Source organism: Pelobates fuscus, chromosome 2 (genome assembly GCF_036172605.1).
Source record: "Pelobates fuscus isolate aPelFus1 chromosome 2, aPelFus1.pri, whole genome shotgun sequence".
Lineage (NCBI taxonomy): Eukaryota > Metazoa > Chordata > Amphibia > Anura > Pelobatidae > Pelobates > Pelobates fuscus.
In genome coordinates this window covers 27,008,136-27,080,224 of record NC_086318.1, presented here as the reverse complement: position 1 = coordinate 27,080,224, position 72,089 = coordinate 27,008,136, and the positions used below count along the sequence as shown (strand labels likewise).

Below are 72,089 nucleotides of genomic sequence, written 5' to 3'. Positions count from 1 at the left end.
TGTCTCTCGATATCTCCCACTTATACAGCTCCCACTTTAACACTGCTTCCGGTAAGAAGTAGAGACAGCTGTGAGGATGACTACATTTTAAGCATTAGCAGAGTGGCGCAGCGGAAGCGTGCTGGGCCCATAACCCAGAGGTCGATGGATCGAAACCATCTTCTGCTAAACTGTTTTGCTTGGGTTTTGTTTAATCTTTGAGATTTAACTGGCAGTCAAATTTCAAACCCATTTTTGAGAGAAATTTGCTCTTTTGTGTTTTCCATTCTCTTTCTTTTCTTACCATTCTTATCTCAGCTTTTCTTGGTTTTGAGTCAAAGGGTGGTCGTTGGCTAGTTTCAAGAGATTTTGCATTTTTCCACTCTTTCAACATGTCTTTGTGATTAAACAGATTTTAGACTGTTTTCATGGAAATCTTCTTTTGTCCTCTTTTGACGTATTTAATGATTTATTTATTTTTCTCTTCAATCTGCACTTGGGGTGTGCATGTAAGGGTTTTTCGCAGGAAAGGTAAAGATTATTTCACATTTTTTACCTTTTTCACTCTTTTCTTTTTGGTCTGTGTATGCTTTGCCCGTTTCATGTTTGGAATGAATCATTCTAGAGTGGGGTTGAAACACTAAACTTTTGGTGCCTGTCACTTGATCATAAGATTGATGCTGTCATGTTTTAAAGTCAATTGCTTGTATGTGGACTCTAAGCTTCAAGTAAAATTGCATTGTCTCATGATTTCACATGTTTGCTTGAATGGTCAAATTTCAAAACATTTTCATTGAAAAAAATAACAACAACTCATGCTGTCTTCCACTGCTTTTAACGTTTGTCCAATATTGCTCTGGGTTCCATGTTTTTTGTTGTTTTTTTTGTGGGAAAAATGTGGAATTTTGTGCTTTTGGCTTCTTGGCTAACACGTGCTTGGCCCCTCCCATATTGAAAATGCACGGTCCTGGAGTGGGTTTGAACTTACAAGCTTATGCAGGATGATATGTGTTTGAAACAATTCAAGACATGTCCCCGAGGACAAAAGATACAAGCAGTGTCCTTCTAATCTTTTCTTTGACCGATCCCAATTTCCAATGGGTAGTGTTCCCGCTCACTTCTCAAAAAGTTTGTGGTGACGTTTCAAATTGAAACCATTGTCACAGAAAAGTGTTTGCCTCACCCTTTAGACATGGTTTTGAGAAGCATCTCTACTTGGGTTAATCAGCATAGAGCCACTGTTTTTCAGTTTGATTACTACAGGCTTATTTTCAACTTCTTAGAGAAAAAGCTACTGCGACCGTGTCATCTTGTACACAGTGAACTCAAGTCCCTGGGTGGGCTTGAACCACCAACCTTTCAGTTAACAGCCGAACGCGCTAACCGATTGCGCCACAGAGACAGCTCTTGTTGTCCACAGAGTTGAGGGATTTTTGTCTCTCGATATCTCCCCACTTATACAGTTCCCACTTTAACACTGCTTCCGGTAAGAAGTAGAGACAGCTGTGAGGATGACTACATTTTAAGCATCAGCAGAGTGGCGCAGCGGAAGCGTGCTGGGCCCATAACCCAGAGGTCGATGGATCGAAACCATCCTCTGCTAAACTGTTTTGCTTGGGTTTTGTTTAATCTTTGAGATTTAACTGGCAGTCAAATTTCAAACCCATTTTTGAGAGAAATTTGCTCTTTTGTGTTTTCCATTCTCTTTCTTTTCTTACCATTCTTATCTCAGCTTTTCTTGGTTTTGAGTCAAAGGGTGGTCGTTGGCTAGTTTCAAGAGATTTTGCATTTTTCCACTCTTTCAACATGTCTTTGTGATTAAACAGATTTTAGACTGTTTTCATGGAAATCTTCTTTTGTCCTCTTTTGACGTATTTAATGATTTCTTTATTTTTCTCTTCAATCTGCACTTGGGGTGTGCATGTAAGGGTTTTTCGCAGGAAAGGTAAAGATTATTTCACATTTTTTACCTTTTTCACTCTTTTCTTTTTGGTCTGTGTATGCTTTGCCCATTTCATGTTTGGAATGAATCATTCTAGAGTGGGGTTGAAACACTAAACTTTTGGTGCCTGTCACTTGATCATAAGATTGATGCTGTCATGTTTTAAAGTTAATTGCTTGTATGTGGACTCTAAGCTTCAAGTAAAATTGCATTGTCTCATGATTTCACATGTTTGCTTGAATGGTCAAATTTCAAAACATTTTCATTGAAAAAAATAACAACAGCTCATGCTGTCTTCCACTGCTTTTAACGTTTGTCCAATATTGCTCTGGGTTCCATGTTTTTTGTTGTTTTTTTGTGGGAAAAATGTGGAATTTTGTGCTTTTGGCTTCTTGGCTAACACGTGCTTGGCCCCTCCCATATTGAAAATGCACGGTCCTGGAGTGGGTTTGAACTTACAAGCTTATGCAGGATGATATGTGTTTGAAATAATTCAAGACATTTCCCCGTCGACAAAGGATACAGCAGTGTCCTTCTAATCTTTTCTTTGACCGATCCCAATTTCCAATGGGTAGTGTTCCCGCTCACTTCTCAAAAAGTTTGTGGTGACGTTTCAAATTGAAACCATTGTCACAGAAAAGTGTTTGCCTCACCCTTTAGACATGGTTTTGAGAAGCATCTCTATCTTGGGTTAATAGGCATAGAGCCACTGTTTTTCAGTTTGATTACTACAGGCTTATTTTCAACTTCTTAGAGAAAAAGCTACTGCGACCGTGTCATCTTGTACACAGTGAACTCACGTCCCTGGGTGGGCTTGAACCACCAACCTTTCGGTTAACAGCCGAACGCGCTAACCGATTGCGCCACAGAGACATTCTTATCTCAGCTTTTCTTGGTTTTGAGTCAAAGGGTGGTCGTTGGCTAGTTTCAAGAGATTTTGCATTTTTCCACTCTTTCAACATGTCTTTGTGATTAAACAGATTTTAGACTGTTTTCATGGAAATCTTCTTTTCCTCTTTTGACGTATTTAATGATTTATTTATTTTTCTCTTCAATCTGCAGTTGGGGTGTGCATGTAAGGGTTTTTCGCAGGAAAGGTAAAGATTATTTCACATTTTTTACCTTTTTCACTCTTTTCTTTTTGGTCTGTGTATGCTTTGCCCGTTTCATGTTTGGAATGAATCATTCTAGAGTGGGGTTGAAACACTAAACTTTTGGTGCCTGTCACTTGATCATAAGATTGATGCTGTCATGTTTTAAAGTCAATTGCTTGTATGTGGACTCTAAGCTTCAAGTAAAATTGCATTGTCTCATGATTTCACATGTTTGCTTGAATGGTCAAATTTCAAAAAATTTTCATTGAAAAAAATAACAACAACTCATGCTGTCTTCCACTGCTTTTAACGTTTGTCCAATATTGCTCTGGGTTCCATGTTTTTGTTGTTTTTTTATGGGAAAAATTTGGAATTTTGTGCTTTTGGCTTCTTGGCTAACACGTGCTTGGCCCCTCCCATATTGAAAATGCACGGTCCTGGAGTGGGTTTGAACTTACAAGCTTATGCAGGATGATATGTGTTTGAAAGAATTCAAGACATTTCCCCGTGGACAAAGGATACAAGCAGTGTCCTTCTAATCTTTTCTTTGACCGATCCCAATTTCCAATGGGTAGTGTTCCCGCTCACTTCTCAAAAAGTTTGTGGTGATGTTTCAAATTGAAACCATTGTCACAGAAAAGTGTTTGCCTCACCCTTTAGACATGGTTTTGAGAAGCATCTCTATCTTGGGTTAATAGGCATAGAGCCACTGTTTTTCAGTTTGATTACTACAGGCTTATTTTCAACTTCTTAGAGAAAAAGCTACTGCGACCGTGTCATCTTGTACACAGTGAACTCACGTCCCTGGGTGGGCTTGAACCACCAACCTTTCGGTTAACAGCCGAACGCGCTAACCGATTGCGCCACAGAGACAGCTCTTGATGTCCACAGAGTTGAGGGATTTTTGTCTCTCGATATCTCCCACTTATACAGCTCCCACTTTAACACTGCTTCCGGTAAGAAGTAGAGACAGCTGTGAGGATGACTACATTTTAAGCATTAGCAGAGTGGCGCAGCGGAAGCGTGCTGGGCCCATAACCCAGAGGTCGATGGATCGAAACCATCTTCTGCTAAACTGTTTTGCTTGGGTTTTGTTTAATCTTTGAGATTTAACTGGCAGTCAAATTTCAAACCCATTTTTGAGAGAAATTTGCTCCTTTGTGTTTTCCATTCTCTTTCTTTTCTTACCATTCTTATCTCAGCTTTTCTTGGTTTTGAGTCAAAGGGTGGTCGTTGGCTAGTTTCAAGAGATTTTGCATTTTTCCACTCTTTCAACATGTCTTTGTGATTAAACAGATTTTAGACTGTTTTCATGGAAATCTTCTTTTGTCCTCTTTTGACGTATTTAATGATTTATTTATTTTTCTCTTCAATCTGCACTTGGGGTGTGCATGTAAGGGTTTTTCGCAGGAAAGGTAAAGATTATTTCACATTTTTTACCTTTTTCACTCTTTTCTTTTTGGTCTGTGTATGCTTTGCCCGTTTCATGTTTGGAATGAATCATTCTAGAGTGGGGTTGAAACACTAAACTTTTGGTGCCTGTCACTTGATCATAAGATTGATGCTGTCATGTTTTAAAGTTAATTGCTTGTATGTGGACTCTAAGCTTCAAGTAAAATTGCATTGTCTCATGATTTCACATGTTTGCTTGAATGGTCAAATTTCAAAACATTTTCATTGAAAAAAATAACAACAACTCATGCTGTCATTCTAGAGTGGGGTTGAAACACTAAACTTTTGGTGCCTGTCACTTGATCATAAGATTGATGCTGTTATGTTTTAAAGTTAATTGCTTGTATGTGGACTCTAAGCTTCAAGTAAAATTGCATTGTCTCATGATTTCACATGTTTGCTTGAATGGTCAAATTTCAAAACATTTTCATTGAAAAAAATAACAACAACTCATGCTGTCTTCCACTGCTTTTAACGTTTGTCCAATATTGCTCTGGGTTCCATGTTTTTTGTTGTTTTTTTTGTGGGAAAAATGTGGAATTTTGTGCTTTTGGCTTCTTGGCTAACACGTGCTTGGCCCCTCCCATATTGAAAATGCACGGTCCTGGAGTGGGTTTGAACTTACAAGCTTATGCAGGATGATATGTGTTTGAAACAATTCAAGACATGTCCCCGAGGACAAAAGATACAAGCAGTGTCCTTCTAATCTTTTCTTTGACCGATCCCAATTTCCAATGGGTAGTGTTCCCGCTCACTTCTCAAAAAGTTTGTGGTGACGTTTCAAATTGAAACCATTGTCACAGAAAAGTGTTTGCCTCACCCTTTAGACATGGTTTTGAGAAGCATCTCTACTTGGGTTAATCAGCATAGAGCCACTGTTTTTCAGTTTGATTACTACAGGCTTATTTTCAACTTCTTAGATAAAAAGCTACTGCGACCGTGTCATCACAGTGAACTCACGAACCTGGGTGGGCTTGAACCACCAACCTTTCGGTTAACAGCCGAACGCGCAATCGGTTAGCGCCACAGAGACAGCTCTTGATGTCTGCAGAGTTGAGGGATTTTTGTCCCTTGATATCTCCCCACTTATACAGTTCCCACTTCAACACTGCTTCCAGTAAGAAGTAGAGACAGCTGTGAGGATGACTACATTTTAAGTATCAGCAGAGTGGCGCAGCGGAAGCGTGCTGGGCCCATAACCCAGAGGTAGATGGATTGAAACCATCCTCTGCTAAACTGTTTTGCTTGGGTTTTGTTTAATCTTTGAGATTTAACTGGCAGTCAAATGTCAAACCCATTTTTGAGAGAAATTTGCTCTTTTGTGTTTTCCATTCTCTTTCTTTTCTTACCATTCTTATCTCAGCTTTTCTTGGTTTTGAGTCAAAGGGTGGTCGTTGGCTAGTTTCAAGAGATTTTGCATTTTTCCACTCTTTCAACATGTCTTTGTGATTAAACAGATTTTAGACTGTTTTCATGGAAATCTTCTTTTGTCCTCTTTTGACGTATTTAATGATTTATTTATTTTTCTCTTCAATCTGCAGTTGGGGTGTGCATGTAAGGGTTTTTCGCAGGAAAGGTAAAGATTATTTCACATTTTTTACCTTTTTCACTCTTTTCTTTTTGGTCTGTGTATGCTTTGCCCGTTTCATGTTTGGAATGAATCATTCTAGAGTGGGGTTGAAACACTAAACTTTTGGTGCCTGTCACTTGATCATAAGATTGATGCTGTCATGTTTTAAAGTTAATTGCTTGTATGTGGACTCTAAGCTTCAAGTAAAATTGCATTGTCTCATGATTTCACATGTTTGCTTGAATGGTCAAATTTCAAAACATTTTCATTGAAAAAAATAACAACAACTCATGCTGTCTTCCACTGCTTTTAACGTTTGTCCAATATTGCTCTGGGTTCCATGTTTTTGTTGTTTTTTTGTGGGAAAAATTTGGAATTTTGTGCTTTTGGCTTCTTGGCTAACACGTGCTTGGCCCCTCCCATATAGAAAATGCATGGTCCTGGAGTGGGTTTGAACTTACAAGCTTATGCAGGATGATATGTGTTTGAAACAATTCAAGACATGTCCCCGAGGACAAAGGATACAAGCAGTGTCCTTCTAATCTTTTCTTTGACCGATCCCAATTTCCAATGGGTAGTGTTCCCGCTCACTTCTCAAAAAGTTTGTGGTGACGTTTCAAATTGAAACCATTGTCACAGAAAAGTGTTTGCCTCACCCTTTAGACATGGTTTTGAGAAGCATCTCTACTTGGGTTAATCAGCATAGAGCCACTGTTTTTCAGTTTGATTACTACAGGCTTATTTTCAACTTCTTAGAGAAAAAGCTACTGCGACCGTGTCATCTTGTACACAGTGAACTCAAGTCCCTGGGTGGGCTTGAACCACCAACCTTTCAGTTAACAGCCGAACGCGCTAACCGATTGCGCCACAGAGACAGCTCTTGATGTCCACAGAGTTGAGGGATTTTTGTCTCTCGATATCTCCCCACTTATACAGTTCCCACTTTAACACTGCTTCCGGTAAGAAGTAGAGACAGCTGTGAGGATGACTACATTTTAAGCATCAGCAGAGTGGCGCAGCGGAAGCGTGCTGGGCCCATAACCCAGAGGTCGATGGATCGAAACCATCCTCTGCTAAACTGTTTTGCTTGGGTTTTGTTTAATCTTTGAGATTTAACTGGCAGTCAAATTTCAAACCCATTTTTGAGAGAAATTTGCTCTTTTGTGTTTTCCATTCTCTTTCTTTTCTTACCATTCTTATCTCAGCTTTTCTTGGTTTTGAGTCAAAGGGTGGTCGTTGGCTAGTTTCAAGAGATTTTGCATTTTTCCACTCTTTCAACATGTCTTTGTGATTAAACAGATTTTAGACTGTTTTCATGGAAATCTTCTTTTCCTCTTTTGACGTATTTAATGATTTATTTATTTTTCTCTTCAATCTGCAGTTGGGGTGTGCATGTAAGGGTTTTTCGCAGGAAAGGTAAAGATTATTTCACATTTTTTACCTTTTTCACTCTTTTCTTTTTGGTCTGTGTATGCTTTGCCCGTTTCATGTTTGGAATGAATCATTCTAGAGTGGGGTTGAAACACTAAACTTTTGGTGCCTGTCACTTGATCATAAGATTGATGCTGTCATGTTTTAAAGTTAATTGCTTGTATGTGGACTCTAAGCTTCAAGTAAAATTGCATTGTCTCATGATTTCACATGTTTGCTTGAATGGTCAAATTTCAAAACATTTTCATTGAAAAAAATAACAACAACTCATGCTGTCTTCCACTGCTTTTAACGTTTGTCCAATATTGCTCTGGGTTCCATGTTTTTGTTGTTTTTTTGTGGGAAAAATGTGGAATTTTGTGCTTTTGGCTTCTTGGCTAACACGTGCTTGGCCCCTCCCATATAGAAAATGCATGGTCCTGGAGTGGGTTTGAACTTACAAGCTTATGCAGGATGATATGTGTTTGAAACAATTCAAGACATGTCCCCGAGGACAAAGGATACAAGCAGTGTCCTTCTAATCTTTTCTTTGACCGATCCCAATTTCCAATGGGTAGTGTTCCCGCTCACTTCTCAAAAAGTTTGTGGTGACGTTTCAAATTGAAACCATTGTCACAGAAAAGTGTTTGCCTCACCCTTTAGACATGGTTTTGAGAAACATCTCTACTTGGGTTAATCAGCATAGAGCCACTGTTTTTCAGTTTGATTACTACAGGCTTATTTTCAACTTCTTAGAGAAAAAGCTACTGCGACCGTGTCATCTTGTACACAGTGAACAGTGAAAGCTTGAACCACCAACCTTTCGGTTAACAGCCGAACGCGCTAACCGATTGCGCCACAGAGACAGCTCTTGATGTCCACAGAGTTGAGGGATTTTTGTCTCTCGATATCTCCCCACTTATACAGTTCCCACTTTAACACTGCTTCCGGTAAGAAGTAGAGACAGCTGTGAGGATGACTACATTTTAAGTATCAGCAGAGTGGCGCAGCGGAAGCGTGCTGGGCCCATAACCCAGAGGTCGATGGATCGAAACCATCCTCTGCTAAACTGTTTTGCTTGGGTTTTGTTTAATCTTTGAGATTTAACTGGCAGTCAAATGTCAAACCCATTTTTGAGAGAAATTTGCTCTTTTGTGTTTTCCATTCTCTTTCTTTTCTTACCATTCTTATCTCAGCTTTTCTTGGTTTTGAGTCAAAGGGTGGTCGTTGGCTAGTTTCAAGAGATTTTGCATTTTTCCACTCTTTCAACATGTCTTTGTGATTAAACAGATTTTAGACTGTTTTCATGGAAATCTTCTTTTGTCCTCTTTTGACGTATTTAATGATTTCTTTATTTTTCTCTTCAATCTGCAGTTGGGGTGTGCATGTAAGGGTTTTTCGCAGGAAAGGTAAAGATTATTTCACATTTTTTACCTTTTTCACTCTTTTCTTTTTGGTCTGTGTATGCTTTGCCCGTTTCATGTTTGGAATGAATCATTCTAGAGTGGGGTTGAAACACTAAACTTTTGGTGCCTGTCACTTGATCATAAGATTGATGCTGTCATGTTTTAAAGTTAATTGCTTGTATGTGGACTCTAAGCTTCAAGTAAAATTGCATTGTCTCATGATTTCACATGTTTGCTTGAATGGTCAAATTTCAAAACATTTTCATTGAAAAAAATAACAACAACTCATGCTGTCTTCCACTGCTTTTAACGTTTGTCCAATATTGCTCTGGGTTCCATGTTTTTGTTGTTTTTTTGTGGGAAAAATGTGGAATTTTGTGCTTTTGGCTTCTTGGCTAACACGTGCTTGGCCCCTCCCATATTGAAAATGCACGGTCCTGGAGTGGGTTTGAACTTACAAGCTTATGCAGGATGATATGTGTTTGAAACAATTCAAGACATGTCCCCGAGGACAAAGGATACAAGCAGTGTCCTTCTAATCTTTTCTTTGACCGATCCCAATTTCCAATGGGTAGTGTTCCCGCTCACTTCTCAAAAAGTTTGTGGTGATGTTTCAAATTGAAACCATTGTCACAGAAAAGTGTTTTCCTCACCCTTTAGACATGGTTTTGAGAAGCATCTCTACTTGGGTTAATCAGCATAGAGCCACTGTTTTTCAGTTTGATTACAACAGGCTTATTTTCAACTTCTTAGAGAAAAAGCTACTGCGACCGTGTCATCTTGTACACAGTGCACTCACGTACCTGGGTGGGCTTGAACCACCAACCTTTCGGTTAACAGCCGAACGCGCTAACCGATTGCGCCACAGAGACAGCTCTTGATGTCCCCAGAGTTGAGGGATTTTTGTCTCTCGATATCTCCCCACTTATACAGTTCCCACTTTAACACTGCTTCCGGTAAGAAGTAGAGACAGCTGTGAGGATGACTACATTTTAAGCATCAGCAGAGTGGCGCAGCGGAAGCGTGCTGGGCCCATAACCCAGAGGTCGATGGATCGAAACCATCCTCTGCTAAACTGTTTTGCTTGGGTTTTGTTTAATCTTTGAGATTTAACTGGCAGTCAAATTTCAAACCCATTTTTGAGAGAAATTTGCTCTTTTGTGTTTTCCATTCTCTTTCTTATCTTACCATTCTTATCTCAGCTTTTCTTGGTTTTGAGTCAAAGGGTGGTCGTTGGCTAGTTTCAAGAGATTTTGCATTTTTCCACTCTTTCAACATGTCTTTGTGATTAAACAGATTTTAGACTGTTTTCATGGAAATCTTCTTTTCCTCTTTTTTACGTATTTAATGATTTATTTATTTTTCTCTTCAATCTGCAGTTGGGGTGTGCATGTAAGGGTTTTTCGCAGGAAAGGTAAAGATTATTTCACATTTTTTACCTTTTTCACTCTTTTCTTTTTGGTCTGTGTATGCTTTGCCCGTTTCATGTTTGGAATGAATCATTCTAGAGTGGGGTTGAAACACTAAACTTTTGGTGCCTGTCACTTGATCATAAGATTGATGCTGTCATGTTTTAAAGTCAATTGCTTGTATGTGGACTCTAAGCTTCAAGTAAAATTGCATTGTCTCATGATTTCACATGTTTGCTTGAATGGTCAAATTTCAAAACATTTTCATTGAAAAAAATAACAACAACTCATGCTGTCTTCCACTGCTTTTAACGTTTGTCCAATATTGCTCTGGGTTCCATGTTTTTTGTTGTTTTTTTGTGGGAAAAATGTGGAATTTTGTGCTTTTGGCTTCTTGGCTAACACGTGCTTGGCCCCTCCCATATTGAAAATGCACGGTCCTGGAGTGGGTTTGAACTTACAAGCTTATGCAGGATGATATGTGTTTGAAACAATTCAAGACATGTCCCCGAGGACAAAGGATACAAGCAGTGTCCTTCTAATCTTTTCTTTGACCGATCCCAATTTCCAATGGGTAGTGTTCCCGCTCACTTCTCAAAAAGTTTGTGGTGACGTTTCAAATTGAAACCATTGTCACAGAAAAGTGTTTGCCTCACCCTTTAGACATGGTTTTGAGAAGCATCTCTACTTGGGTAAATCTGCATAGAGCCACTGTTTTTCAGTTTGATTACTACAGGCTTATTTTCAACTTCTTAGAGAAAAAGCTACTGCGACCGTGTCATCTTGTACACAGTGAACTCAAGTCCCTGGGTGGGCTTGAACCACCAACCTTTCGGTTAACAGCCGAACGCGCTAACCGATTGCGCCACAGAGACAGCTCTTGATGTCCACAGAGTTGAGGGATTTTTGTCTCTCGATATCTCCCCACTTATACAGTTCCCACTTTAACACTGCTTCCGGTAAGAAGTAGAGACAGCTGTGAGGATGACTACATTTTAAGCATCAGCAGAGTGGCGCAGCGGAAGCGTGCTGGGCCCATAACCCAGAGGTCGATGGATCGAAACCATCCTCTGCTAAACTGTTTTGCTTGGGTTTTGTTTAATCTTTGAGATTTAACTGGCAGTCAAATTTCAAACCCATTTTTGAGAGAAATTTGCTCTTTTGTGTTTTCCATTCTCTTTCTTTTCTTACCATTCTTATCTCAGCTTTTCTTGGTTTTGAGTCAAAGGGTGGTCGTTGGCTAGTTTCAAGAGATTTTGCATTTTTCCACTCTTTCAACATGTCTTTGTGATTAAACAGATTTTAGACTGTTTTCATGGAAAACTTCTTTTGTCCTCTTTTGACGTATTTAATGATTTATTTATTTTTCTCTTCAATCTGCAGTTGGGGTGTGCATGTAAGGGTTTTTCGCAGGAAAGGTAAAGATTATTTCACATTTTTTACCTTTTTCACTCTTTTCTTTTTGGTCTGTGTATGCTTTGCCCGTTTCATGTTTGGAATGAATCATTCTAGAGTGGGGTTGAAACACTAAACTTTTGGTGCCTGTCACTTGATCATAAGATTGATGCTGTCATGTTTTAAAGTTAATTGCTTGTATGTGGACTCTAAGCTTCAAGTAAAATTGCATTGTCTCATGATTTCACATGTTTGCTTGAATGGTCAAATTTCAAAACATTTTCATTGAAAAAAATAACAACAACTCATGCTGTCTTCCACTGCTTTTAACGTTTGTCCAATATTGCTCTGGGTTCCATGTTTTTGTTGTTTTTTTGTGGGAAAAATTTGGAATTTTGTGCTTTTGGCTTCTTGGCTAACACGTGCTTGGCCCCTCCCATATTGAAAATGCACGGTCCTGGAGTGGGTTTGAACTTACAAGCTTATGCAGGATGATATGTGTTTGAAACAATTCAAGACATGTCCCCGAGGACAAAGGATACAAGCAGTGTCCTTCTAATCTTTTCTTTGACCGATCCCAATTTCCAATGGGTAGTGTTCCCGCTCACTTCTCAAAAAGTTTGTGGTGACGTTTCAAATTGAAACCATTGTCACAGAAAAGTGTTTTCCTCACCCTTTAGACATGGTTTTGAGAAGCATCTCTACTTGGGTTAATCAGCATAGAGCCACTGTTTTTCAGTTTGATTACAACAGGCTTATTTTCAACTTCTTAGAGAAAAAGCTACTGCAACCGTGTCATCTTGTACACAGTGAACTCACGTACCTGGGTGGGCTTGAACCACCAACCTTTCGGTTAACAGCCGAACGCGCTAACCGATTGCGCCACAGAGACAGCTCTTGATGTCCACAGAGTTGAGGGATTTTTGTCTCTCGATATCTCCCCACTTATACAGTTCCCACTTTAACACTGCTTCCGGTAAGAAGTAGAGACAGCTGTGAGGATGACTACATTTTAAGCATCAGCAGAGTGGCGCAGCGGAAGCGTGCTGGGCCCATAACCCAGAGGTCGATGGATCGAAACCATCCTCTGCTAAACTGTTTTGCTTGGGTTTTGTTTAATCTTTGAGATTTAACTGGCAGTCAAATTTCAAACCCATTTTTGAGAGAAATTTGCTCTTTTGTGTTTTCCATTCTCTTTCTTTTCTTACCATTCTTATCTCAGCTTTTCTTGGTTTTGAGTCAAAGGGTGGTCGTTGGCTAGTTTCAAGAGATTTTGCATTTTTCCACTCTTTCAACATGTCTTTGTGATTAAACAGATTTTAGACTGTTTTCATGGAAATCTTCTTTTGTCCTCTTTTGACGTATTTAATGATTTCTTTATTTTTCTCTTCAATCTGCAGTTGGGGTGTGCATGTAAGGGTTTTTCGCAGGAAAGGTAAAGATTATTTCACATTTTTTACCTTTTTCACTCTTTTCTTTTTGGTCTGTGTATGCTTTGCCCATTTCATGTTTGGAATGAATCATTCTAGAGTGGGGTTGAAACACTAAACTTTTGGTGCCTGTCACTTGATCATAAGATTGATGCTGTCATGTTTTAAAGTTAATTGCTTGTATGTGGACTCTAAGCTTCAAGTAAAATTGCATTGTCTCATGATTTCACATGTTTGGTGAATGGTCAAATTTCAAAACATTTTCATTGAAAAAAATAACAACAACTCATGCTGTCTTCCACTGCTTTTAACGTTTGTCCAATATTGCTCTGGGTTCCATGTTTTTTGTTGTTTTTTTGTGGGAAAAATGTGGAATTTTGTGCTTTTGGCTTCTTGGCTAACACGTGCTTGGCCCCTCCCATATTGAAAATGCACGGTCCTGGAGTGGGTTTGAACTTACAAGCTTATGCAGGATGATATGTGTTTGAAACAATTCAAGACATGTCCCCGAGGACAAAGGATACAAGCAGTGTCCTTCTAATCTTTTCTTTGACCGATCCCAATTTCCAATGGGTAGTGTTCCCGCTCACTTCTCAAAAAGTTTGTGGTGACGTTTCAAATTGAAACCATTGTGACCATTGTAACACTGAGTCCGGTAAGAAGTAGAGACAGCTGTGAGGATGCCCACATTTTAAGCATCAGCAGAGTGGCGCAGCGGAAGCGTGCTGGGCCCATAACCCAGAGGTCGATGGATCGAAACCATCCTCTGCTAAACTGTTTTGCTTGGGTTTTGTTTAATCTTTGAGATTTAACTGGCAGTCAAATGTCAAACCCATTTTTGAGAGAAATTTGCTCTTTTGTGTTTTCCCTTCTCTTTCTTTTCTTACCATTCTTATCTCAGCTTTTCTTGGTTTTGAGTCAAAGGGTGGTCGTTGGCTAGTTTCAAGAGATTTTGCATTTTTCCACTCTTTCAACATGTCTTTGTGATTAAACAGATTTTAGACTGTTTTCATGGAAATCTTCTTTTCCTCTTTTGACGTATTTAATGATTTATTTATTTTTCTCTTCAATCTGCAGTTGGGGTGTGCATGTAAGGGTTTTTCGCAGGAAAGGTAAAGATTATTTCACATTTTTTACCTTTTTCACTCTTTTCTTTTTGGTCTGTGTATGCTTTGCCCGTTTCATGTTTGGAATGAATCATTCTAGAGTGGGGTTGAAACACTAAACTTTTGGTGCCTGTCACTTGATCATAAGATTGATGCTGTCATGTTTTAAAGTCAATTGCTTGTATGTGGACTCTAAGCTTCAAGTAAAATTGCATTGTCTCATGATTTCACATGTTTGCTTGAATGGTCAAATTTCAAAACATTTTCATTGAAAAAAATAACAACAACTCATGCTGTCTTCCACTGCTTTTAACGTTTGTCCAATATTGCTCTGGGTTCCATGTTTTTTGTTGTTTTTTTGTGGGAAAAATGTGGAATTTTGTGCTTTTGGCTTCTTGGCTAACACGTGCTTGGCCCCTCCCATATTGAAAATGCACGGTCCTGGAGTGGGTTTGAACTTACAAGCTTATGCAGGATGATATGTGTTTGAAACAATTCAAGACATGTCCCCGAGGACAAAGGATACAAGCAGTGTCCTTCTAATCTTTTCTTTGACCGATCCCAATTTCCAATGGGTAGTGTTCCCGCTCACTTCTCAAAAAGTTTGTGGTGACGTTTCAAATTTAAACCATTGTCACAGAAAAGTGTTTGCCTCACCCTTTAGACATGGTTTTGAGAAGCATCTCTACTTGGGTAAATCTGCATAGAGCCACTGTTTTTCAGTTTGATTACTACAGGCTTATTTTCAACTTCTTAGAGAAAAAGCTACTGCGACCGTGTCATCTTGTACACAGTGAACTCAAGTCCCTGGGTGGGCTTGAACCACCAACCTTTCGGTTAACAGCCGAACGCGCTAACCGATTGCGCCACAGAGACAGCTCTTGATGTCCACAGAGTTGAGGGATTTTTGTCTCTCGATATCTCCCCACTTATACAGTTCCCACTTTAACACTGCTTCCGGTAAGAAGTAGAGACAGCTGTGAGGATGACTACATTTTAAGCATCAGCAGAGTGGCGCAGCGGAAGCGTGCTGGGCCCATAACCCAGAGGTCGATGGATCGAAACCATCCTCTGCTAAACTGTTTTGCTTGGGTTTTGTTTAATCTTTGAGATTTAACTGGCAGTCAAATTTCAAACCCATTTTTGAGAGAAATTTGCTCTTTTGTGTTTTCCATTCTCTTTCTTTTCTTACCATTCTTATCTCAGCTTTTCTTGGTTTTGAGTCAAAGGGTGGTCGTTGGCTAGTTTCAAGAGATTTTGCATTTTTCCACTCTTTCAACATGTCTTTGTGATTAAACAGATTTTAGACTGTTTTCATGGAAAACTTCTTTTGTCCTCTTTTGACGTATTTAATGATTTATTTATTTTTCTCTTCAATCTGCAGTTGGGGTGTGCATGTAAGGGTTTTTCGCAGGAAAGGTAAAGATTATTTCACATTTTTTACCTTTTTCACTCTTTTCTTTTTGGTCTGTGTATGCTTTGCCCGTTTCATGTTTGGAATGAATCATTCTAGAGTGGGGTTGAAACACTAAACTTTTGGTGCCTGTCACTTGATCATAAGATTGATGCTGTCATGTTTTAAAGTTAATTGCTTGTATGTGGACTCTAAGCTTCAAGTAAAATTGCATTGTCTCATGATTTCACATGTTTGCTTGAATGGTCAAATTTCAAAACATTTTCATTGAAAAAAATAACAACAACTCATGCTGTCTTCCACTGCTTTTAACGTTTGTCCAATATTGCTCTGGGTTCCATGTTTTTGTTGTTTTTTTGTGGGAAAAATTTGGAATTTTGTGCTTTTGGCTTCTTGGCTAACACGTGCTTGGCCCCTCCCATATTGAAAATGCACGGTCCTGGAGTGGGTTTGAACTTACAAGCTTATGCAGGATGATATGTGTTTGAAACAATTCAAGACATGTCCCCGAGGACAAAGGATACAAGCAGTGTCCTTCTAATCTTTTCTTTGACCGATCCCAATTTCCAATGGGTAGTGTTCCCGCTCACTTCTCAAAAAGTTTGTGGTGACGTTTCAAATTGAAACCATTGTCACAGAAAAGTGTTTTCCTCACCCTTTAGACATGGTTTTGAGAAGCATCTCTACTTGGGTTTATCAGCATAGAGCCACTGTTTTTCAGTTTGATTACAACAGGCTTATTTTCAACTTCTTAGAGAAAAGGCTACTGCGACCGTGTCATCTTGTACACAGTGAACTCACGTACCTGGGTGGGCTTGAACCACCAACCTTTCGGTTAACAGCCGAACGCGCTAACCGATTGCGCCACAGAGACAGCTCTTGATGTCCACCGAGTTGAGGGATTTTTGTCTCTCGATATCTTCCCACTTATACAGTTCCCACTTTAACACTGCTTCCGGTAAGAAGTAGAGACAGCTGTGAGGATGACTACATTTTAAGCATCAGCAGAGTGGCGCAGCGGAAGCGTGCTGGGCCCATAACCCAGAGGTCGATGGATCGAAACCATCCTCTGCTAAACTGTTTTGCTTGGGTTTTGTTTAATCTTTGAGATTTAACTGGCAGTCAAATTTCAAACCCATTTTTGAGAGAAATTTGAGCTTTTGTGTTTTCCATTCTCTTTCTTTTCTTACCATTCTTATCTCAGCTTTTCTTGGTTTTGAGTCAAAGGGTGGTCGTTGGCTAGTTTCAAGAGATTTTGCATTTTTCCACTCTTTCAACATGTCTTTGTGATTAAACAGATTTTAGACTGTTTTCATGGAAATCTTCTTTTGTCCTCTTTTGACGTATTTAATGATTTCTTTATTTTTCTCTTCAATCTGCAGTTGGGGTGTGCATGTAAGGGTTTTTCGCAGGAAAGGTAAAGATTATTTCACATTTTTTACCTTTTTCACTCTTTTCTTTTTGGTCTGTGTATGCTTTGCCCATTTCATGTTTGGAATGAATCATTCTAGAGTGGGGTTGAAACACTAAACTTTTGGTGCCTGTCACTTGATCATAAGATTGATGCTGTCATGTTTTAAAGTTAATTGCTTGTATGTGGACTCTAAGCTTCAAGTAAAATTGCATTGTCTCATGATTTCACATGTTTGGTGAATGGTCAAATTTCAAAACATTTTCATTGAAAAAAATAACAACAACTCATGCTGTCTTCCACTGCTTTTAACGTTTGTCCAATATTGCTCTGGGTTCCATGTTTTTTGTTGTTTTTTTGTGGGAAAAATGTGGAATTTTGTGCTTTTGGCTTCTTGGCTAACACGTGCTTGGCCCCTCCCATATTGAAAATGCACGGTCCTGGAGTGGGTTTGAACTTACAAGCTTATGCAGGATGATATGTGTTTGAAACAATTCAAGACATGTCCCCGAGGACAAAGGATACAAGCAGTGTCCTTCTAATCTTTTCTTTGACCGATCCCAATTTCCAATGGGTAGTGTTCCCGCTCACTTCTCAAAAAGTTTGTGGTGACGTTTCAAATTGAAACCATTGTGACCATTGTAACACTGAGTCCGGTAAGAAGTAGAGACAGCTGTGAGGATGCCCACATTTTAAGCATCAGCAGAGTGGCGCAGCGGAAGCGTGCTGGGCCCATAACCCAGAGGTCGATGGATCGAAACCATCCTCTGCTAAACTGTTTTGCTTGGGTTTTGTTTAATCTTTGAGATTTAACTGGCAGTCAAATGTCAAACCCATTTTTGAGAGAAATTTGCTCTTTTGTGTTTTCACTTCTCTTTCTTTTCTTACCATTCTTATCTCAGCTTTTCTTGGTTTTGAGTCAAAGGGTGGTCGTTGGCTAGTTTCAAGAGATTTTGCATTTTTCCACTCTTTCAACATGTCTTTGTGATTAAACAGATTTTAGACTGTTTTCATGGAAATCTTCTTTTGTCCTCTTTTGACGTATTTAATGATTTATTTATTTTTCTCTTCAATCTGCAGTTTGGGTGTGCATGTAAGGGTTTTTCGCAGGAAAGGTAAAGATTATTTAACATTTTTTACCCTTTTCACTCTTTTCTTTTTGGTCTGTGTATGCTTTGCCCATTTCATGTTTGGAATGAATCATTCTAGAGTGGGGTTGAAACACTAAACTTTTGGTGCCTGTCACTTGATCATAAGATTGATGCTGTCATGTTTTAAAGTTAATTGCTTGTATCTGGACTCTAAGCTTAAAGTAAAATTGCATTGTCTCATGATTTCACATGTTTGCTTGAATGGTCAAATTTCAAAAATTTTCATTGAAAAAAAATAACAACAACTCATGCTGTCTTCCACTGCTTTTAACGTTTGTCCAATATTGCTCTGGGTTCCATGTTTTTGTTGTTTTTTTGTGGGAAAAATGTGGAATTTTGTGCTTTTGGCTTCTTGGCTAACACGTGCTTGGCCCCTCCCATATTGAAAATGCACGGTCCTGGAGTGGGTTTGAACTTACAAGCTTATGCAGGAAGATATGTGTTTGAAACAATTCAAGACATGTCCCCGAGGACAAAGGATACAAGCAGTGTCCTTCTAATCTTTTCTTTGACCGATCCCAATTTCCAATGGGTAGTGTTCCCGCTCACTTCTCAAAAAGTTTGTGGTGACGTTTCAAATTGAAACCATTGTCACAGAAAAGTGTTTTCCTCACCCTTTAGACATGGTTTTGAGAAGCATCTCTACTTGGGTTTATCAGCATAGAGCCACTGTTTTTCAGTTTGATTACAACAGGCTTATTTTCAACTTCTTAGAGAAAAGGCTACTGCGACCGTGTCATCTTGTACACAGTGAACTCACGTACCTGGGTGGGCTTGAACCACCAACCTTTCGGTTAACAGCCGAACGCGCTAACCAATTGCGCCACAGAGACAGCTCTTGATGTCCACCGAGTTGAGGGATTTTTGTCTCTCGATATCTTCCCACTTATACAGTTCCCACTTTAACACTGCTTCCGGTAAGAAGTAGAGACAGCTGTGAGGATGACTACATTTTAAGCATCAGCAGAGTGGCGCAGCGGAAGCGTGCTGGGCCCATAACCCAGAGGTCGATGGATCGAAACCATCTAAACTGTTTTGCTTGGGTTTTGTTTAATCTTTGAGATTTAACTGGCAGTCAAATTTCAAACCCATTTTTGAGAGAAATTTGAGCTTTTGTGTTTTCCATTCTCTTTCTTTTCTTACCATTCTTATCTCAGCTTTTCTTGGTTTTGAGTCAAAGGGTGGTCGTTGGCTAGTTTCAAGAGATTTTGCATTTTTCCACTCTTTCAACATGTCTTTGTGATTAAACAGATTTTAGACTGTTTTCATGGAAATCTTCTTTTGTCCTCTTTTGACGTATTTAATGATTTATTTATTTTTCTCTTCAATCTGCAGTTGGGGTGTGCATGTAAGGGTTTTTCGCAGGAAAGGTAAAGATTATTTCACATTTTTTACCTTTTTCACTCTTTTCTTTTTGGTCTGTGTATGCTTTGCCCATTTCATGTTTGGAATGAATCATTCTAGAGTGGGGTTGAAACACTAAACTTTTGGTGCCTGTCACTTGATCATAAGATTGATGCTGTCATGTTTTAAAGTTAATTGCTTGTATCTGGACTCTAAGCTTAAAGTAAAATTGCATTGTCTCATGATTTCACATGTTTGCTTGAATGGTCAAATTTCAAAACATTTTCATTGAAAAAAATAACAACAACTCATGCTGTCTTCCACTGCTTTTAACGTTTGTCCAATATTGCTCTGGGTTCCATGTTTTTTGTTGTTTTTTTGTGGGAAAAATGTGGAATTTTGTGCTTTTGGCTTCTTGGCTAACACGTGCTTGGCCCCTCCCATATTGAAAATGCACGGTCCTGGAGTGGGTTTGAACTTACAAGCTTATGCAGGATGATATGTGTTTGGAACAATTCAAGACATGTCCCCGAGGACAAAGGATACAAGCAGTGTCCTTCTAATCTTTTCTTTGACCGATCCCAATTTCCAATGGGTAGTGTTCCCGCTCACTTCTCAAAAAGTTTGTGGTGACGTTTCAAATTGAAACCATTGTGACCATTGTAACACTGAGTCCGGTAAGAAGTAGAGACAGCTGTGAGGATGCCCACATTTTAAGCATCAGCAGAGTGGCGCAGCGGAAGCGTGCTGGGCCCATAACCCAGAGGTCGATGGATCGAAACCATCCTCTGCTAAACTGTTTTGCTTGGGTTTTGTTTAATCTTTGAGATTTAACTGGCAGTCAAATGTCAAACCCATTTTTGAGAGAAATTTGCTCTTTTGTGTTTTCCCTTCTCTTTCTTTTCTTACCATTCTTATCTCAGCTTTTCTTGGTTTTGAGTCAAAGGGTGGTCGTTGGCTAGTTTCAAGAGATTTTGCATTTTTCCACTCTTTCAACATGTCTTTGTGATTAAACAGATTTTAGACTGTTTTCATGGAAATCTTCTTTTGTCCTCTTTTGACGTATTTAATGATTTATTTATTTTTCTCTTCAATCTGCAGTTTGGGTGTGCATGTAAGGGTTTTTCGCAGGAAAGGTAAAGATTATTTAACATTTTTTACCCTTTTCACTCTTTTCTTTTTGGTCTGTGTATGCTTTGCCCATTTCATGTTTGGAATGAATCATTCTAGAGTGGGGTTGAAACACTAAACTTTTGGTGCCTGTCACTTGATCATAAGATTGATGCTGTCATGTTTTAAAGTTAATTGCTTGTATCTGGACTCTAAGCTTAAAGTAAAATTGCATTGTCTCATGATTTCACATGTTTGCTTGAATGGTCAAATTTCAAAAATTTTCATTGAAAAAAAATAACAACAACTCATGCTGTCTTCCACTGCTTTTAACGTTTGTCCAATATTGCTCTGGGTTCCATGTTTTTGTTGTTTTTTTGTGGGAAAAATGTGGAATTTTGTGCTTTTGGCTTCTTGGCTAACACGTGCTTGGCCCCTCCCATATTGAAAATGCACGGTCCTGGAGTGGGTTTGAACTTACAAGCTTATGCAGGATGATATGTGTTTGAAACAATTCAAGACATGTCCCCGAGGACAAAGGATACAAGCAGTGTCCTTCTAATCTTTTCTTTGACCGATCCCAATTTCCAATGGGTAGTGTTCCCGCTCACTTCTCAAAAAGTTTGTGGTGACGTTTCAAATTGAAACCATTGTCACAGAAAAGTGTTTGCCTCACCCTTTAGACATGGTTTTGAGAAGCATCTCTACTTGGGTTAATCAGCATAGAGCCACTGTTTTTCAGTTTGATTACTACAGGCTTATTTTCAACTTCTTAGAGAAAAAGCTACTGCGACCATGTCATCTTGTACACAGTGAACTCACGTCCCTGGGTGGGCTTGAACCACCAACCTTTCGGTTAACAGCAGAACGTGCTAACCGATTGCGCCACAGAGACAGCTCTTGATGTCCACAGAGTTGAGGGATTTTTGTCTCTCGATATCTCCCCACTTATACAGTTCCCACTTTAACACTGCTTCCGGTAAGAAGTAGAGACAGCTGTGAGGATGACTACATTTTAAGTATCAGCAGAGTGGCGCAGCGGAAGCGTGCTGGGCCCATAACCCAGAGGGTCAAATGTCAAACCCATTTTTGAGAGAAATTTGCTCTTTTGTGTTTTCCATTCTCTTTCTTTTCTTACCATTCTTATCTCAGCTTTTCTTGGTTTTGAGTCAAAGGGTGGTCGTTGGCTAGTTTCAAGAGATTTTGCATTTTTCCACTCTTTCAACATGTCTTTGTGATTAAACAGATTTTAGACTGTTTTCATGGAAAACTTCTTTTGTCCTCTTTTGACGTATTTAATGATTTATTTATTTTTCTCTTCAATCTGCAGTTGGGGTGTGCATGTAAGGGTTTTTCGCAGGAAAGGTAAAGATTATTTCACATTTTTTACCTTTTTCACTCTTTTCTTTTTGGTCTGTGTATGCTTTGCCCGTTTCATGTTTGGAATGAATCATTCTAGAGTGGGGTTGAAACACTAAACTTTTGGTGCCTGTCACTTGATCATAAGATTGATGCTGTCATGTTTTAAAGTTAATTGCTTGTATGTGGACTCTAAGCTTCAAGTAAAATTGCATTGTCTCATGATTTCACATGTTTGCTTGAATGGTCAAATTTCAAAACATTTTCATTGAAAAAAATAACAACAACTCATGCTGTCTTCCACTGCTTTTAACGTTTGTCCAATATTGCTCTGGGTTCCATGTTTTTGTTGTTTTTTTGTGGGAAAAATTTGGAATTTTGTGCTTTTGGCTTCTTGGCTAACACGTGCTTGGCCCCTCCCATATTGAAAATGCACGGTCCTGGAGTGGGTTTGAACTTACAAGCTTATGCAGGATGATATGTGTTTGAAACAATTCAAGACATGTCCCCGAGGACAAAGGATACAAGCAGTGTCCTTCTAATCTTTTCTTTGACCGATCCCAATTTCCAATGGGTAGTGTTCCCGCTCACTTCTCAAAAAGTTTGTGGTGACGTTTCAAATTGAAACCATTGTCACAGAAAAGTGTTTTCCTCACCCTTTAGACATGGTTTTGAGAAGCATCTCTACTTGGGTTAATCAGCATAGAGCCACTGTTTTTCAGTTTGATTACAACAGGCTTATTTTCAACTTCTTAGAGAAAAAGCTACTGCGACCGTGTCATCTTGTACACAGTGAACTCACGTACCTGGGTGGGCTTGAACCACCAACCTTTCGGTTAACAGCCGAACGCGCTAACCGATTGCGCCACAGAGACAGCTCTTGATGTCCACCGAGTTGAGGGATTTTTGTCTCTCGATATCTTCCCACTTATACAGTTCCCACTTTAACACTGCTTCCGGTAAGAAGTAGAGACAGCTGTGAGGATGACTACATTTTAAGCATCAGCAGAGTGGCGCAGCGGAAGCGTGCTGGGCCCATAACCCAGAGGTCGATGGATCGAAACCATCCTCTGCTAAACTGTTTTGCTTGGGTTTTGTTTAATCTTTGAGATTTAACTGGCAGTCAAATTTCAAACCCATTTTTGAGAGAAATTTGAGCTTTTGTGTTTTCCATTCTCTTTCTTTTCTTACCATTCTTATCTCAGCTTTTCTTGGTTTTGAGTCAAAGGGTGGTCGTTGGCTAGTTTCAAGAGATTTTGCATTTTTCCACTCTTTCAACATGTCTTTGTGATTAAACAGATTTTAGACTGTTTTCATGGAAATCTTCTTTTGTCCTCTTTTGACGTATTTAATGATTTATTTATTTTTCTCTTCAATCTGCAGTTGGGGTGTGCATGTAAGGGTTTTTCGCAGGAAAGGTAAAGATTATTTCATTTTTTTTTTTTTTTTTTTTTTTTTTTTTTTGCAGAAGAACCATTTTATTTTTTATTTTTTGCAAATATATCTTTATTTGATTTTAAAAATTTTTCTCATCATATCAAAACATTATTTCATATAAACATGTAGACAGTTTCGACAATATTAGTAAACATCCAGTCCTCCAAACTAAATCATTAAAACATATTTCACAGTTCATTCATACATCATACCTCATGCATTCTTACATTTGTGGGAGTAGGCAGCAAGTTACAATAGAATTTAGCCATACAAAGTCATTTTTATCTATTAAACATTTCTGTGTATACATCACAAAAGATTACTATTGTTGCACATTAGTTTCTAAGAGTTTTAAGCACTTTTTCCCCATTTCATATTTCTGTACACTATCCTTCCTCTTAAAAAGCCCTATCTCGTTTTTAATCTGAAGTTTTAATTGTTTCTCCCAGTGTTTGAACTCAATTGTCACGGAGCTCTTCCACCCCCTAGCTATCAATATCTTTAATGCCATAAAAGAATGGCAGACCAGAAATTGTTGGTATTTTAATAACTCTGGCCATTGGAGGTGTAAGAGGGCCCTTACTGAAGATTGTTCTATAAGAATTTTGTCCCAAACATACAATTTTCTAAAAACCTCGTCCCATAATCTCCTAATTAATCCACAACTCCACCAAATATGGACAAAACTTCCCAAATTGCTTCCACATCTCCAACATATTTTAGATTCATTGTGATCAATTCTGTTTAGTCTCATTGGCACTAAATACCAACGATAGCAAACTTTATACTGAGTCTCAAACAATATATCGTTGTGAACATTTCTTTTTAACTGTATCAACATATCCCCCCACTTTGTTGGGTCTATTTTTATATTGCATTCTTTTTCCCAACTTTTTATTTGTTTAGACCTTATATTTTTGGGGGTCGCTCTTATAAGGGCGTAGCATTTTGCCATGTTTTTTCGAGTACTATTATTTCCAAAGATCTGTTTTATGAGGATACTACTGTTTATATTACTCTTAGCAAGTGATTTATCCAAAAAGGATTTTATTCTTAAATATCGAAAAGCCTCATCCTGAAGAAGACCAAATTCCCCAGACAGAGTTACAAAATCTTTGATTCTATCTCCTATTATTATATCGTCCAAAGTTTCAATTTTCCTATCCTTCCAAGAGTCTAATTTTAAGTCTGGCAATAGGGCTTCTAATATTTCTATTCTCATAAACCCAAAAATGCTTCCCAGGATATTTAATTTTTTTCTAATCTTATTCCATTCATTCAACAAATAGTCTAGAATTACACTGCTGACTTCTTTTTCAATTTTTTTGGGTTGCCAGATGTACCTAGTCAGTTCTTTACCATTTAGGGCTCGGGTCTCTAAGCGAAACCAGCCCGTTTTTTCAGAATCTTTTTTATTTAATAACTGAGTGTGGAATATAATAGAGGCCTCGTAATGGCTTATTATGTTCGGGAAGTTTACCCCTCCCTGCTCTGTATTATTTGTTAATTGAACTAATCCAATCCGTGGTTTTTTCCCCTTCCAAATAAAGTTTTTAATTAGCCTCTGTGTTATCTCCAGCCATGGTAGAGGAATTTTTAACGGAACCATTCTAAAAAAGTATGTCCATCTAGGCACTATGTACGCATTAATTACTTTTATCCTTCCTAACCAACTCAGAAACAAGGGGTTCCATTTTTTTAACGATATCCCAGTGGATTTCAAAAGCCTAGTAAAGTTGATCTCCACCATTTTATCCAAATTCTCCGATATTGTTACCCCAAGATATTCAAAACTCCCCTTCGCATCCACAAAGCTATAAGTTTTCAAAAATTCACTTTTCCACTCTTTGCTACAGTTTTTAAATAAGACAATCATTTTATCTGAGTTTATTTTATAATTTGAGATAATGCTAAACATTTCTATTTCTTTTATCAAATTATCAATTGATTTAATTGGGTCTATTAGAGTCAATGGACATAAATCCATGCCCACTACCCTCGCCATAGGATTTTGATAAATAGAGCCTATTGCCGACAGCATCCATCCATCTATGCCCATTGCCCTCAGTACTCCCATCATATATCCCCACCCGACCCTGTCAAAGGCCTTTTCTGCATCCAATGACAGGGTCAGGAGGGGAATTCGCATTCTATCACTCCAATCCAGAACATTAATCATTCTTATAATATTAGTGCTAGCTTGTCTGGTTGGGACAAACCCTATCTGATCTCTGTCTACCAATTCCATAATTATCCTTTTCAACCTATCTGCCAATATAGATGAAAATAACTTTGAATCGACGTTGATAAGTGATATCGGGCGATAATTCTTTAGATCTTGCGGATCCTTATCTTTTTTGTGGATAGGGATTATATTTGCTTGTAATAATTCTCTAGGGCCTGTACCTTTCAGAGAGATTTCATTATATGTTCTAGTCAAGTAATCTGCCAATATATCTCCATAGACCTTGTAAAATCTATTAGTCAGACCATCTGGGCCCGGAGTCTTATAGTTCACAAGTTTTTTAATTGCACCTGTAAATTCCACAATTTGTAGAGGGGCATTTAGCATTATTTTCTGTTCTTCCGAAATCCTCGGGAACCTAATCTCCCTCAGATAATCGTTTATAGCTGCTTCTTTTGATTGATTTGGTAAATTATACAACTTTTCATAGTATTTTTGAAACGCCTTAGCTATTGTTTCTGGTTTTCTACAGATTCCTGATTCGGTTCTAATACAACTAATCCTATTTTTCCCATTTTTTGTATTTTTAAGTTTTTTTGTTAACCACTTATTAATCTTATTATTGTCGTAATAAAAATTGGATTTCATCCTCTCCAGATTTTTCTCTATTCTTTCTTTCTCCATTTTTTCTATTTTCATTTTAATCTCAGAGAGTTGCTTGAAAGATTCATTACTTAAAGATCTTTTGTTACTTCTGGCCAACTTATAGTACTCTATATATAGTTTTTCTCTGGTCAGACCTCTGTCTCTTTGAATCCTTTTCTTAAGTTTAATCAAATACCCCCGTACCACTGCTTTAAATGCGCACCAAATAGTGGTTATCGGGAGTTCTTCTGAGATATTCTCACTAAAGTACAGTTGAATCAGTTCTCTAATTTGTAACTGATCTTTACTATTCTTCAAAATACTGTCGTCTAAACGCCAGGTCGTCTTAGATCTGTACTTTTTAACGTCAGTTATAGAAAAAATTATATAGCTATGATCTGACCAGACATTCTCTTCTATATATATGCTTTTTATTTGTTCCACTAAATTGGCTTCCCCCAACAGAAGATCAATTCTGGAAAGTGAAGAGTGTACCCTTGAGAAATGTGTATATTCTCTTCCCTCTGTGTTATATACTCTCCATATATCCAATAAATTATTTTCTAAAAGTGAGTTTCTCAAGTTCCTTGCTTGATTTATCAAATATTTAGTTATGGGTTTATTATTTTTTGTTTTTTTATCCAAAGCTGTATCCACCACACAGTTGAAATCTCCTGCAATAACTAATAATCCTATCTTGACCCTTTCTACCTTTTCCATAATCTCTTTAAAACATTTAGTGGGTAGTACATTTGGGAGGTATACATTTACCAAAGTGTAAACTTTCTCCTCCAACTTACATATTACTATCTGGTACCGTCCTTCTATATCTATATCCTCATATATAATTTCTCTATTTATTCTTTTTGAAAGGATTATGGCCACTCCTCTTTTCTTTTTCTTACTCAAGGCTGCTTGAGAGATTATCTCATATCCTTCATCGTTCCATCTAGTCCTATCTTCCCGTATCCAATGTGTCTCTTGCACCATCGCTAGATCTATTCCTTTTTTTTTTAGCAATCCTCTCATCATAGCTCTTTTATATGGGGTATTTAGCCCCTGTACATTTAGTGAGATACACTTCATGGTTTATGTTTTCCTGTAACATCTATTCCTGCTGCCCTCTCTCCCATTTCATTCACACACGTCTGAGCTCTCATAGTACAGAGTAGCCCATTCCCAAACATTCTTACTTGTTGTTTCAAGAGATAATAGAAATTAATCATCTCTTCAACCTGTAAGCCTTGACAATATCTTATGTCTAGGGCTAAGGTCTATCTCTGACCTTAAAGTGGTAGCTACACAGGAGGAATCCGAGCAGAGCAGCCAATCTTTCTCCTTCCCTCTGTCTGTCCCTCATACTGGGCAGAGAGAGAAGGAGGAAGAGAGGGGAAAGAAAAAAAAAAAAAAAAAAAAAAAAAAAAACCCTTACCTCTCATTACCCCCCCCCCCATACTAATTATTTATACTCTTCCATAAATCACTGATTCTTCTCACAGGACTTTCAGCGAAAACTGTATATTTTCCCTTGGTATTTAAGTGTTCGTATTGTTTTACCCTTAGTCCCTTAATTCACCTTATCCATACGAAATTTTTTTTATTCTCGTGTTCATTTATATCCCCTGCACAGCACTCCATCTATTCTCTATTATATTTAAACAAATCTCTTACTAATTTATCTATTTTTTTTATGTATCCCATATCAAAATATCACGAACAAACACCCCTCCGTGTTATACAGTATCATTATAACCTTCAGATTATTTATGATATCTCCTGTGCAAACATCTTCCCTTAATCTCGGAATGCATCTTCCCACTCCATTAGTGAAAATATACTGTAAATCTTAATATTTGAATACCTTGTTACCTCTTATACTTATAAAAATTACCTCTCCTATTTTATCCGTAAACAAAAATTCATTCATTTCTATCCCCTATACCAAACTCTATCTATTGTGTAGTTATATTTAACCAAACTCTTATTAATTTATCTCTTTGTGTATCCCTTATCAAAGTATCACACTCAAATTCGCACCCCTCCGTATATACAATATCATTTTATCCTTCTGATTTTTGTGATACCCCCTGTACAAAACCCCTTCCCTTAGTCCTGAAATGCATCTCCCCCCTCCATTAGTGATTTATACTGTTATTCCCAAAAAATTCCTTTTAAATTATATCCCATCATTCATCTATTATATGTACATTAATAATCTCCTATTAATTTATCCATGGGATAATATGTCCCATACACAATTTCATATTCAACACTCTTGTCGGGGGAGAGGAAAAGAAGGAAAAAAAAAAAAAAAAATCCTTCCTCTCTCCCATCTCTTATCTCTCTCTCCCCTCCTCTTCCCCTTTTTGCCAAAGTTCTTGCGTTTTCTCTCCTCATCATTTAAATTGTTGAGCTGTCCATTCTTCTAATTCTTTTGGGTTCAGAAGGACTTTCCTTGTATCGTTCCAATTTATTGTAATGGCCTTTCCTGGTCCCCATCGATATCCGATGTTTCTTTCTTTCAGTGGTTTTAATTTTTCAAAATATCTTTTTCTCTCCATTCTTACTGCTCTGGGTAGATCTTGATAAATTTGGATATCTTTAAATTTATCCTCTTCTGAGAATTTTTTATTTCTTATTGCATTTATTATTTGCTGCTTGACAATCAGGGAGTGGAGAGTAACCATCGTGTCTCTAGGATAAGCATTCTGGATTCCCTGTGGCTTCTTAATTCTGTATATGTTTTCCATACACACTGCCGAAACTTGAGTTTGTAAGTTTAGTGCTGCAAACAGCCCGTTCAAATAGTCCTTGATTTTATCGTGAGAGATATCTTCTGGAATATTTTTTATCCGTATATTTTTAGCTCTCATTCTCTCTTCCATCATATTTACTCGATCTTCTAAACTGTTTATTTCCACCTTTATTTTGGTTTGTTCTTCTGTGATTAGATTATAATGGTTAGTTATTTGTTCTTGAAATTCTTCCACTTTTACTATTTTTCTGTTAATTTCTTCCATTTGCCTTGTCATTTGAGCTGTGCTATTTTCTAATTCTTTTTTGAAAATTTCAGTTTGATTGTCCAGGCTTGTTTTTATAAAATCTTGAAAATTGGTTATTGAAACTCTTTTATCTTCAAATGTTGATTCATCCAGAAAGGATAGTTCCTCATTCTGTTTATTATGTGGTGAAAAAAAGTTAGAAGCCACTTTTTCATTTTTGTTATCTTTTTTGACCTCCTTGGTTTTTTTTGAGATCTTTGGCATCGCCATCTTTGTTTACTATTGTGTCAAGGGGCCCTTATCCTTTCCACTTTCACTTTCTCACCAGCTTCTTTTCTTTATCTTGTCTTGAAAACAATCTGTCTTTGTATTCAATGTCTCTGGTCTTGGCTTTATTGGTCTTTGACCTTTATGACCTTTATGCTGTTTTTTTTCTCCCCCCAATTTCTTGATCCTCTTATCTCCACGTTTTGCAAGAAGTCTATTGATCCAATGATCCAATTAGGGATCCAATTAAAGGTCCAAAGATACAAGTGATGTCGGTCAGGGAAATCAAACGTTATAAAATTCACATCTATGATCTTACAGTTCCAACATATATATTTTTTTTAAGTGGTATGTGCCACCTTAACAAGGACAAACCAACCTGGAGCACCAAAAATAGCACCAAAGTAGTAAATTATTTACCAAGTGAGAGTTAAGCTGTAAGCTGTTAGATTTCTCCTCATCTGTTTCTCAGACAGTTAGCCATCAAATCTTGTGGTCATAACCTTTCCATTCTGTTAAACCACATTATTAAGCCACATATATTTGCTTATATATTGCTGTTCTCTAATAAGTTGTTAGTAGCAAAAAAAAAGGGAACAAACCAAAAACAAACCAAAAAAAAAGGTTACTGGATTTGATCTATATTTGCAGTTCCAGATTCCGAAAGTTATATCATTAAATGGTATCGGCCACGTTGCAAAGTGAACCGAGCCACATAATAAGCCACATAAAAATCGCTGCACTTTTTTACCAGCTACCGCTCCGGTATACGTCTGGCTGTCCGGTTATAAATCCACATAACATTGGTTGCCATAATTAGTATATACCCCAATTCTTCCTCTCCTTGTAGTTATGTGTCCGCATTTCTCCGAACAGATACCAGGCAGCGCTGCTTCTCAGTTCCCCGACAGGCTCAACACGGGCTCAGCACAAACGCCATTTCCTCGTGGCTGCTCCTTCCTCCGATACCCCCATTGAGCTCCACCTCCTGGTGCGTGCGTACGCTTACGTCCCGCCGCACTCCGTCATTCCCCGATTATTTCACATTTTTTACCTTTTTCACTCTTTTCTTTTTGGTCTGTGTATGCTTTGCCCATTTCATGTTTGGAATGAATCATTCTAGAGTGGGGTTGAAACACTAAACTTTTGGTGCCTGTCACTTGATCATAAGATTGATGCTGTCATGTTTTAAAGTTAATTGCTTGTATGTGGACTCTAAGCTTCAAGTAAAATTGCATTGTCTCATGATTTCACATGTTTGGTGAATGGTCAAATTTCAAAACATTTTCATTGAAAAAAATAACAACAACTCATGCTGTCTTCCACTGCTTTTAACGTTTGTCCAATATTGCTCTGGGTTCCATGTTTTTTGTTGTTTTTTTGTGGGAAAAATGTGGAATTTTGTGCTTTTGGCTTCTTGGCTAACACGTGCTTGGCCCCTCCCATATTGAAAATGCACGGTCCTGGAGTGGGTTTGAACTTACAAGCTTATGCAGGATGATATGTGTTTGAAACAATTCAAGACATGTCCCCGAGGACAAAGGATACAAGCAGTGTCCTTCTAATCTTTTCTTTGACCGATCCCAATTTCCAATGGGTAGTGTTCCCGCTCACTTCTCAAAAAGTTTGTGGTGACGTTTCAAATTGAAACCATTGTGACCATTGTAACACTGAGTCCGGTAAGAAGTAGAGACAGCTGTGAGGATGCGCACATTTTAAGCATCAGCAGAGTGGCGCAGCGGAAGCGTGCTGGGCCCATAACCCAGAGGTCGATGGATCGAAACCATCCTCTGCTAAACTGTTTTGCTTGGGTTTTGTTTAATCTTTGAGATTTAACTGGCAGTCAAATGTCAAACCCATTTTTGAGAGAAATTTGCTCTTTTGTGTTTTCCCTTCTCTTTCTTTTCTTACCATTCTTATCTCAGCTTTTCTTGGTTTTGAGTCAAAGGGTGGTCGTTGGCTAGTTTCAAGAGATTTTGCATTTTTCCACTCTTTCAACATGTCTTTGTGATTAAACAGATTTTAGACTGTTTTCATGGAAATCTTCTTTTGTCCTCTTTTGACGTATTTAATGATTTATTTATTTTTCTCTTCAATCTGCAGTTTGGGTGTGCATGTAAGGGTTTTTCGCAGGAAAGGTAAAGATTATTTAACATTTTTTACCCTTTTCACTCTTTTCTTTTTGGTCTGTGTATGCTTTGCCCATTTCATGTTTGGAATGAATCATTCTAGAGTGGGGTTGAAACACTAAACTTTTGGTGCCTGTCACTTGATCATAAGATTGATGCTGTCATGTTTTAAAGTTAATTGCTTGTATCTGGACTCTAAGCTTAAAGTAAAATTGCATTGTCTCATGATTTCACATGTTTGCTTGAATGGTCAAATTTCAAAAATTTTCATTGAAAAAAAATAACAACAACTCATGCTGTCTTCCACTGCTTTTAACGTTTGTCCAATATTGCTCTGGGTTCCATGTTTTTGTTGTTTTTTGTGGGAAAAATGTGGAATTTTGTGCTTTTGGCTTCTTGGCTAACACGTGCTTGGCCCCTCCCATATTGAAAATGCACGGTCCTGGAGTGGGTTTGAACTTACAAGCTTATGCAGGATGATATGTGTTTGAAACAATTCAAGACATGTCCCCGAGGACAAAGGATACAAGCAGTGTCCTTCTAATCTTTTCTTTGACCGATCCCAATTTCCAATGGGTAGTGTTCCCGCTCACTTCTCAAAAAGTTTGTGGTGACGTTTCAAATTGAAACCATTGTCACAGAAAAGTGTTTGCCTCACCCTTTAGACATGGTTTTGAGAAGAATCTCTACTTGGGTTAATCAGCATAGAGCCACTGTTTTTCAGTTTGATTACTACAGGCTTATTTTCAACTTCTTAGAGAAAAAGCTACTGCGACCATGTCATCTTGTACACAGTGAACTCACGTCCCTGGGTGGGCTTGAACCACCAACCTTTCAGTTAACAGCCGAACGCACTAACCGATTGCGCCACAGAGACAGCTCTTGATGTCCACAGAGTTGAGGGATTTTTGTCTCTCGATATCTCCCCACTTATACAGTTCCCACTTTAACACTGCTTCCGGTAAGAAGTAGAGACAGCTGTGAGGATGACTACATTTTAAGCATCAGCAGAGTGGCGCAGCGGAAGCGTGCTGGGCCCATAACCCAGAGGTCGATGGATCGAAACCATCCTCTGCTAAACTGTTTTGCTTGGGTTTTGTTTAATCTTTGAGATTTAACTGGCAGTCAAATTTCAAACCCATTTTTGAGAGAAATTTGCTCTTTTGTGTTTTCCATTCTCTTTCTTTTCTTACCATTCTTATCTCAGCTTTTCTTGGTTTTGAGTCAAAGGGTGGTCGTTGGCTAGTTTCAAGAGATTTTGCATTTTTCCACTCTTTCAACATGTCTTTGTGATTAAACAGATTTTAGACTGTTTTCATGGAAAACTTCTTTTGTCCTCTTTTGACGTATTTAATGATTTATTTATTTTTCTCTTCAATCTGCAGTTGGGGTGTGCATGTAAGGGTTTTTCGCAGGAAAGGTAAAGATTATTTCACATTTTTTACCTTTTTCACTCTTTTCTTTTTGGTCTGTGTATGCTTTGCCCGTTTCATGTTTGGAATGAATCATTCTAGAGTGGGGTTGAAACACTAAACTTTTGGTGCCTGTCACTTGATCATAAGATTGATGCTGTCATGTTTTAAAGTTAATTGCTTGTATGTGGACTCTAAGCTTCAAGTAAAATTGCATTGTCTCATGATTTCACATGTTTGCTTGAATGGTCAAATTTCAAAAATTTTCATTGAAAAAAAATAACAACAACTCATGCTGTCTTCCACTGCTTTTAACGTTTGTCCAATATTGCTCTGGGTTCCATGTTTTTGTTGTTTTTTTGTGGGAAAAATGTGGAATTTTGTGCTTTTGGCTTCTTGGCTAACACGTGCTTGGCCCCTCCCATATTGAAAATGCACGGTCCTGGAGTGGGTTTGAACTTACAAGCTTATGCAGGATGATATGTGTTTGAAACAATTCAAGACATGTCCCCGAGGACAAAGGATACAAGCAGTGTCCTTCTAATCTTTTCTTTGACCGATCCCAATTTCCAATGGGTAGTGTTCCCGCTCACTTCTCAAAAAGTTTGTGGTGACGTTTCAAATTGAAACCATTGTCACAGAAAAGTGTTTGCCTCACCCTTTAGACATGGTTTTGAGAAGCATCTCTACTTGGGTTAATCAGCATAGCGCCACTGTTTTTCAGTTTGATTACTACAGGCTTATTTTCAACTTCTTAGAGAAAAAGCTACTGCAACCGTGTCATCTTGTACACAGTGAACTCACGTCCCTGGGTGGGCTTGAACCACCAACCTTTCGGTTAACAGCCGAACACGCTAACCGATTGCGCCACAGAGACAGCTCTTGATGTCCACAGAGTTGAGGGATTTTTGTCTCTCGATATCTCCCCACTTATACAGTTCCCACTTTAACACTGCTTCCGGTAAGAAGTAGAGACAGCTGTGAGGATGACTACATTTTAAGCATCAGCAGAGTGGCGCAGCGGAAGCGTGCTGGGCCCATAACCCAGAGGTCGATGGATCGAAACCATCCTCTGCTAAACTGTTTTGCTTGGGTTTTGTTTAATCTTTGAGATTTAACTGGCAGTCAAATTTCAAACCCATTTTTGAGAGAAATTTGCTCTTTTGTGTTTTCCATTCTCTTTCTTTTCTTACCATTCTTATCTCAGCTTTTCTTGGTTTTGAGTCAAAGGGTGGTCATTGGCTAGTTTCAAGAGATTTTGCATTTTTCCACTCTTTCAACATGTCTTTGTGATTAAACAGATTTTAGACTGTTTTCATGGAAATCTTCTTTTGTCCTCTTTTGACGTATTTATTGATTTATTTATTTTTCTCTTCAATCTGCAGTTTGGGTGTGCATGTAAGGGTTTTTCGCAGGAAAGGTAAAGATTATTTAACATTTTTTACCCTTTTCACTCTTTTCTTTTTGGTCTGTGTATGCTTTGCCCATTTCATGTTTGGAATGAATCATTCTAGAGTGGGGTTGAAACACTAAACTTTTGGTGCCTGTCACTTGATCATAAGATTGATGCTGTCATGTTTTAAAGTTAATTGCTTGTATCTGGACCCTAAGCTTAAAGTAAAATTGCATTGTCTCATGATTTCACATGTTTGCTTGAATGGTCAAATTTCAAAAATTTTCATTGAAAAAAAATAACAACAACTCATGCTGTCTTCCACTGCTTTTAACGTTTGTCCAATATTGCTCTGGGTTCCATGTTTTTGTTGTTTTTTTGTGGGAAAAATGTGGAATTTTGTGCTTTTGGCTTCTTGGCTAACACGTGCTTGGCCCCTCCCATATTGAAAATGCACGGTCCTGGAGTGGGTTTGAACTTACAAGCTTATGCAGGATGATATGTGTTTGAAACAATTCAAGACATGTCCCCGAGGACAAAGGATACAAGCAGTGTCCTTCTAATCTTTTCTTTGACCGATCCCAATTTCCAATGGGTAGTGTTCCCGCTCACTTCTCAAAAAGTTTGTGGTGACGTTTCAAATTGAAACCATTGTCACAGAAAAGTGTTTGCCTCACCCTTTAGACATGGTTTTGAGAAGCATCTCTACTTGGGTTAATCAGCATAGCGCCACTGTTTTTCAGTTTGATTACTACAGGCTTATTTTCAACTTCTTAGAGAAAAAGCTACTGCGACCGTGTCATCTTGTACACAGTGAACTCACGTCTCTGGGTGGGCTTGAACCACCAACCTTTCGGTTAACAGCCGAACGCGCTAACCGATTGCGCCACAGAGACAGCTCTTGATGTCCACAGAGTTTTGTGCTTTTGGCTTCTTGGCTAACACGTGCTTGGCCCCTCCCATATTGAAAATGCACGGTCCTGGAGTGGGTTTGAACTTACAAGCTTATGCAGGATGATATGTGTTTGAAACAATTCAAGACATGTCCCCGAGGACAAAGGATACAAGCAGTGTCCTTCTAATCTTTTCTTTGACCGATCCCAATTTCCAATGGGTAGTGTTCCCGCTCACTTCTCAAAAAGTTTGTGGTGACGTTTCAAATTGAAACCATTGTCACAGAAAAGTGTTTGCCTCACCCTTTAGACATGGTTTTGAGAAGCATCTCTACTTGGGTTAATCAGCATAGCGCCACTGTTTTTCAGTTTGATTACTACAGGCTTATTTTCAACTTCTTAGAGAAAAAGCTACTGCGACCGTGTCATCTTGTACACAGTGAACTCACGTCCCTGGGTGGGCTTGAACCACCAACCTTTCGGTTAACAGCCGAACGCGCTAACCGATTGCGCCACAGAGACAGCTCTTGATGTCCACAGAGTTGAGGGATTTTTGTCTCTCGATATCTCCCCACTTATACAGTTCCCACTTTAACACTGCTTCCGGTAAGAAGTAGAGACAGCTGTGAGGATGACTACATTTTAAGCATCAGCAGAGTGGCGCAGCGGAAGCGTGCTGGGCCCATAACCCAGAGGTCGATGGATCGAAACCATCCTCTGCTAAACTGTTTTGCTTGGGTTTTGTTTAATCTTTGAGATTTAACTGGCAGTCAAATTTCAAACCCATTTTTGAGAGAAATTTGCTCTTTTGTGTTTTCCATTCTCTTTCTTTTCTTACCATTCTTATCTCAGCTTTTCTTGGTTTTGAGTCAAAGGGTGGTCATTGGCTAGTTTCAAGAGATTTTGCATTTTTCCACTCTTTCAACATGTCTTTGTGATTAAACAGATTTTAGACTGTTTTCATGGAAATCTTCTTTTGTCCTCTTTTGACGTATTTAATGATTTATTTATTTTTCTCTTCAATCTGCAGTTTGGGTGTGCATGTAAGGGTTTTTCGCAGGAAAGGTAAAGATTATTTAACATTTTTTACCCTTTTCACTCTTTTCTTTTTGGTCTGTGTAAGCTTATGCAGGATGATATGTGTTTGAAACAATTCAAGACATGTCCCCGAGGACAAAGGATACAAGCAGTGTCCTTCTAATCTTTTCTTTGACCGATCCCAATTTCCAATGGGTAGTGTTCCCGCTCACTTCTCAAAAAGTTTGTGGTGACGTTTCAAATTGAAACCATTGTCACAGAAAAGTGTTTGCCTCACCCTTTAGACATGGTTTTGAGAAGCATCTCTACTTGGGTTAATCAGCATAGAGCCACTGTTTTTCAGTTTGATTACTACAGGCTTATTTTCAACTTCTTAGAGAAAAAGCTACTGCAACCATGTCATCTTGTACACAGTGAACTCACGTCCCTGGGTGGGCTTGAACCACCAACCTTTCGGTTAACAGCCGAACGCGCTAACCGATTGCGCCACAGAGACAGCTCTTGATGTCCACAGAGTTGAGGGATTTTTGTCTCTCGATATCTCCCCACTTATACAGTTCCCACTTTAACACTGCTTCCGGTAAGAAGTAGAGACAGCTGTGAGGATGACTACATTTTAAGCATCAGCAGAGTGGCGCAGCGGAAGCGTGCTGGGCCCATAACCCAGAGGTCGATGGATCGAAACCATCCTCTGCTAAACTGTTTTGCTTGGGTTTTGTTTAATCTTTGAGATTTAACTGGCAGTCAAATTTCAAACCCATTTTTGAGAGAAATTTGCTCTTTTGTGTTTTCCATTCTCTTTCTTTTCTTACCATTCTTATCTCAGCTTTTCTTGGTTTTGAGTCAAAGGGTGGTCGTTGGCTAGTTTCAAGAGATTTTGCATTTTTCCACTCTTTCAACATGTCTTTGTGATTAAACAGATTTTAGACTGTTTTCATGGAAAACTTCTTTTGTCCTCTTTTGACGTATTTAATGATTTATTTATTTTTCTCTTCAATCTGCAGTTGGGGTGTGCATGTAAGGGTTTTTCGCAGGAAAGGTAAAGATTATTTCACATTTTTTACCTTTTTCACTCTTTTCTTTTTGGTCTGTGTATGCTTTGCCCGTTTCATGTTTGGAATGAATCATTCTAGAGTGGGGTTGAAACACTAAACTTTTGGTGCCTGTCACTTGATCATAAGATTGATGCTGTCATGTTTTAAAGTTAATTGCTTGTATGTGGACTCTAAGCTTCAAGTAAAATTGCATTGTCTCATGATTTCACATGTTTGCTTGAATGGTCAAATTTCAAAAATTTTCATTGAAAAAAAATAACAACAACTCATGCTGTCTTCCACTGCTTTTAACGTTTGTCCAATATTGCTCTGGGTTCCATGTTTTTGTTGTTTTTTTGTGGGAAAAATGTGGAATTTTGTGCTTTTGGCTTCTTGGCTAACACGTGCTTGGCCCCTCCCATATTGAAAATGCACGGTCCTGGAGTGGGTTTGAACTTACAAGCTTATGCAGGATGATATGTGTTTGAAACAATTCAAGACATGTCCCCGAGGACAAAGGATACAAGCAGTGTCCTTCTAATCTTTTCTTTGACCGATCCCAATTTCCAATGGGTAGTGTTCCCGCTCACTTCTCAAAAAGTTTGTGGTGACGTTTCAAATTGAAACCATTGTCACAGAAAAGTGTTTGCCTCACCCTTTAGACATGGTTTTGAGAAGCATCTCTACTTGGGTTAATCAGCATAGCGCCACTGTTTTTCAGTTTGATTACTACAGGCTTATTTTCAACTTCTTAGAGAAAAAGCTACTGCAACCGTGTCATCTTGTACACAGTGAACTCACGTCCCTGGGTGGGCTTGAACCACCAACCTTTCGGTTAACAGCCGAACACGCTAACCGATTGCGCCACAGAGACAGCTCTTGATGTCCACAGAGTTGAGGGATTTTTGTCTCTCGATATCTCCCCACTTATACAGTTCCCACTTTAACACTGCTTCCGGTAAGAAGTAGAGACAGCTGTGAGGATGACTACATTTTAAGCATCAGCAGAGTGGCGCAGCGGAAGCGTGCTGGGCCCATAACCCAGAGGTCGATGGATCGAAACCATCCTCTGCTAAACTGTTTTGCTTGGGTTTTGTTTAATCTTTGAGATTTAACTGGCAGTCAAATTTCAAACCCATTTTTGAGAGAAATTTGCTCTTTTGTGTTTTCCATTCTCTTTCTTTTCTTACCATTCTTATCTCAGCTTTTCTTGGTTTTGAGTCAAAGGGTGGTCATTGGCTAGTTTCAAGAGATTTTGCATTTTTCCACTCTTTCAACATGTCTTTGTGATTAAACAGATTTTAGACTGTTTTCATGGAAATCTTCTTTTGTCCTCTTTTGACGTATTTATTGATTTATTTATTTTTCTCTTCAATCTGCAGTTTGGGTGTGCATGTAAGGGTTTTTCGCAGGAAAGGTAAAGATTATTTAACATTTTTTACCCTTTTCACTCTTTTCTTTTTGGTCTGTGTATGCTTTGCCCATTTCATGTTTGGAATGAATCATTCTAGAGTGGGGTTGAAACACTAAACTTTTGGTGCCTGTCACTTGATCATAAGATTGATGCTGTCATGTTTTAAAGTTAATTGCTTGTATCTGGACCCTAAGCTTAAAGTAAAATTGCATTGTCTCATGATTTCACATGTTTGCTTGAATGGTCAAATTTCAAAAATTTTCATTGAAAAAAAATAACAACAACTCATGCTGTCTTCCACTGCTTTTAACGTTTGTCCAATATTGCTCTGGGTTCCATGTTTTTGTTGTTTTTTTGTGGGAAAAATGTGGAATTTTGTGCTTTTGGCTTCTTGGCTAACACGTGCTTGGCCCCTCCCATATTGAAAATGCACGGTCCTGGAGTGGGTTTGAACTTACAAGCTTATGCAGGATGATATGTGTTTGAAACAATTCAAGACATGTCCCCGAGGACAAAGGATACAAGCAGTGTCCTTCTAATCTTTTCTTTGACCGATCCCAATTTCCAATGGGTAGTGTTCCCGCTCACTTCTCAAAAAGTTTGTGGTGACGTTTCAAATTGAAACCATTGTCACAGAAAAGTGTTTGCCTCACCCTTTAGACATGGTTTTGAGAAGCATCTCTACTTGGGTTAATCAGCATAGCGCCACTGTTTTTCAGTTTGATTACTACAGGCTTATTTTCAACTTCTTAGAGAAAAAGCTACTGCGACCGTGTCATCTTGTACACAGTGAACTCACGTCTCTGGGTGGGCTTGAACCACCAACCTTTCGGTTAACAGCCGAACGCGCTAACCGATTGCGCCACAGAGACAGCTCTTGATGTCCACAGAGTTTTGTGCTTTTGGCTTCTTGGCTAACACGTGCTTGGCCCCTCCCATATTGAAAATGCACGGTCCTGGAGTGGGTTTGAACTTACAAGCTTATGCAGGATGATATGTGTTTGAAACAATTCAAGACATGTCCCCGAGGACAAAGGATACAAGCAGTGTCCTTCTAATCTTTTCTTTGACCGATCCCAATTTCCAATGGGTAGTGTTCCCGCTCACTTCTCAAAAAGTTTGTGGTGACGTTTCAAATTGAAACCATTGTCACAGAAAAGTGTTTGCCTCACCCTTTAGACATGGTTTTGAGAAGCATCTCTACTTGGGTTAATCAGCATAGCGCCACTGTTTTTCAGTTTGATTACTACAGGCTTATTTTCAACTTCTTAGAGAAAAAGCTACTGCGACCGTGTCATCTTGTACACAGTGAACTCACGTCCCTGGGTGGGCTTGAACCACCAACCTTTCGGTTAACAGCCGAACGCGCTAACCGATTGCGCCACAGAGACAGCTCTTGATGTCCACAGAGTTGAGGGATTTTTGTCTCTCGATATCTCCCCACTTATACAGTTCCCACTTTAACACTGCTTCCGGTAAGAAGTAGAGACAGCTGTGAGGATGACTACATTTTAAGCATCAGCAGAGTGGCGCAGCGGAAGCGTGCTGGGCCCATAACCCAGAGGTCGATGGATCGAAACCATCCTCTGCTAAACTGTTTTGCTTGGGTTTTGTTTAATCTTTGAGATTTAACTGGCAGTCAAATTTCAAACCCATTTTTGAGAGAAATTTGCTCTTTTGTGTTTTCCATTCTCTTTCTTTTCTTACCATTCTTATCTCAGCTTTTCTTGGTTTTGAGTCAAAGGGTGGTCATTGGCTAGTTTCAAGAGATTTTGCATTTTTCCACTCTTTCAACATGTCTTTGTGATTAAACAGATTTTAGACTGTTTTCATGGAAATCTTCTTTTGTCCTCTTTTGACGTATTTAATGATTTATTTATTTTTCTCTTCAATCTGCAGTTTGGGTGTGCATGTAAGGGTTTTTCGCAGGAAAGGTAAAGATTATTTAACATTTTTTACCCTTTTCACTCTTTTCTTTTTGGTCTGTGTAAGCTTATGCAGGATGATATGTGTTTGAAACAATTCAAGACATGTCCCCGAGGACAAAGGATACAAGCAGTGTCCTTCTAATCTTTTCTTTGACCGATCCCAATTTCCAATGGGTAGTGTTCCCGCTCACTTCTCAAAAAGTTTGTGGTGACGTTTCAAATTGAAACCATTGTCACAGAAAAGTGTTTGCCTCACCCTTTAGACATGGTTTTGAGAAGCATCTCTACTTGGGTTAATCAGCATAGAGCCACTGTTTTTCAGTTTGATTACTACAGGCTTATTTTCAACTTCTTAGAGAAAAAGCTACTGCAACCATGTCATCTTGTACACAGTGAACTCACGTCCCTGGGTGGGCTTGAACCACCAACCTTTCGGTTAACAGCCGAACGCGCTAACCGATTGCGCCACAGAGACAGCTCTTGATGTCCACAGAGTTGAGGGATTTTTGTCTCTCGATATCTCCCCACTTATACAGTTCCCACTTTAACACTGCTTCCGGTAAGAAGTAGAGACAGCTGTGAGGATGACTACATTTTAAGCATCAGCAGAGTGGCGCAGCGGAAGCGTGCTGGGCCCATAACCCAGAGGTCGATGGATCGAAACCATCCTCTGCTAAACTGTTTTGCTTGGGTTTTGTTTAATCTTTGAGATTTAACTGGCAGTCAAATTTCAAACCCATTTTTGAGAGAAATTTGCTCTTTTGTGTTTTCCATTCTCTTTCTTTTCTTACCATTCTTATCTCAGCTTTTCTTGGTTTTGAGTCAAAGGGTGGTCGTTGGCTAGTTTCAAGAGATTTTGCATTTTTCCACTCTTTCAACATGTCTTTGTGATTAAACAGATTTTAGACTGTTTTCATGGAAATCTTCTTTTCCTCTTTTGACGTATTTAATGATTTATTTATTTTTCTCTTCAATCTGCAGTTGGGGTGTGCATGTAAGGGTTTTTCGCAGGAAAGGTAAAGATTATTTCACATTTTTTACCTTTTTCACTCTTTTCTTTTTGGTCTGTGTATGCTTTGCCCGTTTCATGTTTGGAATGAATCATTCTAGAGTGGGGTTGAAACACTAAACTTTTGGTGCCTGTCACTTGATCATAAGATTGATGCTGTCATGTTTTAAAGTTAATTGCTTGTATGTGGACTCTAAGCTTCAAGTAAAATTGCATTGTCTCATGATTTCACATGTTTGCTTGAATGGTCAAATTTCAAAACATTTTCATTGAAAAAAATAACAACAACTCATGCTGTCTTCCACTGCTTTTAACGTTTGTCCAATATTGCTCTGGGTTCCATGTTTTTTGTTGTTTTTTTGTGGGAAAAATGTGGAATTTTGTGCTTTTGGCTTCTTGGCTAACACGTGCTTGGCCCCTCCCATATTGAAAATGCACGGTCCTGGAGTGGGTTTGAACTTACAAGCTTATGCAGGATGATATGTGTTTGAAACAATTCAAGACATGTCCCCGAGGACAAAGGATACAAGCAGTGTCCTTCTAATCTTTTCTTTGACCGATCCCAATTTCCAATGGGTAGTGTTCCCGCTCACTTCTCAAAAAGTTTGTGGTGACGTTTCAAATTGAAACCATTGTGACCATTGTAACACTGAGTCCGGTAAGAAGTAGAGACAGCTGTGAGGATGCCCACATTTTAAGCATCAGCAGAGTGGCGCAGCGGAAGCGTGCTGGGCCCATAACCCAGAGGTCGATGGATCGAAACCATCCTCTGCTAAACTGTTTTGCTTGGGTTTTGTTTAATCTTTGAGATTTAACTGGCAGTCAAATGTCAAACCCATTTTTGAGAGAAATTTGCTCTTTTGTGTTTTCCCTTCTCTTTCTTTTCTTACCATTCTTATCTCAGCTTTTCTTGGTTTTGAGTCAAAGGGTGGTCGTTGGCTAGTTTCAAGAGATTTTGCATTTTTCCACTCTTTCAACATGTCTTTGTGATTAAACAGATTTTAGACTGTTTTCATGGAAATCTTCTTTTCCTCTTTTGACGTATTTAATGATTTATTTATTTTTCTCTTCAATCTGCAGTTGGGGTGTGCATGTAAGGGTTTTTCGCAGGAAAGGTAAAGATTATTTCACATTTTTTACCTTTTTCACTCTTTTCTTTTTGGTCTGTGTATGCTTTGCCCGTTTCATGTTTGGAATGAATCATTCTAGAGTGGGGTTGAAACACTAAACTTTTGGTGCCTGTCACTTGATCATAAGATTGATGCTGTCATGTTTTAAAGTTAATTGCTTGTATGTGGACTCTAAGCTTCAAGTAAAATTGCATTGTCTCATGATTTCACATGTTTGCTTGAATGGTCAAATTTCAAAAATTTTCATTGAAAAAAAATAACAACAACTCATGCTGTCTTCCACTGCTTTTAACGTTTGTCCAATATTGCTCTGGGTTCCATGTTTTTGTTGTTTTTTTGTGGGAAAAATTTGGAATTTTGTGCTTTTGGCTTCTTGGCTAACACGTGCTTGGCCCCTCCCATATTGAAAATGCACGGTCCTGGAGTGGGTTTGAACTTACAAGCTTATGCAGGATGATATGTGTTTGAAACAATTCAAGACATGTCCCCGAGGACAAAGGATACAAGCAGTGTCCTTCTAATCTTTTCTTTGACCGATCCCAATTTCCAATGGGTAGTGTTCCCGCTCACTTCTCAAAAAGTTTGTGGTGACGTTTCAAATTGAAACCATTGTCACAGAAAAGTGTTTGCCTCACCCTTTAGACATGGTTTTGAGAAGCATCTCTACTTGGGTTAATCAGCATAGAGCCACTGTTTTTCAGTTTGATTACTACAGGCTTATTTTCAACTTCTTAGAGAAAAAGCTACTGCGACCGTGTCATCTTGTACACAGTGAACTCATGTCCCTGGGTGGGCTTGAACCACCAACCTTTCGGTTAACAGCCGAACGCGCTAACCGATTGCGCCACAGAGACAGCTCTTGATGTCCATAGAGTTGAGGGATTTTTGTCTCTCGATATCTCCCCACTTATACAGTTCCCACTTTAACACTGCTTCCGGTAAGAAGTAGAGACAGCTGTGAGGATGACTACATTTTAAGCATCAGCAGAGTGGCGCAGCGGAAGCGTGCTGGGCCCATAACCCAGAGGTCGATGGATCGAAACCATCCTCTGCTAAACTGTTTTGCTTGGGTTTTGTTTAATCTTTGAGATTTAACTGGCAGTCAAATTTCAAACCCATTTTTGAGAGAAATTTGCTCTTTTGTGTTTTCCATTCTCTTTCTTTTCTTACCATTCTTATCTCAGCTTTTCTTGGTTTTGAATCAAAGGGTGGTCGTTGGCTAGTTTCAAGAGATTTTGCATTTTTCCACTCTTTCAACATGTCTTTGTGATTAAACAGATTTTAGACTGTTTTCATGGAAATCTTCTTTTGTCCTCTTTTGACGTATTTAATGATTTATTTATTTTTCTCTTCAATCTGCAGTTTGGGTGTGCATGTAAGGGTTTTTCGCAGGAAAGGTAAAGATTATTTAACATTTTTTACCCTTTTCACTCTTTTCTTTTTGGTCTGTGTATGCTTTGCCCATTTCATGTTTGGAATGAATCATTCTAGAGTGGGGTTGAAACACTAAACTTTTGGTGCCTGTCACTTGATCATAAGATTGATGCTGTCATGTTTTAAAGTTAATTGCTTGTATCTGGACTCTAAGCTTAAAGTAAAATTGCATTGTCTCATGATTTCACATGTTTGCTTGAATGGTCAAATTTCAAAAATTTTCATTGAAAAAAAATAACAACAACTCATGCTGTCTTCCACTGCTTTTAACGTTTGTCCAATATTGCTCTGGGTTCCATGTTTTTGTTGTTTTTTTGTGGGAAAAATGTGGAATTTTGTGCTTTTGGCTTCTTGGCTAACACGTGCTTGGCCCCTCCCATATTGAAAATGCACGGTCCTGGAGTGGGTTTGAACTTACAAGCTTATGCAGGATGATATGTGTTTGAAACAATTCAAGACATGTCCCCGAGGACAAAGGATACAAGCAGTGTCCTTCTAATCTTTTCTTTGACCGATCCCAATTTCCAATGGGTAGTGTTCCCGCTCACTTCTCAAAAAGTTTGTGGTGACGTTTCAAATTGAAACCATTGTCACAGAAAAGTGTTTGCCTCACCCTTTAGACATGGTTTTGAGAAGCATCTCTACTTGGGTTAATCAGCATAGAGCCACTGTTTTTCAGTTTGATTACTACAGGCTTATTTTCAACTTCTTAGAGAAAAAGCTACTGCAACCATGTCATCTTGTACACAGTGAACTCACGTCCCTGGGTGGGCTTGAACCACCAACCTTTCGGTTAACAGCCGAACGCGCTAACCGATTGCGCCACAGAGACAGCTCTTGATGTCCACAGAGTTGAGGGATTTTTGTCTCTCGATATCTCCCCACTTATACAGTTCCCACTTTAACACTGCTTCCGGTAAGAAGTAGAGACAGCTGTGAGGATGACTACATTTTAAGCATCAGCAGAGTGGCGCAGCGGAAGCGTGCTGGGCCCATAACCCAGAGGTCGATGGATCGAAACCATCCTCTGCTAAACTGTTTTGCTTGGGTTTTGTTTAATCTTTGAGATTTAACTGGCAGTCAAATTTCAAACCCATTTTTGAGAGAAATTTGCTCTTTTGTGTTTTCCATTCTCTTTCTTTTCTTACCATTCTTATCTCAGCTTTTCTTGGTTTTGAGTCAAAGGGTGGTCGTTGGCTAGTTTCAAGAGATTTTGCATTTTTCCACTCTTTCAACATGTCTTTGTGATTAAACAGATTTTAGACTGTTTTCATGGAAAACTTCTTTTGTCCTCTTTTGACGTATTTAATGATTTATTTATTTTTCTCTTCAATCTGCACTTGGGGTGTGCATGTAAGGGTTTTTCGCAGGAAAGGTAAAGATTATTTCACATTTTTTACCTTTTTCACTCTTTTCTTTTTGGTCTGTGTATGCTTTGCCCGTTTCATGTTTGGAATGAATCATTCTAGAGTGGGGTTGAAACACTAAACTTTTGGTGCCTGTCACTTGATCATAAGATTGATGCTGTCATGTTTTAAAGTTAATTGCTTGTATGTGGACTCTAAGCTTCAAGTAAAATTGCATTGTCTCATGATTTCACATGTTTGCTTGAATGGTCAAATTTCAAAAATTTTCATTGAAAAAAAATAACAACAACTCATGCTGTCTTCCACTGCTTTTAACGTTTGTCCAATATTGCTCTGGGTTCCATGTTTTTGTTGTTTTTTTGTGGGAAAAATTTGGAATTTTGTGCTTTTGGCTTCTTGGCTAACACGTGCTTGGCCCCTCCCATATTGAAAATGCACGGTCCTGGAGTGGGTTTGAACTTACAAGCTTATGCAGGATGATATGTGTTTGAAACAATTCAAGACATGTCCCCGAGGACAAAGGATACAAGCAGTGTCCTTCTAATCTTTTCTTTGACCGATCCCAATTTCCAATGGGTAGTGTTCCCGCTCACTTCTCAAAAAGTTTGTGGTGACGTTTCAAATTGAAACCATTGTCACAGAAAAGTGTTTGCCTCACCCTTTAGACATGGTTTTGAGAAGCATCTCTACTTGGGTTAATCAGCATAGAGCCACTGTTTTTCAGTTTGATTACTACAGGCTTATTTTCAACTTCTTAGAGAAAAAGCTACTGCGACCGTGTCATCTTGTACACAGTGAACTCATGTCCCTGGGTGGGCTTGAACCACCAACCTTTCGGTTAACAGCCGAACGCGCTAACCGATTGCGCCACAGAGACAGCTCTTGATGTCCATAGAGTTGAGGGATTTTTGTCTCTCGATATCTCCCCACTTATACAGTTCCCACTTTAACACTGCTTCCGGTAAGAAGTAGAGACAGCTGTGAGGATGACTACATTTTAAGCATCAGCAGAGTGGCGCAGCGGAAGCGTGCTGGGCCCATAACCCAGAGGTCGATGGATCGAAACCATCCTCTGCTAAACTGTTTTGCTTGGGTTTTGTTTAATCTTTGAGATTTAACTGGCAGTCAAATTTCAAACCCATTTTTTTTTTTGAGTCAAAGGGTGGTCGTTGGCTAGTTTCAAGAGATTTTGCATTTTTCCACTCTTTCAACATGTCTTTGTGATTAAACAGATTTTAGACTGTTTTCATGGAAATCTTCTTTTGTCCTCTTTTGACGTATTTAAGGATTTATTTATTTTTCTCTTCAATCTGCAGTTTGGGTGTGCATGTAAGGGTTTTTCGCAGGAAAGGTAAAGATTATTTAAGTTTGTGGTGACGTTTCAAATTGAAACCATTGTCACAGAAAAGTGTTTGCCTCACCCTTTAGACATGGTTTTGAGAAGCATCTCTACTTGGGTTAATCAGCATAGCGCCACTGTTTTTCAGTTTGATTACTACAGGCTTATTTTCAACTTCTTAGAGAAAAAGCTACTGCGACCGTGTCATCTTGTACACAGTGAACTCACGTCCCTGGGTGGGCTTGAACCACCAACCTTTCGGTTAACAGCCAAATGCGCTAACCGATTGCGCCACAGAGACAGCTCTTGATGTCCACAGAGTTGAGGGATTTTTGTCTCTCGATATCTCCCCACTTATACAGTTCCCACTTTAACACTGCTTCCGGTAAGAAGTAGAGACAGCTGTGAGGATGACTACATTTTAAGCATCAGCAGAGTGGCGCAGCAGAAGCGTGCTGGGCCCATAACCCAGAGGTCGATGGATCGAAACCATCCTCTGCTAAACTGTTTTGCTTGGGTTTTGCTTGGGTTTTGTTTAATCTTTGAGATTTAACTGGCAGTCAAATTTCAAACCCATTTTTGAGAGAAATTTGCTCTTTTGTGTTTTCCATTCTCTTTCTTTTCTTACCATTCTTATCTCAGCTTTTCTTGGTTTTGAGTCAAAGGGTGGTCGTTGGCTAGTTTCAAGAGATTTTGCATTTTTCCACTCTTTCAACATGTCTTTGTGATTAAACAGATTTTAGACTGTTTTCATGGAAATCTTCTTTTGTCCTCTTTTGACGTATTTAATGATTTATTTATTTTTCTCTTCAATCTGCAGTTGGGGTGTGCATGTAAGGGTTTTTCGCAGGAAAGGTAAAGATTATTTCACATTTTTTACCTTTTTCACTCTTTTCTTTTTGGTCTGTGTATGCTTTGCCCATTTCATGTTTGGAATGAATCATTCTAGAGTGGGGTTGAAACACTAAACTTTTGGTGCCTGTCACTTGATCATAAGATTGATGCTGTCATGTTTTAAAGTTAATTGCTTGTATGTGGACTCTAAGCTTCAAGTAAAATTGCATTGTCTCATGATTTCACATGTTTGGTGAATGGTCAAATTTCAAAACATTTTCATTGAAAAAAATAACAACAACTCATGCTGTCTTCCACTGCTTTTAACGTTTGTCCAATATTGCTCTGGGTTCCATGTTTTTTGTTGTTTTTTTGTGGGAAAAATGTGGAATTTTGTGCTTTTGGCTTCTTGGCTAACACGTGCTTGGCCCCTCCCATATTGAAAATGCACGGTCCTGGAGTGGGTTTGAACTTACAAGCTTATGCAGGATGATATGTGTTTGAAACAATTCAAGACATGTCCCCGAGGACAAAGGATACAAGCAGTGTCCTTCTAATCTTTTCTTTGACCGATCCCAATTTCCAATGGGTAGTGTTCCCGCTCACTTCTCAAAAAGTTTGTGGTGACGTTTCAAATTGAAACCATTGTCACAGAAAAGTGTTTGCCTCACCCTTTAGACATGGTTTTGAGAAGCATCTCTACTTGGGTTAATCAGCATAGCGCCACTGTTTTTCAGTTTGATTACTACAGGCTTATTTTCAACTTCTTAGAGAAAAAGCTACTGCGACCGTGTCATCTTGTACACAGTGAACTCACGTCTCTGGGTGGGCTTGAACCACCAACCTTTCGGTTAACAGCCGAACGCGCTAACCGATTGCGCCACAGAGACAGCTCTTGATGTCCACAGAGTTGAGGGATTTTTGTCTCTCGATATCTCCCCACTTATACAGTTCCCACTTTAACACTGCTTCCGGTAAGAAGTAGAGACAGCTGTGAGGATGACTACATTTTAAGCATCAGCAGAGTGGCGCAGCGGAAGCGTGCTGGGCCCATAACCCAGAGGTCGATGGATCGAAACCATCCTCTGCTAAACTGTTTTGCTTGGGTTTTGTTTAATCTTTGAGATTTAACTGGCAGTCAAATTTCAAACCCATTTTTGAGAGAAATTTGCTCTTTTGTGTTTTCCATTCTCTTTCTTTTCTTACCATTCTTATCTCAGCTTTTCTTGGTTTTGAGTCAAAGGGTGGTCGTTGGCTAGTTTCAAGAGATTTTGCATTTTTCCACTCTTTCAACATGTCTTTGTGATTAAACAGATTTTAGACTGTTTTCATGGAAAACTTCTTTTGTCCTCTTTTGACGTATTTAATGATTTATTTATTTTTCTCTTCAATCTGCAGTTGGGGTGTGCATGTAAGGGTTTTTCGCAGGAAAGGTAAAGATTATTTCACATTTTTTACCTTTTTCACTCTTTTCTTTTTGGTCTGTGTATGCTTTGCCCGTTTCATGTTTGGAATGAATCATTCTAGAGTGGGGTTGAAACACTAAACTTTTGGTGCCTGTCACTTGATCATAAGATTGATGCTGTCATGTTTTAAAGTTAATTGCTTGTATGTGGACTCTAAGCTTCAAGTAAAATTGCATTGTCTCATGATTTCACATGTTTGCTTGAATGGTCAAATTTCAAAAATTTTCATTGAAAAAAAATAACAACAACTCATGCTGTCTTCCACTGCTTTTAACGTTTGTCCAATATTGCTCTGGGTTCCATGTTTTTGTTGTTTTTTTGTGGGAAAAATTTGGAATTTTGTGCTTTTGGCTTCTTGGCTAACACGTGCTTGGCCCCTCCCATATTGAAAATGCACGGTCCTGGAGTGGGTTTAAACTTACAAGCTTATGCAGGATGATATGTGTTTGAAACAATTCAAGACATGTCCCCGAGGACAAAGGATACAAGCAGTGTCCTTCTAATCTTTTCTTTGACCGATCCCAATTTCCAATGGGTAGTGTTCCCGCTCACTTCTCAAAAAGTTTGTGGTGACGTTTCAAATTGAAACCATTGTGACCATTGTAACACTGAGTCCGGTAAGAAGTAGAGACAGCTGTGAGGATGCCCACATTTTAAGCATCAGCAGAGTGGCGCAGCGGAAGCGTGCTGGGCCCATAACCCAGAGGTCGATGGATCGAAACCATCCTCTGCTAAACTGTTTTGCTTGGGTTTTGTTTAATCTTTGAGATTTAACTGGCAGTCAAATGTCAAACCCATTTTTGAGAGAAATTTGCTCTTTTGTGTTTTCCCTTCTCTTTCTTTTCTTACCATTCTTATCTCAGCTTTTCTTGGTTTTGAGTCAAAGGGTGGTCGTTGGCTAGTTTCAAGAGATTTTGCATTTTTCCACTCTTTCAATATGTCTTTGTGATTAAACAGATTTTAGACTGTTTTCATGGAAATCTTCTTTTGTCCTCTTTTGACGTATTTAATGATTTATTTATTTTTCTCTTCAATCTGCAGTTTGGGTGTGCATGTAAGGGTTTTTCGCAGGAAAGGTAAAGATTATTTAACATTTTTTACCCTTTTCACTCTTTTCTTTTTGGTCTGTGTATGCTTTGCCCATTTCATGTTTGGAATGAATCATTCTAGAGTGGGGTTGAAACACTAACTTTTGGTGCCTGTCACTTGATCATAAGATTGATGCTGTCATGTTTTAAAGTTAATTGCTTGTATCTGGACTCTAAGCTTAAAGTAAAATTGCATTGTCTCATGATTTCACATGTTTGCTTGAATGGTCAAATTTCAAAAATTTTCATTGAAAAAAAATAACAACAACTCATGCTGTCTTCCACTGCTTTTAACGTTTGTCCAATATTGCTCTGGGTTCCATGTTTTTGTTGTTTTTTTGTGGGAAAAATGTGGAATTTTGTGCTTTTGGCTTCTTGGCTAACACGTGCTTGGCCCCTCCCATATTGAAAATGCACGGTCCTGGAGTGGGTTTGAACTTACAAGCTTATGCAGGATGATATGTGTTTGAAACAATTCAAGACATGTCCCCGAGGACAAAGGATACAAGCAGTGTCCTTCTAATCTTTTCTTTGACCGATCCCAATTTCCAATGGGTAGTGTTCCCGCTCACTTCTCAAAAAGTTTGTGGTGACGTTTCAAATTGAAACCATTGTCACAGAAAAGTGTTTGCCTCACCCTTTAGACATGGTTTTGAGAAGCATCTCTACTTGGGTTAATCAGCATAGCGCCACTGTTTTTCAGTTTGATTACTACAGGCTTATTTTCAACTTCTTAGAGAAAAAGCTACTGCGACCGTGTCATCTTGTACACAGTGAACTCACGTCCCTGGGTGGGCTTGAACCACCAACCTTTCGGTTAACAGCCAAATGCGCTAACCGATTGCGCCACAGAGACAGCTCTTGATGTCCACAGAGTTGAGGGATTTTTGTCTCTCGATATCTCCCCACTTATACAGTTCCCACTTTAACACTGCTTCCGGTAAGAAGTAGAGACAGCTGTGAGGATGACTACATTTTAAGCATCAGCAGAGTGGCGCAGCAGAAGCGTGCTGGGCCCATAACCCAGAGGTCGATGGATCGAAACCATCCTCTGCTAAACTGTTTTGCTTGGGTTTTGCTTGGGTTTTGTTTAATCTTTGAGATTTAACTGGCAGTCAAATTTCAAACCCATTTTTGAGAGAAATTTGCTCTTTTGTGTTTTCCATTCTCTTTCTTTTCTTACCATTCTTATCTCAGCTTTTCTTGGTTTTGAGTCAAAGGGTGGTCGTTGGCTAGTTTCAAGAGATTTTGCATTTTTCCACTCTTTCAACATGTCTTTGTGATTAAACAGATTTTAGACTGTTTTCATGGAAATCTTCTTTTGTCCTCTTTTGACGTATTTAATGATTTATTTATTTTTCTCTTCAATCTGCAGTTGGGGTGTGCATGTAAGGGTTTTTCGCAGGAAAGGTAAAGATTATTTTACATTTTTTACCTTTTTCACTCTTTTCTTTTTGGTCTGTGTATGCTTTGCCCATTTCATGTTTGGAATGAATCATTCTAGAGTGGGGTTGAAACACTAAACTTTTGGTGCCTGTCACTTGATCATAAGATTGATGCTGTCATGTTTTAAAGTTAATTGCTTGTATGTGGACTCTAAGCTTCAAGTAAAATTGCATTGTCTCATGATTTCACATGTTTGGTGAATGGTCAAATTTCAAAACATTTTCATTGAAAAAAATAACAACAACTCATGCTGTCTTCCACTGCTTTTAACGTTTGTCCAATATTGCTCTGGGTTCCATGTTTTTTGTTGTTTTTTTGTGGGAAAAATGTGGAATTTTGTGCTTTTGGCTTCTTGGCTAACACGTGCTTGGCCCCTCCCATATTGAAAATGCACGGTCCTGGAGTGGGTTTGAACTTACAAGCTTATGCAGGATGATATGTGTTTGAAACAATTCAAGACATGTCCCCGAGGACAAAGGATACAAGCAGTGTCCTTCTAATCTTTTCTTTGACCGATCCCAATTTCCAATGGGTAGTGTTCCCGCTCACTTCTCAAAAAGTTTGTGGTGACGTTTCAAATTAAAACCATTGTCACAGAAAAGTGTTTGCCTCACCCTTTAGACATGGTTTTGAGAAGCATCTCTACTTGGGTTAATCAGCATAGCGCCACTGTTTTTCAGTTTGATTACTACAGGCTTATTTTCAACTTCTTAGAGAAAAAGCTACTGCGACCGTGTCATCTTGTACACAGTGAACTCACGTCCCTGGGTGGGCTTGAACCACCAACCTGTCGGTTAACAGCCGAACGCGCTAACCGATTGCGCCACAGAGACAGCTCTTGATGTCCACAGAGTTGAGGGATTTTTGTCTCTCGATATCTCCCCACTTATACAGTTCCCACTTTAACACTGCTTCCGGTAAGAAGTAGAGACAGCTGTGAGGATGACTACATTTTAAGCATCAGCAGAGTGGCGCAGCGGAAGCGTGCTGGGCCCATAACCCAGAGGTCGATGGATCGAAACCATCCTCTGCTAAACTGTTTTGCTTGGGTTTTGTTTAATCTTTGAGATTTAACTGGCAGTCAAATTTCAAACCCATTTTTGAGAGAAATTTGCTCTTTTGTGTTTTCCATTCTCTTTCTTTTCTTACCATTCTTATCTCAGCTTTTCTTGGTTTTGAGTCAAAGGGTGGTCGTTGGCTAGTTTCAAGAGATTTTGCATTTTTCCACTCTTTCAACATGTCTTTGTGATTAAACAGATTTTAGACTGTTTTCATGGAAAACTTCTTTTGTCCTCTTTTGACGTATTTAATGATTTATTTATTTTTCTCTTCAATCTGCAGTTGGGGTGTGCATGTAAGGGTTTTTCGCAGGAAAGGTAAAGATTATTTCACATTTTTTACCTTTTTCACTCTTTTCTTTTTGGTCTGTGTATGCTTTGCCCGTTTCATGTTTGGAATGAATCATTCTAGAGTGGGGTTGAAACACTAAACTTTTGGTGCCTGTCACTTGATCATAAGATTGATGCTGTCATGTTTTAAAGTTAATTGCTTGTATGTGGACTCTAAGCTTCAAGTAAAATTGCATTGTCTCATGATTTCACATGTTTGCTTGAATGGTCAAATTTCAAAAATTTTCATTGAAAAAAAATAACAACAACTCATGCTGTCTTCCACTGCTTTTAACGTTTGTCCAATATTGCTCTGGGTTCCATGTTTTTGTTGTTTTTTTGTGGGAAAAATTTGGAATTTTGTGCTTTTGGCTTCTTGGCTAACACGTGCTTGGCCCCTCCCATATTGAAAATGCACGGTCCTGGAGTGGGTTTAAACTTACAAGCTTATGCAGGATGATATGTGTTTGAAACAATTCAAGACATGTCCCCGAGGACAAAGGATACAAGCAGTGTCCTTCTAATCTTTTCTTTGACCGATCCCAATTTCCAATGGGTAGTGTTCCCGCTCACTTCTCAAAAAGTTTGTGGTGACGTTTCAAATTGAAACCATTGTGACCATTGTAACACTGAGTCCGGTAAGAAGTAGAGACAGCTGTGAGGATGCCCACATTTTAAGCATCAGCAGAGTGGCGCAGCGGAAGCGTGCTGGGCCCATAACCCAGAGGTCGATGGATCGAAACCATCCTCTGCTAAACTGTTTTGCTTGGGTTTTGTTTAATCTTTGAGATTTAACTGGCAGTCAAATTTCAAACCCATTTTTGAGAGAAATTTGCTCTTTTGTGTTTTCCTTTCTCTTTCTTTTCTTACCATTCTTATCTCAGCTTTTCTTGGTTTTGAGTCAAAGGGTGGTCGTTGGCTAGTTTCAAGAGATTTTGCATTTTTCCACTCTTTCAACATGTCTTTGTGATTAAACAGATTTTAGACTGTTTTCATGGAAATCTTCTTTTGTCCTCTTTTGACGTATTTAATGATTTATTTATTTTTCTCTTCAATCTGCAGTTGGGGTGTGCATGTAAGGGTTTTTCGCAGGAAAGGTAAAGATTATTTCACATTTTTTACCTTTTTCACTCTTTTCTTTTTGGTCTGTGTATGCTTTGCCCATTTCATGTTTGGAATGAATCATTCTAGAGTGGGGTTGAAACACTAAACTTTTGGTGCCTGTCACTTGATCATAAGATTGATGCTGTCATGTTTTAAAGTTAATTGCTTGTATCTGGACTCTAAGCTTAAAGTAAAATTGCATTGTCTCATGATTTCACATGTTTGCTTGAATGGTAAAATTTCAAAACATTTTCATTGAAAAAAAATAACAACAACTCATTCTGTCTTCCACTGCTTTTAACGTTTGTCCAATATTGCTCTGGGTTCCATGTCTTTTGTTGTTTTTTGTGGGAAAAAATTGGAATTTTGTGCTTTTGGCTTCTTGGCTAACACGTGCTTGGCCCCTCCCATATTGAAAATGCACGGTCCTGGAGTGGGTTTGAACTTACAAGCTTATGCAGGATGATATGTGTTTGAAATAATTCAAGACATGTCCCCGAGGACAAAGGATACAAGCAGTGTCCTTCTAATCTTTTCTTTGACCGATCCCAATTTCCAATGGGTAGTGTTCCCGCTCACTTCTCAAAAAGTTTGTGGTGACGTTTCAAATTGAAACCATTGTCACAGAAAAGTGTTTGCCTCACCCTTTAGACATGGTTTTGAGAAGCATCTCTACTTGGGTTAATCAGCATAGAGCCACTGTTTTTCAGTTTGATTACTACAGGCTTATTTTCAACTTCCTAGAGAAAAAGCTTCTGCGACCGTGTCATCTTGTACACAGTGAACTCACGTCCCTGGGTGGGCTTGAACCACCAACCTTTCGGTTAACAGCCGAACACGCTAACCGATTGCGCCACAGAGACAGCTCTTGATGTCCACAGAGTTGAGGGATTTTTGTCTCTCGATATCTCCCCACTTATACAGTTCCCACTTTAACACTGCTTCCGGTAAGAAGTAGAGACAGCTGTGAGGATGACTACATTTTAAGCATCAGCAGAGTGGCGCAGCAGAAGCGTGCTGGGCCCATAACCCAGAGGTCGATGGATCGAAACCATCCTCTGCTAAACTGTTTTGCTTGGGTTTTGTTTAATCTTTGAGATTTAACTGGCAGTCAAATTTCAAACCCATTTTTGAGAGAAATTTGCTCTTTTGTGTTTTCCATTCTCTTTCTTTTCTTACCATTCTTATCTCAGCTTTTCTTGGTTTTGAGTCAAAGGGTGGTCGTTGGCTAGTTTCAAGAGATTTTGCATTTTTCCACTCTTTCAACATGTCTTTGTGATTAAACAGATTTTAGACTGTTTTCATGGAAATCTTCTTTTGTCCTCTTTTGACGTATTTAATGATTTATTTATTTTTCTCTTCAATCTGCAGTTGGGGTGTGCATGTAAGGGTTTTTCGCAGGAAAGGTAAAGATTATTTCACATTTTTTACCTTTTTCACTCTTTTCTTTTTGGTCTGTGTATGCTTTGCCCATTTCATGTTTGGAATGAATCATTCTAGAGTGGGGTTGAAACACTAAACTTTTGGTGCCTGTCACTTGATCATAAGATTGATGCTGTCATGTTTTAAAGTTAATTGCTTGTATGTGGACTCTAAGCTTCAAGTAAAATTGCATTGTCTCATGATTTCACATGTTTGGTGAATGGTCAAATTTCAAAACATTTTCATTGAAAAAAATAACAACAACTCATGCTGTCTTCCACTGCTTTTAACGTTTGTCCAATATTGCTCTGGGTTCCATGTTTTTTGTTGTTTTTTTGTGGGAAAAATGTGGAATTTTGTGCTTTTGGCTTCTTGGCTAACACGTGCTTGGCCCCTCCCATATTGAAAATGCACGGTCCTGGAGTGGGTTTGAACTTACAAGCTTATGCAGGATGATATGTGTTTGAAACAATTCAAGACATGTCCCCGAGGACAAAGGATACAAGCAGTGTCCTTCTAATCTTTTCTTTGACCGATCCCAATTTCCAATGGGTAGTGTTCCCGCTCACTTCTCAAAAAGTTTTTGGTGACGTTTCAAATTAAAACCATTGTCACAGAAAAGTGTTTGCCTCACCCTTTAGACATGGTTTTGAGAAGCATCTCTACTTGGGTTAATCAGCATAGCGCCACTGTTTTTCAGTTTGATTACTACAGGCTTATTTTCAACTTCTTAGAGAAAAAGCTACTGCGACCGTGTCATCTTGTACACAGTGAACTCACGTCCCTGGGTGGGCTTGAACCACCAACCTGTCGGTTAACAGCCGAACGCGCTAACCGATTGCGCCACAGAGACAGCTCTTGATGTCCACAGAGTTGAGGGATTTTTGTCTCTCGATATCTCCCCACTTATACAGTTCCCACTTTAACACTGCTTCCGGTAAGAAGTAGAGACAGCTGTGAGGATGACTACATTTTAAGCATCAGCAGAGTGGCGCAGCGGAAGCGTGCTGGGCCCATAACCCAGAGGTCGATGGATCGAAACCATCCTCTGCTAAACTGTTTTGCTTGGGTTTTGTTTAATCTTTGAGATTTAACTGGCAGTCAAATTTCAAACCCATTTTTGAGAGAAATTTGCTCTTTTGTGTTTTCCATTCTCTTTCTTTTCTTACCATTCTTATCTCAGCTTTTCTTGGTTTTGAGTCAAAGGGTGGTCGTTGGCTAGTTTCAAGAGATTTTGCATTTTTCCACTCTTTCAACATGTCTTTGTGATTAAACAGATTTTAGACTGTTTTCATGGAAAACTTCTTTTGTCCTCTTTTGACGTATTTAATGATTTATTTATTTTTCTCTTCAATCTGCAGTTGGGGTGTGCATGTAAGGGTTTTTCGCAGGAAAGGTAAAGATTATTTCACATTTTTTACCTTTTTCACTCTTTTCTTTTTGGTCTGTGTATGCTTTGCCCGTTTCATGTTTGGAATGAATCATTCTAGAGTGGGGTTGAAACACTAAACTTTTGGTGCCTGTCACTTGATCATAAGATTGATGCTGTCATGTTTTAAAGTTAATTGCTTGTATGTGGACTCTAAGCTTCAAGTAAAATTGCATTGTCTCATGATTTCACATGTTTGCTTGAATGGTCAAATTTCAAAAATTTTCATTGAAAAAAAATAACAACAACTCATGCTGTCTTCCACTGCTTTTAACGTTTGTCCAATATTGCTCTGGGTTCCATGTTTTTGTTGTTTTTTTGTGGGAAAAATTTGGAATTTTGTGCTTTTGGCTTCTTGGCTAACACGTGCTTGGCCCCTCCCATATTGAAAATGCACGGTCCTGGAGTGGGTTTAAACTTACAAGCTTATGCAGGATGATATGTGTTTGAAACAATTCAAGACATGTCCCCGAGGACAAAGGATACAAGCAGTGTCCTTCTAATCTTTTCTTTGACCGATCCCAATTTCCAATGGGTAGTGTTCCCGCTCACTTCTCAAAAAGTTTGTGGTGACGTTTCAAATTGAAACCATTGTGACCATTGTAACACTGAGTCCGGTAAGAAGTAGAGACAGCTGTGAGGATGCCCACATTTTAAGCATCAGCAGAGTGGCGCAGCGGAAGCGTGCTGGGCCCATAACCCAGAGGTCGATGGATCGAAACCATCCTCTGCTAAACTGTTTTGCTTGGGTTTTGTTTAATCTTTGAGATTTAACTGGCAGTCAAATTTCAAACCCATTTTTGAGAGAAATTTGCTCTTTTGTGTTTTCCTTTCTCTTTCTTTTCTTACCATTCTTATCTCAGCTTTTCTTGGTTTTGAGTCAAAGGGTGGTCGTTGGCTAGTTTCAAGAGATTTTGCATTTTTCCACTCTTTCAACATGTCTTTGTGATTAAACAGATTTTAGACTGTTTTCATGGAAATCTTCTTTTGTCCTCTTTTGACGTATTTAATGATTTATTTATTTTTCTCTTCAATCTGCAGTTGGGGTGTGCATGTAAGGGTTTTTCGCAGGAAAGGTAAAGATTATTTCACATTTTTTACCTTTTTCACTCTTTTCTTTTTGGTCTGTGTATGCTTTGCCCATTTCATGTTTGGAATGAATCATTCTAGAGTGGGGTTGAAACACTAAACTTTTGGTGCCTGTCACTTGATCATAAGATTGATGCTGTCATGTTTTAAAGTTAATTGCTTGTATCTGGACTCTAAGCTTAAAGTAAAATTGCATTGTCTCATGATTTCACATGTTTGCTTGAATGGTAAAATTTCAAAACATTTTCATTGAAAAAAAATAACAACAACTCATTCTGTCTTCCACTGCTTTTAACGTTTGTCCAATATTGCTCTGGGTTCCATGTCTTTTGTTGTTTTTTGTGGGAAAAAATTGGAATTTTGTGCTTTTGGCTTCTTGGCTAACACGTGCTTGGCCCCTCCCATATTGAAAATGCACGGTCCTGGAGTGGGTTTGAACTTACAAGCTTATGCAGGATGATATGTGTTTGAAATAATTCAAGACATGTCCCCGAGGACAAAGGATACAAGCAGTGTCCTTCTAATCTTTTCTTTGACCGATCCCAATTTCCAATGGGTAGTGTTCCCGCTCACTTCTCAAAAAGTTTGTGGTGACGTTTCAAATTGAAACCATTGTCACAGAAAAGTGTTTGCCTCACCCTTTAGACATGGTTTTGAGAAGCATCTCTACTTGGGTTAATCAGCATAGAGCCACTGTTTTTCAGTTTGATTACTACAGGCTTATTTTCAACTTCCTAGAGAAAAAGCTTCTGCGACCGTGTCATCTTGTACACAGTGAACTCACGTCCCTGGGTGGGCTTGAACCACCAACCTTTCGGTTAACAGCCGAACACGCTAACCGATTGCGCCACAGAGACAGCTCTTGATGTCCACAGAGTTGAGGGATTTTTGTCTCTCGATATCTCCCCACTTATACAGTTCCCACTTTAACACTGCTTCCGGTAAGAAGTAGAGACAGCTGTGAGGATGACTACATTTTAAGCATCAGCAGAGTGGCGCAGCAGAAGCGTGCTGGGCCCATAACCCAGAGGTCGATGGATCGAAACCATCCTCTGCTAAACTGTTTTGCTTGGGTTTTGTTTAATCTTTGAGATTTAACTGGCAGTCAAATTTCAAACCCATTTTTGAGAGAAATTTGCTCTTTTGTGTTTTCCATTCTCTTTCTTTTCTTACCATTCTTATCTCAGCTTTTCTTGGTTTTGAGTCAAAGGGTGGTCGTTGGCTAGTTTCAAGAGATTTTGCATTTTTCCACTCTTTCAACATGTCTTTGTGATTAAACAGATTTTAGACTGTTTTCATGGAAATCTTCTTTTGTCCTCTTTTGACGTATTTAATGATTTATTTATTTTTCTCTTCAATCTGCAGTTGGGGTGTGCATGTAAGGGTTTTTCGCAGGAAAGGTAAAGATTATTTCACATTTTTTACCTTTTTCACTCTTTTCTTTTTGGTCTGTGTATGCTTTGCCCATTTCATGTTTGGAATGAATCATTCTAGAGTGGGGTTGAAACACTAAACTTTTGGTGCCTGTCACTTGATCATAAGATTGATGCTGTCATGTTTTAAAGTTAATTGCTTGTATGTGGACTCTAAGCTTCAAGTAAAATTGCATTGTCTCATGATTTCACATGTTTGGTGAATGGTCAAATTTCAAAACATTTTCATTGAAAAAAATAACAACAACTCATGCTGTCTTCCACTGCTTTTAACGTTTGTCCAATATTGCTCTGGGTTCCATGTTTTTTGTTGTTTTTTTGTGGGAAAAATGTGGAATTTTGTGCTTTTGGCTTCTTGGCTAACACGTGCTTGGCCCCTCCCATATTGAAAATGCACGGTCCTGGAGTGGGTTTGAACTTACAAGCTTATGCAGGATGATATGTGTTTGAAACAATTCAAGACATGTCCCCGAGGACAAAGGATACAAGCAGTGTCCTTCTAATCTTTTCTTTGACCGATCCCAATTTCCAATGGGTAGTGTTCCCGTTTACTTCTCAAAAAGTTTGTGGTGACGTTTCAAATTGAAACCATTGTCACAGAAAAGTGTTTGCCTCACCCTTTAGACATGGTTTTGAGAAGCATCTCTACTTGGGTTAATCAGCATAGCGCCACTGTTTTTCAGTTTGATTACTACAGGCTTATTTTCAACTTCTTAGAGAAAAAGCTACTGCGACCGTGTCATCTTGTACACAGTGAACTCACATCCCTGGGTGGGCTTGAACCACCAACCTTTCGGGTAACAGCCGAACGCGCTAACCGATTGCGCCACAGAGACAGCTCTTGATGTCCACAGAGTTGAGGGATTTTTGTCTCTCGATATCTCCCCACTTACACAGTTCCCACTTTAACACTGCTTCCGGTAAGAAGTAGAGACAGCTGTGAGGATGACTACATTTTACGCATCAGCAGAGTGGCGCAGCGGAAGCGTGCTGGGCCCATAACTCAGAGGTCGATGGATCGAAACCATCCTCTGCTAAACTGTTTTGCTTGGGTTTTGTTTAATCTTTGAGATTTAACTGGCAGTCAAATTTCAAACCCATTTTTGAGAGAAATTTGCTCTTTTGTGTTTTCCTTTCTCTTTCTTTTCTTACCATTCTTATCTCAGCTTTTCTTGGTTTTGAGTCAAAGGGTGGTCGTTGGCTAGTTTCAAGAGATTTTGCATTTTTCCACTCTTTCAACATGTCTTTGTGATTAAACAGATTTTAGACTGTTTTCATGGAAATCTTCTTTTGTCCTCTTTTGACGTATTTAATGATTTATTTATTTTTCTCTTCAATCTGCAGTTGGGGTGTGCATGTAAGGGTTTTTCGCAGGAAAGGTAAAGATTATTTCACATTTTTTACCTTTTTCACTCTTTTCTTTTTGGTCTGTGTATGCTTTGCCCATTTCATGTTTGGAATGAATCATTCTAGAGTGGGGTTGAAACACTAAACTTTTGGTGCCTGTCACTTGATCATAAGATTGATGCTGTCATGTTTTAAAGTTAATTGCTTGTATGTGGACTCTAAGCTTCAAGTAAAATTGCATTGTCTCATGATTTCACATGTTTGGTGAATGGTCAAATTTCAAAACATTTTCATTGAAAAAAATAACAACAACTCATGCTGTCTTCCACTGCTTTTAACGTTTGTCCAATATTGCTCTGGGTTCCATGTTTTTTGTTGTTTTTTTGTGGGAAAAATGTGGAATTTTGTGCTTTTGGCTTCTTGGCTAACACGTGCTTGGCCCCTCCCATATTGAAAATGCACGGTCCTGGAGTGGGTTTGAACTTACAAGCTTATGCAGGATGATATGTGTTTGAAACAATTCAAGACATGTCCCCGAGGACAAAGGATACAAGCAGTGTCCTTCTAATCTTTTCTTTGACCGATCCCAATTTCCAATGGGTAGTGTTCCCGCTCACTTCTCAAAAAGTTTGTGGTGACGTTTCAAATTGAAACCATTGTCACAGAAAAGTGTTTGCCTCACCCTTTAGACATGGTTTTGAGAAGCATCTCTACTTGGGTTAATCAGCATAGCGCCACTGTTTTTCAGTTTGATTACTACAGGCTTATTTTCAACTTCTTAGAGAAAAAGCTACTGCGACCGTGTCATCTTGTACACAGTGAACTCACGTCCCTGGGTGGGCTTGAACCACCAACCTTTCGGGTAACAGCCGAACGCGCTAACCGATTGCGCCACAGAGACAGCTCTTGATGTCCACAGAGTTGAGGGATTTTTGTCTCTCGATATCTCCCCACTTACACAGTTCCCACTTTAACACTGCTTCCGGTAAGAAGTAGAGACAGCTGTGAGGATGACTACATTTTACGCATCAGCAGAGTGGCGCAGCGGAAGCGTGCTGGGCCCATAACCCAGAGGTCGATGGATCGAAACCATCCTCTGCTAAACTGTTTTGCTTGGGTTTTGTTTAATCTTTGAGATTTAACTGGCAGTCAAATTTCAAACCCATTTTTGAGAGAAATTTGCTCTTTTGTGTTTTCCTTTCTCTTTCTTTTCTTACCATTCTTATCTCAGCTTTTCTTGGTTTTGAGTCAAAGGGTGGTCGTTGGCTAGTTTCAAGAGATTTTGCATTTTTCCACTCTTTCAACATGTCTTTGTGATTAAACAGATTTTAGACTGTTTTCATGGAAATCTTCTTTTGTCCTCTTTTGACGTATTTAATGATTTATTTATTTTTCTCTTCAATCTGCAGTTGGGGTGTGCATGTAAGGGTTTTTCGCAGGAAAGGTAAAGATTATTTCACATTTTTTACCTTTTTCACTCTTTTCTTTTTGGTCTGTGTATGCTTTGCCCATTTCATGTTTGGAATGAATCATTCTAGAGTGGGGTTGAAACACTAAACTTTTGGTGCCTGTCACTTGATCATAAGATTGATGCTGTCATGTTTTAAAGTTAATTGCTTGTATCTGGACTCTAAGCTTAAAGTAAAATTGCATTGTCTCATGATTTCACATGTTTGCTTGAATGGTCAAATTTCAAAACATTTTCATTGAAAAAAATAACAACAACTCATGCTGTCTTCCACTGCTTTTAACGTTTGTCCAATATTGCTCTGGGTTCCATGTTTTTTGTTGTTTTTTTGTGGGAAAAATGTGGAATTTTGTGCTTTTGGCTTCTTGGCTAACACGTGCTTGGCCCCTCCCATATTGAAAATGCACGGTCCTGGAGTGGGTTTGAACTTACAAGCTTATGCAGGATGATATGTGTTTGAAACAATTCAAGACATGTCCCCGAGGACAAAGGATACAAGCAGTGTCCTTCTAATCTTTTCTTTGACCGATCCCAATTTCCAATGGGTAGTGTTCCCGCTCACTTCTCAAAAAGTTTGTGGTGACGTTTCAAATTGAAACCATTGTCACAGAAAAGTGTTTGCCTCACCCTTTAGACATGGTTTTGAGAAGCATCTCTACTTGGGTTAATCAGCATAGCGCCACTGTTTTTCAGTTTGATTACTACAGGCTTATTTTCAACTTCTTAGAGAAAAAGCTACTGCGACCGTGTCATCTTGTACACAGTGAACTCACGTCCCTGGGTGGGCTTGAACCACCAACCTTTCGGGTAACAGCCGAACGCGCTAACCGATTGCGCCACAGAGACAGCTCTTGATGTCCACAGAGTTGAGGGATTTTTGTCTCTCGATATCTCCCCACTTACACAGTTCCCACTTTAACACTGCTTCCGGTAAGAAGTAGAGACAGCTGTGAGGATGACTACATTTTACGCATCAGCAGAGTGGCGCAGCGGAAGCGTGCTGGGCCCATAACCCAGAGGTCGATGGATCGAAACCATCCTCTGCTAAACTGTTTTGCTTGGGTTTGGTTTAATCTTTGAGATTTAACTGGCAGTCAAATTTCAAACCCATTTTTGAGAGAAATTTGCTCTTTTGTGTTTTCCTTTCTCTTTCTTTTCTTACCATTCTTATCTCAGCTTTTCTTGGTTTTGAGTCAAAGGGTGGTCGTTGGCTAGTTTCAAGAGATTTTGCATTTTTCCACTCTTTCAACATGTCTTTGTGATTAAACAGATTTTAGACTGTTTTCATGGAAATCTTCTTTTGTCCTCTTTTGACGTATTTAATGATTTATTTATTTTTCTCTTCAATCTGCAGTTGGGGTGTGCATGTAAGGGTTTTTCGCAGGAAAGGTAAAGATTATTTCACATTTTTTACCTTTTTCACTCTTTTCTTTTTGGTCTGTGTATGCTTTGCCCATTTCATGTTTGGAATGAATCATTCTAGAGTGGGGTTGAAACACTAAACTTTTGGTGCCTGTCACTTGATCATAAGATTGATGCTGTCATGTTTTAAAGTTAATTGCTTGTATCTGGACTCTAAGCTTAAAGTAAAATTGCATTGTCTCATGATTTCACATGTTTGCTTGAATGGTCAAATTTCAAAACATTTTCATTGAAAAAAATAACAACAACTCATGCTGTCTTCCACTGCTTTTAACGTTTGTCCAATATTGCTCTGGGTTCCATGTTTTTTGTTGTTTTTTTGTGGGAAAAATGTGGAATTTTGTGCTTTTGGCTTCTTGGCTAACACGTGCTTGGCCCCTCCCATATTGAAAATGCACGGTCCTGGAGTGGGTTTGAACTTACAAGCTTATGCAGGATGATATGTGTTTGAAACAATTCAAGACATGTCCCCGAGGACAAAGGATACAAGCAGTGTCCTTCTAATCTTTTCTTTGACTGATCCCAATTTCCAATGGGTAGTGTTCCCGCTCACTTCTCAAAAAGTTTGTGGTGACGTTTCAAATTGAAACCATTGTGACCATTGTAACACTGCGTCCGGTAAGAAGTAGAGACAGCTGTGAGGATGCCCACATTTTAAGCATCAGCAGAGGGGCGCAGTGGAAGCGTGCTGGGCCCATAACCCAGAGGTCGATGGATCGAAACCATCCTCTGCTAAACTGTTTTGCTTGGGTTTTGTTTAATCTTTGAGATTTAACTGGCAGTCAAATGTCAAACCCATTTTTGAGAGAAATTTGCTCTTTTGTGTTTTCCCTTCTCTTTCTTTTCTTACCATTCTTATCTCAGCTTTTCTTGGTTTTGAGTCAAAGGGTGGTCGTTGGCTAGTTTCAAGAGATTTTGCATTTTTCCACTCTTTCAACATGTCTTTGTGATTAAACAGATTTTAGACTGTTTTCATGGAAATCTTCTTTTGTCCTCTTTTGACGTATTTAATGATTTATTTATTTTTCTCTTCAATCTGCAGTTTGGGTGTGCATGTAAGGGTTTTTCGCAGGAAAGGTAAAGATTATTTCACATTTTTTACCTTTTTCACTCTTTTCTTTTTGGTCTGTGTATGCTTTGCCCATTTCATGTTTGGAATGAATCATTCTAGAGTGGGGTTGAAACACTAAACTTTTGGTGCCTGTCACTTGATCATAAGATTGATGCTGTCATGTTTTAAAGTTAATTGCTTGTATGTGGACTCTAAGCTTCAAGTAAAATTGCATTGTCTCATGATTTCACATGTTTGGTGAATGGTCAAATTTCAAAACATTTTCATTGAAAAAAATAACAACAACTCATGCTGTCTTCCACTGCTTTTAACGTTTGTCCAATATTGCTCTGGGTTCCATGTTTTTTGTTGTTTTTTTGTGGGAAAAATGTGGAATTTTGTGCTTTTGGCTTCTTGGCTAACACGTGCTTGGCCCCTCCCATATTGAAAATGCACGGTCCTGGAGTGGGTTTGAACTTACAAGCTTATGCAGGATGATATGTGTTTGAAACAATTCAAGACATGTCCCCGAGGACAAAGGATACAAGCAGTGTCCTTCTAATCTTTTCTTTGACCGATCCCAATTTCCAATGGGTAGTGTTCCCGCTCACTTCTCAAAAAGTTTGTGGTGACGTTTCAAATTGAAACCATTGTCACAGAAAAGTGTTTGCCTCACCCTTTAGACATGGTTTTGAGAAGCATCTCTACTTGGGTTAATCAGCATAGCGCCACTGTTTTTCAGTTTGATTACTACAGGCTTATTTTCAACTTCTTAGAGAAAAAGCTACTGCGACCGTGTCATCTTGTACACAGTGAACTCACGTCCCTGGGTGGGCTTGAACCACCAACCTTTCGGGTAACAGCCGAACGCGCTAACCGATTGCGCCACAGAGACAGCTCTTGATGTCCACAGAGTTGAGGGATTTTTGTCTCTCGATATCTCCCCACTTACACAGTTCCCACTTTAACACTGCTTCCGGTAAGAAGTAGAGACAGCTGTGAGGATGACTACATTTTACGCATCAGCAGAGTGGCGCAGCGGAAGCGTGCTGGGCCCATAACCCAGAGGTCGATGGATCGAAACCATCCTCTGCTAAACTGTTTTGCTTGGGTTTTGTTTAATCTTTGAGATTTAACTGGCAGTCAAATTTCAAACCCATTTTTGAGAGAAATTTGCTCTTTTGTGTTTTCCTTTCTCTTTCTTTTCTTACCATTCTTATCTCAGCTTTTCTTGGTTTTGAGTCAAAGGGTGGTCGTTGGCTAGTTTCAAGAGATTTTGCATTTTTCCACTCTTTCAACATGTCTTTGTGATTAAACAGATTTTAGACTGTTTTCATGGAAATCTTCTTTTGTCCTCTTTTGACGTATTTAATGATTTATTTATTTTTCTCTTCAATCTGCAGTTGGGGTGTGCATGTAAGGGTTTTTCGCAGGAAAGGTAAAGATTATTTCACATTTTTTACCTTTTTCACTCTTTTCTTTTTGGTCTGTGTATGCTTTGCCCATTTCATGTTTGGAATGAATCATTCTAGAGTGGGGTTGAAACACTAAACTTTTGGTGCCTGTCACTTGATCATAAGATTGATGCTGTCATGTTTTAAAGTTAATTGCTTGTATCTGGACTCTAAGCTTAAAGTAAAATTGCATTGTCTGATGATTTCACATGTTTGCTTGAATGGTCAAATTTCAAAACATTTTCATTGAAAAAAATAACAACAACTCATGCTGTCTTCCACTGCTTTTAACGTTTGTCCAATATTGCTCTGGGTTCCATGTTTTTTGTTGTTTTTTTGTGGGAAAAATGTGGAATTTTGTGCTTTTGGCTTCTTGGCTAACACGTGCTTGGCCCCTCCCATATTGAAAATGCACGGTCCTGGAGTGGGTTTGAACTTACAAGCTTATGCAGGATGATATGTGTTTGAAACAATTCAAGACATGTCCCCGAGGACAAAGGATACAAGCAGTGTCCTTCTAATCTTTTCTTTGACCGATCCCAATTTCCAATGGGTAGTGTTCCCGCTCACTTCTCAAAAAGTTTGTGGTGACGTTTCAAATTGAAACCATTGTGACCATTGTAACACTGCGTCCGGTAAGAAGTAGAGACAGCTGTGAGGATGCCCACATTTTAAGCATCAGCAGAGGGGCGCAGTGGAAGCGTGCTGGGCCCATAACCCAGAGGTCGATGGATCGAAACCATCCTCTGCTAAACTGTTTTGCTTGGGTTTTGTTTAATCTTTGAGATTTAACTGGCAGTCAAATGTCAAACCCATTTTTGAGAGAAATTTGCTCTTTTGTGTTTTCCCTTCTCTTTCTTTTCTTACCATTCTTATCTCAGCTTTTCTTGGTTTTGAGTCAAAGGGTGGTCGTTGGCTAGTTTCAAGAGATTTTGCATTTTTCCACTCTTTCAACATGTCTTTGTGATTAAACAGATTTTAGACTGTTTTCATGGAAATCTTCTTTTGTCCTCTTTTGACGTATTTAATGATTTATTTATTTTTCTCTTCAATCTGCAGTTTGGGTGTGCATGTAAGGGTTTTTCGCAGGAAAGGTAAAGATTATTTCACATTTTTTACCTTTTTCACTCTTTTCTTTTTGGTCTGTGTATGCTTTGCCCATTTCATGTTTGGAATGAATCATTCTAGAGTGGGGTTGAAACACTAAACTTTTGGTGCCTGTCACTTGATCATAAGATTGATGCTGTCATGTTTTAAAGTTAATTGCTTGTATCTGGACTCTAAGCTTAAAGTAAAATTGCATTGTCTCATGATTTCACATGTTTGCTTGAATGGTCAAATTTCAAAAATTTTCATTGAAAAAAAATAACAACAACTCATTCTGTCTTCCACTGCTTTTAACGTTTGTCCAATATTGCTCTGGGTTCCATGTTTTTGTTGTTTTTTTGTGGGAAAAATGTGGAATTTTGTGCTTTTGGCTTCTTGGCTAACACGTGCTTGGCCCCTCCCATATTGAAAATGCACGGTCCTGGAGTGGGTTTGAACTTACAAGCTTATGCAGGATGATATGTGTGTGAAATAATTCAAGACATGTCCCCGAGGACAAAGGACACAAGCAGTGTCCTTCTAATCTTTTCTTTGACCGATCCCAATTTCCAATGGGTAGTGTTCCCGCTCACTTCTCAAAAAGTTTGTGGTGACATTTCAAATTGAAACCATTGTGACAGAAAAGTCTTTGCCTCACCCTTTAGACATGGTTTTGAGAAGCATCTCTACTTAGGTTAATCAGCATAGAGCCACTGTTTTTCAGTTTGATTACTACAGGCTTATTTTCAACTTCTTAGAGAAAAAACTACTGCGACCATGTCATCCTGTACACAGTGAACTCACGTCCCTGGGTGGGCTTGAACCACCAACCTTTCGGTTAACAGCCGAACGCGCTAACCGATTGCGCTTGGCTAACACGTGCTTGGCCCCTCCCATATTGAAAATGCACGGTCCTGGAGTGGGTTTGAACTTACAAGCTTATGCAGGATGATATGTGTTTGAAATAATTCAAGACATGTCCCCGAGGACAAAGGATGCAAGCAGTGTCCTTCTAATCTTTGCTTTGACCGATCTGTCAGGATCGGGACAGGGATCCAACACGCAGAGTACAAAGAGTGGAAAGGTACGTATACCGGGCCTTAGAATGGCCGGACTAACGTACCGAGAGTAAAGAATAGTCAGAGACAAGCCGAGGTCGAGGGAACGAGAAGACAGATAAGCGAGAGACAAGCCGGGTCAAGGGATAACAGAGAAGCAGGGTAGTACAACGAGCCGAGTCAAAACCAATAGAGCAAACTAGAATACCAGAGCACTGAGTGACTAGACAAGCTAGAACCACGACAGGGCAATGAGCTGAAGTAAGGAGTAAGCTTAAATACCCTGGCTCTGGATGGAAATCACGCCTCTGACAAGTACCGATTGGATATCGGACACTTGAGTGACAGATTGCTCGTGCTAGCGTCATGACGTCACGTATTAAGCGTCCTGCTAGAAAAGGACGTGGATTCCTCGCGGCCGGTGTTTAAGTGACTGGATGAACCGCGAGGAACGGAGGAAACAGGTCGCCTGGACGGATACACCACCAAGTCTCTACCTCCCTTAGAGGTAGAGGCCTCAGGTACCCTGACAGTACCCCCCCTCTCAGATACGCCCACCGGGCGGAATGAACCGGGGCGAGATGGGAAGCGGAGGTGAAATGCTCTGCGAAGGCGAGAAGCATGGACGTCCTCCTGAGGTACCCAACTCCTCTCCTCAGGACCATATCCCCTCCAGTTGACCAGATATTGCAATTTTCCCCTTGAAATTCTGGAGTCAATGATGGAGCTGACCTCGTACTCCTCCCGACCCTCCACCTGAACAGGACGAGGCGAGGGGACCTTAGAGGAGAATTTGTTGCAAATGAGGGGTTTCAACAAGGAGACATGAAAAGAGTTAGGAATGCGTAAGGCAGGTGGCCGAGCAAGGCGATACGCAACCGGATTGATACGAGTGAGAACCCTGTAAGGACCTATGTAGCGAGGAGCAAATTTCATGGACGGAACTTTTAGGCGAATATTCTTAGTACTCAACCATACCCTATCCCCAGGAACAAAAACAGGAGCCGCTCTTCTATGTTTGTCAGCGTGTTTCTTGAACAGCGAGGAACTATGTAATAGAATTTGTCGAGTCTGATCCCATAATTTCTTCAGGTTGGCGACATGATCATCAACCGACGGTATCCCCTGAGAAGAGGAAACCGAAGGAAAAATCGAAGGATGAAAGCCATAGTTCATGAAGAAAGGGCTAGAGCGAGTTGAATCGCAAACAAGGTTATTGTGTGCGAACTCCGCCCAAGGAATCAGACCGACCCAATCGTCCTGGTGTTCGGAATCAAAGCAACGCAGATACTGTTCGATCTTTTGATTAGTACGTTCAGCAGCTCCGTTAGACTGAGGGTGATAGGCAGAGGAAAAGTTCAATTTGATGCCCATTTGAGAACAAAAGGATCTCCAGAAACGTGAGACAAATTGAGAACCTCTATCAGAAACAATCTCTGAAGGAATCCCATGTAGGCGAAAAACTTCTCTCGCAAAAATCTCCGCCAATTCAGGAGAAGTCGGAAGTTTAGGTAATGGCACGAAATGGGCCATCTTAGTAAATCTATCCACCACCGTGAGAATAACAGTCTGTCTTTTGGAAGCAGGCAAATCAACGATAAAGTCTATGGACAAACAGGACCAAGGTTTCTCAGGAATGTCCAAGGGGTGTAACAGGCCACATGGGGATGCATGAGGTAGTTTAGTCTTGGCACAAGTCTCACAAGCTGCGACGAACTCCTCAATATCTTTTCGAAGTGAAGGCCACCAGAAATCCTTGGATATCAGAGAGTATGTCTTGCGAATACCAGGATGACCAGCTATTTTACTTTCATGAAAACATTGTAAGAGCTCCAGTTGAAGTTCAGGAGGAACAAAGTTTCTTCCCTCAGGAGTGTTTCCGGGAGCTAGATGTTGTGACTTCAAGATCTGGTCAAGTAGCGGAGAATGAATTTTGAGACTGGTATTAGCAATAATATTGCATTTGGGTACAATGGAAGACAAAAGTGGTTCAACTGAAGCAGAGGGTTCATATTGGCGAGATAGCGCATCGGCTTTAGAATTCTTTGACCCAGGTCTGTAAGTCAGAACGTAATTGAAATGGGTAAGAAACAACGACCAACGAGCCTGCCTGGAGGACAGACGCTTGGCCTCTCCGATATAGGACAAGTTTTTGTGGTCTGTCAGGATGGTAACAGGATGTAATGTACCTTCCAATAAATGTCTCCATTCTTTCAAAGCCTTGATAACCGCTAGTAATTCTCTGTCACCAATGTCATACCTGCTTTCAGTACCGGTCAATTTTTTAGAGAAAAATCCACATGGATGTAATGGTTTATCAACACCCAACCTTTGAGATAGAACAGCACCTAAACCAGTCTCTGATGCGTCTACCTCGAGCAAAAAAGGCAGAGAAGTGTCAGGGTGAACTAAAATTGGAGCGGAAGCGAAAAGCTCCTTGAGAGTCTTGAACGCAAGGAGAGCTTCAGTAGTCCAATTCTTAGTGTCAGCCCCCTGTTTGGTCATGTTAGTGATAGGTGCAATAATGGAAGAATAGCCCTTAATAAAGCGCCTATAATAATTGGAAAAACCAATAAATCTCTGTATGGCTTTAAGACCTGTGGGTAAAGGCCACTCTAGAATGGATTGGAGCTTATCCGGATCCATCTTAAATCCCTCCCCAGAGATCACATAGCCGAGAAAGGTTACCTGGGTTTGATCAAAGCTACATTTCTCCAACTTGCAGTACAAGCCATGCTGGAGAAGCTTGTGCAAAACCCTCCTGACTTGCTTGTGATGAATCTCAATCTCACTAGAATGAATGAGTATATCATCTAGGTATACAATGACGCACTCTTGCTGAAATTCCCTAAGAACCTCATTTATCAGATCTTGGAATACCGCTGGCGCATTGCATAACCCAAAAGGCATAACAGTATATTCATAGTGACCATATCGAGTATTGAATGCCGTCATCCACTCATGTCCCTGCTGGATTCTCACCAAGTTATATGCCCCTCTGAGGTCTAACTTGGTGAAAATTGTAGAGCCCTTCAAACGATCGAAGAGTTCGGTGATCAAGGGAATCGGGTAGGCATTTTTAATGGTTATCTTATTCAAGCCTCGATAATCAATACAAGGTCTCAAAGAACCATCTTTCTTTTTAACAAAAAAAAATCCAGCCCCGGCAGGAGAGGAGGACCTCCTGATGAATCCCTTGTCTAAATTCTCGTGAATATATTCCTCTAGGACTGAGTTCTCCTTTATAGATAATGGGTATACATGACCTCTGGGAGGCATGGTACCAGGGAGTAGGTTAATTTTGCAATCAAAGGACCTGTGTGGGGGTAAGGTATCGGCTTTCTTTTTGTCAAATACTGCCTTTAAATCTAGATACTGAGGCGGAATTTGTGTCTCTGTAGGATTGTCAGAGGTATTCGATGTATTAGTTAATCCAAGAGGTAAGACCTTCCGCAAGCATTTTTCT

General features: G+C 39.2%; 5 non-coding genes across 5 annotated transcripts; all 5 read right to left on the bottom strand.

Moving 5' to 3' along the window:
• Positions 1-35,274: 35,274 nt before the first annotated feature.
• TRNAN-GUU (transfer RNA asparagine (anticodon GUU)) lies at positions 35,275-35,348 on the bottom strand. The gene has a single exon. It is a non-coding gene; the product is annotated as a tRNA-Asn (tRNA).
• Positions 35,349-39,629: 4,281 nt separating this feature from the next.
• On the bottom strand, positions 39,630-39,703 carry TRNAN-GUU (transfer RNA asparagine (anticodon GUU)). The gene has a single exon. It is a non-coding gene; the product is annotated as a tRNA-Asn (tRNA).
• Positions 39,704-43,678: 3,975 nt separating this feature from the next.
• TRNAN-GUU (transfer RNA asparagine (anticodon GUU)) lies at positions 43,679-43,752 on the bottom strand. Its single transcript has one exon. It is a non-coding gene; the product is annotated as a tRNA-Asn (tRNA).
• Positions 43,753-46,502: 2,750 nt separating this feature from the next.
• TRNAN-GUU (transfer RNA asparagine (anticodon GUU)) lies at positions 46,503-46,576 on the bottom strand. Its single transcript has one exon. It is a non-coding gene; the product is annotated as a tRNA-Asn (tRNA).
• Positions 46,577-48,688: 2,112 nt separating this feature from the next.
• On the bottom strand, positions 48,689-48,762 carry TRNAN-GUU (transfer RNA asparagine (anticodon GUU)). The gene has a single exon. It is a non-coding gene; the product is annotated as a tRNA-Asn (tRNA).
• Positions 48,763-72,089: the final 23,327 nt, after the last annotated feature.